Genomic DNA, 72,089 nt, shown 5'->3' with positions numbered 1-72,089 from the left:
ATAATGTATAAGTGTTTTGTTTAAACCGATGGCGAGAAAGAAAATGTTGTGCTCTGCTGTGCTGTGAACATGTGCAGCTTAGTATTCTTTCTCGCAGTAGGTATCAATTACAATAGCAGAGCATTTAAATCATTCGACAGTTTACCTCCCACATACAAGGTGAGTCACGTAAGGCGTTAACACCAGTTTTATTTCGTGAACGGTTACGCGTATCGAAACGCGGTTTTTGGCAAATGTTGGAGCGTCGAGAGGCACTTTTTTTTTTTTTTCTCCGTTAAGGTTCTTAGCACTGGTATCAACGGAGATATTGAAACAAGTACGTTTTCTTAAATGGAGCCGCATACTTTCTATAACTGCCTTCGATAGCTAATAGCGATTGTTAGTGACGAGGTCGAAACCTGTCGTAAGAAGATTCTAGAAATGTCCTAGAATGTCAGAGTACATGGCCGGAAACGGCAACCGCTGTGCAAGCACCGTCAAGCATACGTCTTGGGCCAGGCTGCATAATTGTAATACCCTAAGTTAGGCCTGCGCTACTAGGTCTTTATTTCCCTTTAAACAACTTACGACCTAGATGCACGTTTACCTACGAATGTTGTATAAGGAAATAGGCTAGAATCTAGCGTTTTACAAAGGACTTAGGAAAACTATTTCACATTTGTGTAGCCTACTAAATGTGAGTTGAAACAGAGAAATGAACTGTTCGTTCTTCAGAAATAAAGAGGCCTCGCACCCTGCAAAAAGCAACTACTGTGTTAAGTATCTCAATGTTAAAGGGAATATTTGACCTATCATTTTCTGTACGTTGCTAGAGGTAAAATACATGCTGTCGGACAACTGTATCTACCTACAATGCTCTAAATTATATCATATGGGATACATTCTTTGAACTAAACATTTTATTGAAAATACTTTGGCGACCACTTAAATATTCTTCTAAGCGAAGCGTCGTTTCATGCTGAACATAAGCGCGTAATGACAGAGTTATCAAATATGTGAAATACACGCTGTCGACGTATTTGACATAGCACTGCAGTCTCTTACACACGTAAATGAAACAAACAATTTACTAAAAAAGATTTGGTACCCATCCAGATTAAGTAACATGAACAGTGTCTTTTAAAACAATAACTTTATCCTTCATTTAAGAATGTGTTAAAATTGTTGACCATGGACTGAAAGGCACACTTACAGTCGCCATTCGAAAGAACGATGAACAGATGAAATTACAGTAGATGATACGGTATAGCATGCACTGGCGATTCGACGACACAAATCGTCTGGCGTACTTTGGCCTTCGTCATAGAATATATCTCTGAGTGCTTCCCAAAGAAATACATCAAGAGGAGTCAATTCGGGAGACCTCGCAGGCTATTTGAAAATAGAATTTCGCCCTGTCCAAAGTCAAGGTAAGTTCTCATTCAGTATTTGCATTGCAATACGAAACTACTGAGCTGGGCAATCGTCGTGTTGCAGCGACATACACTGTTGAATACCTTGCCGTTACTCTTTTAGAAGAACCGGCAGAATGTTTGTCAGAAAGAGATCGTACGAATGTCTACTTAGGGCGCCTGCGATGAAGCAAGGGCCCACAATGTGACTTCCTGTGACGTTGTACCTTACGTTTGCGCTCCACGACAGTTGATGTAGCACCTGGCGCAGCCAGTGTGAATTTTCGGCTGCTCAGTAGTGCATGCTATGCAAATTTACATTAGCGTGGTTAGTAAACGTTGCTTCATCGGTAAAGAGCAGACGCTGGAAAAACTAGTATCGTAACTCAGATTCTGAAGAGCAAACCGACAAAATTCTGTTCGCAGTTCAAAATCAGGGTCGTCGAGTGCCTGATGAAGTGACAGATGATAGGGATGGAAAGTCTGTCGATGCAGGATGCGAATGACACTAGTCTGACTGAATTAACATTCCTAGGCAATATACCTCGCACCACTGTGCGAATTCATTAGCATCGTAGCCAGAACCGCATCTTCGTGTTTCCTGTCACTTACTGTCTTCTTCCTTGTCCCCTTTTGAACGTTCAAGCAGCCCGTCCTCGCTAGCGTCTTAATAATTTGTATTATTACCTGGCGTGTTGGACACTGGCGATCCTGATAAAAAGCTCTATAACTCTGTAGTCTTTTTACTGCATTTCTTTTACATTCTCCGTATAAAAGCAGTATATCCAACTACTCCTCACTGGTGTCTACGTCTGCACGCAACGAATGTTGAAGCATAAATGAGCGGAATGCAGAGAAAGTAAGCAGACAAATGTGTTGACAATAGCGTGGCTCGAGAGCTCTGCTTAGCGGTGTTTGCACCGGAAATGCCGATTCCGGCCACCGTACTCTCTACTTGGAGTAGATTTTTCAAATTTTTTACGACGGGTTTCAACGTCAGCATGACAGTAATTTTCTTGTCAAGGGCTGTAGTACCCAGTTATAAAAAGCACTTGGGTTAAGTTAAAAAACGTACTTGCGTCAATATCTCCGTTGCTACGACGGCTAAAAGCATTAACCGAACAAAAAAATACGTGCCAGTTGACGCTGTACCACTTTCCGAAAACCGCGTTTCTATATGTGTAACCGTTCACGAAATAAAGGGGGTGTTACGTCTTACGTGACTCACCTTGTATATTCACTACTCGTATATGCAATTTTAACTAAATATTGTATACACAACAAAGCGCTTTTGTTTTCTTCCTCGCATCAGCTTTAATGAAAAGTAGGGAAGTTCTATTAACAGCTTATCGACTTATGATTAGAATATTACTGCGGAATTTCAATCGTCTGAAAACTTTTTAACCCTACCCATTCGTAGATTAAAAAGAAAAAAAAGCTAAATATATTCATTAAAGCTACTAGACTCATAGATCCAGCAGGTGGAGAAGTTTTTTGCACACCCACTTACCAATGATACGAAGTGATTTACCCACTGTTCTAAGCGACTTCAATTCCGAATCAAAGTTTTATTTGCAAAACAATAAACAAGGCTCAAGGTCCAAGAGAGGAGGAAGAGGAGATGGATAGTGAGATGGGGGACTGGACCCAGAGAGGGGTAGGAAGAGACGGACAGAGAGAGAGGGAGAGAAGGAGCAGAGAGAGAGAGATGGTGGGAGGGAAGAGGCGATGGACAGACAGAGGGGGAGGAGGGGGTGGACAGAGAGAGATGAGAGAAGGAGAATATAGACAAGTAGATGGGGGAGGAGGAAATGGAGAGAAAGAGGGCGGAGATGGCTATTAGGAATTATATCCAACTCCAATACATACTCTCCGAAACACTGTCGAGTTCGCTTTCTGTAAACATTTTCCAGGCCTCCTTTATTTTGTCCATCCTCTATATCATATTTGGCGCATCATTCCGGAATCTACTTTCTTCAGCATCACGTGTACAAGTCCGACTGTAATCAGTTACCCTTCCTCCACTATTTTCAAAGTTCATCTTCTAACATCTTTTCGAGACTCTATCCCTTCCGTTCGACTGATCTTCCAAGTCTTTATCCATCTCTGATCAAATTATGTCATGCACTTGCAGATACGTTAAATCCTTTTCCTGTTCGTTTATACAACAACGAATAACTACACTACTAGTCATTAAAGTAGCTACACCAAGAAGAAATGCAGATGATAAACGGGTATTCATTGTACAAATATATAATAATGGAACTGATATGTGATTACATTTTCACGCAATTTGGGTGCATAGATCCTGAGAAATCAGTGCCCATAACAATCACCTCTGGCCGTAATAACGGTCTTGATAGCCTGGGCGTTGAGTCAAACAGACCTTGGATGGCGTGTACAGGTACAGCTGCTCATGCAGCTTCAACCCGATACCACAGTTCATCAAGAGTAGTGACTGGCGTATTGTGACGAGCCAGTTGCTCGGCCACCATTGACCAGACGTTTTCAGTTGGTGAGAGATCTGCAGAATGTGCTGGCCAGGGCAGCAGTCGAACATTTTCTGTATCCAGAAAGGCACGTAAAGGACGTGCAACATGCGGTTGTGCATTATCCTTCTGAAATGTAGGATTTCGCAGGGATCGAATGAAGGGTAGAGCCACTGGTCGTAACACATCTGAAATGTAACGTCCACTGTTCAAAATGCCGCCAATGCGAAAAAGAGGTGACTGAGACGTGTAACCAGTGGCACCCCATACCATCAAGCCGGGGGATACGCCAGTATGGCGATGATGAATACACGCGTCCAATGTGCATTCCCCGCGATGTCGCCAAACACGGATGCGACCATCATGATGCTGTAAACACAACCTGGATTCATCCGAAAAAATGACGTTTTGCCACTCGTGCACCAGAGGTTCGTCGTTCAGTACACCATCGTAGGCACTCCTGTCTGTGATGCAGCGTCAAGGGTAACCGAAACCATGGTCCCCGAGCTGATTGTCCATGCTGCTGCAAACGTCGTCGAACTGTTCGTGTAGATGGTTGTTGTCTTGCAAACGTCCCATCTGTTGACTCAGGGATTGAGACGTGGCTGCACCATCCGTTACGGTCATGCGGATAAGATGCCTGTCATCTCAACTGCTAGTGACACGAGGACGTTGGCATCCAGCACGGCATTCCGTATTACCCTCCTGAATCCACCGATTCCATATTCTGCTAACAGTCATTTGATCTCGACCAACGCGAGCAGCAATGTGGCGTTACAATAAACCGCAATCGCGATAGGCTACAATCCGACCTTTATCAAAGTCGGAAACGTGTTGGTACGCATTTCTCCTCCTTACACGAGGCATCACAACAACGTTTCACCAGGCAACGCTGGTCAACTGCTGTTTGTGTATGAGAAATCGGTTGGAAACTTTCCTCATGTCAGCACGTTATAGGTGTCGCCACCGTCGCCCACCTTGTGTGAATGCTCTGGAAAGCTAATCATTTGCATATCACAGCATCTTCTTCCTGTATGTTAAATTTCGCGTCTGTAGCACGTAATCTTCGTGGTTTAGCAATTTTTATGGCCAGCAGTGTATATCACTGTTGTCCTACTTATCTGGCATCATGACATTGAGTCCTGTCAATATGTTCAAGACAAGAGACAGCATTCTATTTCTTTTGTTGTGGAACACCTATAGGGATACAGCAGTAGCAATTCGTATTTTTCGCAGTTTGTTTAAATAACCTGAAACGAAAGCTGGGACGGACACTTGAACATCGAGTCAAATTTCTTTCCTATTCTCATCTGAAGTTCACGCCTTCTCTGATGACCTCGTCAACGGAAAGTGATAACGTCACCCTCTTCCTTTTCTTCATCGACTTACGTAGGTATTCATATAATTCACATACAAAAAAAAGGAAATATGTCTCAAGTAAGTAATGATCAACTAGGAACGTTACTGATCTAAATATTAATGTAATATGTAGCTTATAAGAGAAGGGAGTGACAACGTGACTCACGCCAACAACTGGTCTCATTACGTCCCGTTGTGCTGTGGTGCTATTGAAACCAGCGTGTATCGGTTCATGCTTAAGACAAAAAATGGGTCTGAGCACTATGGGACTTAACTTCTGAGGTCATCAGTCCCACAGAACTTTTAAGTACTTAAACTTAACTAACCTAAGGACATCACACACATACATGCTCGAGGCAGGATTTGAACCTGCGACCGCAGCGATCGCGCTTTTCCAGACTGTAGCGCCTAGAACCGCTCGGCCATCCCGGCCGGCCATGGTCAAGACAGCTCAGTGCATTTGTATCACCTCATGATGCATATTCACATTTTTTTTTTTTTTTTACTTTCATCGGTATCCGCCAAGAGTCTTATTCCTGAATAGTGGTAATAAGGAATTCACTGCTAATTACTAATAGGAAACTTTCAAAAACGTAATGCTGAAAGTCTGATACTGCTATTATGATACAAAGCACTTTCTTACTGTAAAATATTCTCAGATCTCGACCTAAAAGAAATAACGTTATTACACCTTTCTGTGATAGGGCACGTTTCAGTGACAAGGAAGCGAAACACAAGCTACTACTATTTTTTATCGTAACTTAATCGCATCACAATTCTTATAGCAACTTTACTGTACTTACATTCAGTGATTTTATGTAGTGATCTCACTTTTACCAACTCTAAATTCTCTTCACAGTTACATTTTCCCATTTGTAAGCTTGCTCCCCATCTGATATTCTAATTTTATGTCATATGAAAAATGAAAATCCATATTTGCTAACAAATAAGTATTTTAAACAAACATTGAGTTATGGATGAAGTTCCTGATCTTACTGTGAACTCTCGATAGGTCAGCCGTGCGTCATTTTTTTTAATTTAATAATCATTACCTATACTGACACGAAAGCGAGGAACGGATAGGATTCAGACAGCATGTGAACTCCTGCTTCATGCATTTTATGGTGTCCTCTTCAATATCTCCGTTTATCAAAATATGTCTTCACTCGTTTAACAAGATAATTAAATGTTATTAGGTTTGGATCTTCGACATGGGTTTGCTGTGAAAACGCTTAGTACCACAGCCATACGTTATAAGGCTACTACGTTAATCCATCATTGATATCTGTACTCTCAGAATAATGCTTTTTATCAGGTGGTCGTAGGATAAAGACAGTTGCTAATAGGCTCGAACACGGATGAAATAATCTGAGAGCTGTGTCTGTCACAACAATGACTTACAAAGAAAGAAATGGCAGGAAAGGGATTCAATCTGAAGCGGTAATATTCGTATACTTCCTCAATAAAAAATCAGGCCCGAAGCGTAAGTCAAATTCATCAATAGAATTCCTGTGTATGTTGACTGTTCACTCAGGACGTTTTTTTACCCCAGTATTACTACGAGTAACTTTTCCGCAATGACCACCGAATTGTTTGATGAAAACGTGTACACCAATGCGTCTCCAACACGCATCACGGACGTAAATCTTTCCGCAAAACGTGATGATGGTGGATCGCTTGTTTTATAGGACTCACACTTTCTCGCATACTCCTCGCTGTTCTTCTCTGTTATGGAAAACTTTTCCCTTCATCTGTTTGCTATTCATAGCCTCCCGAATTGCTTGCCCCCTTGTTCTGCTTGGTTCTTCCTCCTGCTCGGTATTCAAAGTGGATTGCCATTCCATATTATAAACGACCACTCTCTTTCGCCAATTCTTCTGACATTCGCGCCAGACATATTTTTCTAGTCCTTGTTACGACGCGTCAGCGGCTCGAATAGTGCCTACTGTGAAGGTAATGGCGTGTAAATACGAGCAACACATATTACCTATTTTAAATATAAATGCTCTACTTTGCTTACTGTTTATCGTTCTCATTCGTACCCAAAAATTCTTTTATCGAAACCTGTGAATTATTCGTTACACCTCGTTCAACCGCTGAATGCAAAGTATCTGTTCTCAGCATTGTTTTTTCATTACTCGTAATTTCTCGTTCAACCGATTAATGCAAAGGAACTGTATCCAGAATTAATGTTTCAGTACACAGTCCTCTATAACTGCACCTGAAACTTGAAGGCTACCTTACTGTAATACATGATATACTACAGATTTACTTGTCATGTTTTCAACAACAGATTTTTTTGGTTGTATCACGACGTGTAACAGCTGTTAATAATTTCAGTTATAGTCAATAGGATAATTTTCTGTGTACGCCTTAGAGAGTGACAATATACTCCAGGCTGCGCGAAGTTGAATGCTGTGCTGTAAATGCAAAGAATCTTAATTCTTAATTTAATAGCTGTGTGCATACACCAGTACATAATTTTGTTTACATTCGTACTTAGTGGTACGTTTGCTCCAAGCACGGATTGGTATGTAGGTAGTTTTGTTGTTTTCTCTTTTTTCGTGTTAGCCATGATCTTATTTCACTAGGGCAAGTCACATTTTTCAACAACGTGGAGATGTAAACGTAAGTATGTTTATTCATCAAACGATGAAACCGGAAGAACGACTACTATAGGGGAAGGGTTAAAGATCGGAAATAAGAAAACAAGTTGATTTCTCTCGTAATTAAAATAAATCAGTTGTGGGTGACGGAATACATCTTTGCAAACACCTGGAAATATATTAAAAGGATCGTACATTTGAGATACAACATTAATGAATTACTGTACAGAAACTAGTTCTCCAGTACAGGTCTGTGCAGTGTTGATAATATAACACCCAGAAATTTCTAGCTGCTTCGGAACATACCTGAAGACTTCATTGACAGTGGCGGACCTGAGGGCTCTTTCGTCAAAGTTGTTTTTGTTTTCACAACCTTACGGAAGAATTATTTACCATACATTTATTGTGTCAGTTATTTCTCTGCATCGCCAGTTTCTGGAAAATTGCAATAAGAGGTATTTTAGTAATTTTGTAAATCGTAAAGCTTGAGCTTCTTGATTCCCTTTTCCGCGGGGTTTTATTAATCCATCATGCAGGAAGGAACGAGAATCAGAATGGCATCTCGCATCTTACAATACAAGCAATAATATGATGGTTTTTCGATGGAAATATGAATAAACAACAGGTTCGATTAATTGAACAGTTATCTTAATCTGAGTAGTATCCTTCTCTTATCATATCTTCAAGATGGGAACTCCACGCGTTTCACTGTTGGTGACAACACAGGAAGTGCGACGAAGTAACACTAAAGGGCCCTACATGCGCACCAAGCGACCGACTGACATACAAGTGTAGGCATTTTGGCAGGCAGACATATCGACTTTTTTCTCGTCCGGCTGTCGGTTGAATGTGACCACTCGACATCTGAGCGCTCCCCCCCCCCCCCCTCTTCAACCCCAACCAAAAAAAAATCCGATAAATTGTGACGAGTGTAGCGCTGCAGTGACAACAGACCACCAAAAGTTCCTCTTTTGTCACTGCGCGCGGTATCTAATGTCGTTCCAATATACATGACACAGTGAGATGCAAATAAACCTTTAATAACAGTTTCTGATGAAATTAAACGTCTATGTTTGTGGGACAAGTCGTGTGAAGAGTATACCAATAGAGATGCAAGATATGAAGTACAGGTTTCATTATTTTAGGAATCCATTATGGTTTCATGTAGAACACAGAGAGAGAGAGAAACAAATATGTTTTACGATTAGAAGTCCGTCGACCTTCTTTATTTCGGTTTTCAGATTTCATTTCTGATGCTTAACGGAAATATAATCTAAAAACCGAAATGCAGATACATTGGACGTTAGTTGTCATTTCAGATACGTATCGGATGGCAAAGAATACAACCTGTATCCAAGCCTTCCGCTATGAAGAGCGAAGTGTAGGACTTCTTTTACAGTTCTAACAGTTGCTAAATACTTGATTTCTTACGTATCTGTTGTCATTCTTAGATGACGTACGCAAACCACCATCAGCGGACATTCTTCTTCAAATTTCAAACGAATTTGTCAAACTTACAGGAGATATCTTTTATTCTACATACAAAAATAAATTAATAACGTCTACATGAAAATCTTTAATTTCATTCATTTTGCTGTACCACGACGAGTTTCCTCAATCAACTATAAATCACGTTGCAGGTTTCAAATGGTAGGACTGCACTGAGTTACAGGTCCTCGTAACTTCTACTAGTTGACTGAAACCGTAATGTAGCTAACAGCTGCTCCTCGCAGTTTACAGCCTCTCTAACGACTGTAATCTATTTCGTTAAGATTGGTTTGATGAGGGTCAGCAGCTCCGAAAAGCTCTTAGATAATTAAGAAAATCATCGGCTTCCACGTGCTTACGCAACAGAGCGTCTTTGAATTTCGTCGTTTGCATTAGTCACGGCTTTCTGTCGGCTTCTTTTGGCCTTAGTATCTCTTAAACAGCTAAGGCAAATCCCAGTACCTCATGAACCCAGTATAAAAAATTCGCTACCAACGACAGGAACAGGGCGGTACGTTTGTGGCTGAGTGCAATCGGTCGGACAGCCATGGAACTGGTTGGACGGTTGGTCAGCAGATAAATTGGTGCGTTTGTCGGGCCTTAATTATATGCCGAGCGCTCTGGTTTCAGTTGTCAATAACAGTCTCCAGAGATGTACGCTGCTTTCAGAGTTCTTAGCAAATAGCTAATGATACAATACCTGTCACATAAACAAAAACTCTAATTAGCCAGTATATGAGGTGTATGATCACGTCTCTACCAAGGGAACTGAAACAATATTACCGAATATGCTGCATAATAGATAGTAATCGCCTAAGAGTAACATTCTAGATCCGCTGCAAATTTGCGTGTACTGTGTCGGAGGATAAACTAATGAAATATCGGAATTATTGAAGTGGAAACAAAGAGAAAACAACTAACGTGACGCTATTGACCAATTAATGTTATTAAAACCACTGATAGATAATTTTTGAATCGCTATTATATTTATCACAGCTTATGAATCTGTTGAGACGCCTGCAAATAAAGGAGCCAAGGATATTTACTTTTTTTCTCATCATTGATCGTCCTTCTCCAGAGCTGCTTCCTAGAGCCAGAAAGGTACATTGTTGTTGCACGACCTCACGACAGTTAGTAACATCTTTGCATAATACAAAGTTCCGTTTATGCCAAAGCCTTACTGAAAATATCTAGACCGCTCACCGGCGCTAGTGTAGCATTCCCATACTGAAGCAGCCATTTGCAGAGCAATGCTATATTTGAATTTAAAAAATGATGTCAATATGGTAATAGATGGAAATAACATTTATAAGGGCGCTGCACCTCTTTTAGAAACAGGTTCGAGTCCTCCCTCGGGCATTGATGTGTGTCTTGTATTTGGCGTAAGTTAGTTTAAGCAGTGTGTAAGTCTGGAGACCGATGACTTCAGTTGTTTGGTCCCTGGGGAACTCACACACATTTTACGGCGGTATTTGTTACTCCTGCTCGTGAAAAACGAACCCTACTTTTTTAAACAGCTGACTATAGCTTCACACCTTTCGATGTAGCCCTAATGCAGAAAACTAGGAAACTACATTCATTTAAGACACTCTAGATTACTCAGAAAGACTCCGTTCATTTTGTTGCTTGGTTTCTTTTAGTTATCTCTCATACACTACAGATCACTACGCAAGTATTTATATTTGTCCTGCAAATGTCATCTTCAGTTCGGGAACAACTGCTTCACTTCTCTGCTAAGGTGTGGTAGGGGTTTGGATTGCACCGAAGCGAACGAAAGCAAACGTGCAACTGCGAACGAAAGTTATCTGTGTTGTAATCGCTAAGCACTTGCGCTAACGACATTCGTCGTGAACGGTTTGCTCTGGCTAGTGTTTGCCATTGTTGAGCTGGTGGGCGGTGTTTTAGCGAACCATCAAAAGGTGTTCACGTCCCCTTCGCTTCAACGCTAACAGTACAGATATCTTTTCGTCTGCTATCTCGTCCGTTTTTGTTATTGTTGGCGTGAGTTGTGTGAGCGATGGAATATTTCGAAGAGACTCTTTAACGTTCCTCGTAGAAGAATGCAGGTATTGTAAACGCTTGTGTATTCCGAGATATCCGCAGTACAAATGGTGAAAGAAAAGAAATATGACGAAGTAGGAAAATGCCGAATCCCTCTTTGAGTTCCTACTGGGGACATGAGAAAAACGATGGACTCCTTGTACTTGCATCTAGCTGGAACGGAGTGAATAATCATAACTTTTTTTAATTCTTTTGTTAAAAATAACAGCACAGGAGTTTCCTTGAAATGAAGCAACTGCTTATAGGTACCTATTGTGCTGATTGTAATTAAGAATATGATAAACACCTGCTTGTTATCTTCGCTTAGTTCACAGAAGCTGTAATTACATGGCTGATGTACCACTGTTTTACTGAGATCTTTAATTATAAATAAAAAGTGTTTACCCGCTGTCACACTACCTGCCGTTTAGTAATCTGTATAGTAGTTTTAATCAAGCAGCCTATATCACAGATCGTATGTATACTTCACAGTTCATTAATTACATTTTATTGGCATCTCCCTTGTACGTCCTTTAATGAAATCTTTCACGCGCTTCGCATATGCCATTGTAGACATCAGAAAGTGTCAGGCATGCAGCAGCTACTGAAATGTGAAACAATCACTAACGACTCCAATTGCTAATAACGAGATCGTAAATTCCAGCTTCACTTCAGGCTATATTGGTTGTCGGTAATTAGAGTTCTGCTTTTAAATTTCCTCCCCAGTTGTAATGAGAAGCCAGCGGAAAGCGGGCGCCGACATAAATACAAAGTTCTGAACTAATGCAAAAAATAGTTGAGCTGCAAATCAGTGTTAAGTGCAGTACTTCCAGCATCTCACATTTACGTACGAAGTGAGACACCTAAATTCTTCCTTTCCTGTGCCATTTTGCTTACTTCGACTAAAACAGTGTGCTCGCCATGCGAAATAATCCTCGCTGAATAGCAAGGATTTGCATGGTGGCTTTGACTTTATAGTGTTGTATGTGACGATTACTAGCGCCAAAAGAACAATGACGCAATATTCATCTGCTATCGTCGTTATCTCGTTATCCCTTCCTTTCCCTCTTGTGCAAACGCTTGTACGCAAGAGAATGGTACTGAATGCACATTCTCTTTTGTTCGCTTCAGTTCGCTGCGGTGTAAAGTTTGATTAAAACTGTTACAGTTTAGACTTTACACTGGAAAGATTGCGACAGTAGAATTCAATGCCATTATGGAACAAATCAGACTGACAGACTTCACATGCCAAACAGAGTGTTTATTAACTGAAATGTATTTATTTATGCATATTCTCCAACAGACAGAAGTAAGTAGAATCTGGATGATGGTTATATTAGTGAGATTTGTTTATAAGTTAAGAATAACAATAAATTTGAAGAAAAAGTTAATTTCTCAGCCGAGTAAAGAAACAGATTGTTGATTATAATTTTGTCCGTAATATCACATTAATCTCGTCAGAGAAACTCTTTAGCCGATCCTCTGAAGATAGAATTGGGGGATAGCTGTTTTCAGCACGTTGACAAAAAATGGCAGATAGACCGGGTTAGACAGGAATTATTGCTACAAAATTGTTGTTGATTACATGCTACCGCTATTGTGTGAATGACGGTAAACAGCTGGTAGTTAAGAATTAATTTACCTTGTGATGTTTCTTGTGTTAGAAGGCATCATATCCAGCTCCAAGATGCTTTCCGCGGAGTAGTAGAGGTTGCCTCATTATGCATACTCGAATGACGTTATCAGTGGTGTGAGGTATCCGTAGCAAATTTTGAAATGTGTGGTAAACTCTTATGGGACCAAACTGCTGATGTCATTGGTCCCTAAGCCTACACACAACTTAATCTAACTTAAACTAAGGACAACACACACACCCGTGCCCTAGGGAGGATTCGAACCTCCGACGAGGGGAGCCGCACGGACCGTGACAAGGCGCCCAGACCACGCGGCTACCCCGCGAGGCTATCCGTAGCAGATGCCACCTTTCTCGTGAGAAAGACTAGCAGAACTGCAGTCTGTTACTGTGACTGGTTGATACGTTCGGATATTGCAGAGGAAAATGCTAACTCTTTTCATTAAAAATTTAATTACTTGCAATAAACTTACACTACTGCCCAGTAAAATTGCTACACCAAGAAAAAATACAGATGATAAACGGGTATTCATTGGACAAATATATTATACTAGAACTGACATGTGATTACATTTTCACGCAATTTGGATGCATAGATCCTGAGGAATCAGTACCCAGAACAACCACCTCTGGCCGTAATAAAGGCCTTGGTACGCCCAGGCATTGAATCAAACAGAGCTTGGATGAAGTGTACAGGTTCAGCTCTCCATGCAGCTTCAACACGACAACACAGTCCATCAAGAGAAGTGACTGGCGTATTGTGATGAGCCAGTTGCTCGGCCACCATTGACCAGACCTTTTCAATTGGTGATAGATCTGGAGAATGTACTGGCCAGGGCAGCAGTCGAACATTTTCTGTATCCAGCATGGCCCGCACAGAACCTACAACATGCGGTCGTGCATTATCCTGCTGGAATGTAGGGTTTCGCAGGGATCGAATGAAGGGTAGAGCCACGGCTCGTAACACATCTGAAATGTAACGTCCACTGTTCAAAGTGCCGTCACTGTGAACAAGAGGTGACCGAGACGTGTAACCAATTCACCCCATACCATCACGCCAGGTGATACGCCAGTATGGCGATGACAATACACGCTTCCAATGTGCGTTCACCGCGATGTCGCCAAACACGGATATGACCATCATGATGCTGTAAACACAACATGGATTCACCTGAAAAAATGGCGTTTTGTCACTCGTGCACCCTGGTTCGCCGTTGAGTACACCATCGCACGCGCTCCTGTCTGTGATGCAGCGTCAAGGGTAACCGAAACCATCATCTCCGAGCTGATAGTCCATGCTGCTTCAAACGTCGTCGAACTGTTCATGCAGATGGTTGCTGTCTTGCAAACGTTCCCATCTGCTGACTCAGGGATTGAGACGTGGCTGCACGAACCTTTACAGCCATGCGGATAAGATGCCTGTCATCTCGACTGCTAGTGATACGAGGCCGTTGGGATCCAGCGTGGGGTTCCGTATTATCCCTCTCAACCCACTGACTACATATTCTGCTAACAGTCATTGGATCTCGACCAACGCGAGCAGCAATGTCGCGATATGATAAACTGCAATCGCAATAGACTACAATCCGACCTTTTTCAAAGTCGGAAACGTGATGGTACGCATTTCTCCTCCTTACACGATGCATCACAACAACGTTTCATCAGGCAAAGCCGGTCAACTGCTGTTTGTGTATGAGAAATCGGTTGGAAACTTTCCTCATGTCAGCACGTTGTAGGTGTCGCCACCGGCGCCAACCTTGTGTGAATGCTCTGAAAAGCTAATCATTTGTATATCACAGCATTTTCTTCCTGTCTGTTAAATTTCGTGTCTCTAGCACGTAATCTTCGTGGTGTAGCAATTTTAATGGCCAGTAGTGTATTTAATGTTCTGTTTTAGGAACCTCTAAATAGCAGGCTATCGTCGACTTATTATGAAAGCCAGAATTACATGCCAAACTAAAAACAAAAACTAAATAAATAAGCAGATAAGCATCTTCATGTGCATTCGTAGTAGCTCCACTCTCAAACGAAGTAGCTGCACTGTCTAATCAAATCGTAATGGGCAATCATGGGAATTATGGAGTGCAGATGTGTTACCAAGTGTGCTCGGTCATTTATCAGTTCTACATAGAAATATTAGGTCTGTATCAGTTTAAGAATCAGTGAAATGAAATCAGTTACTCACGTTGAGAAGATGACATGTGATTTGTTGGAAAGACAGTGGATAAAATTTGAATTTAGTGAACGAATCAGTTGTGTATAATATCAGTTCCTTGCTAACAGTTATTTAGTGCCACAAGACAAAGGATCTACGACGTACACAGTGCTGGCTGTACAGGGGACACTTTAAGAAGACTGCAGTTTGGTCAAACCTAGGAGACGTCTATGTACGGTATGTAAAAGCTGCTAGGCACCTGGCGTGTAAGGCATTCCCAGAAAAAATGCAATCATTAACACTTCGTCTGTGGTAAGACAGAGGAGGTCGATACGATGTCAGTAATCATATAATTGCGTTGTAATCTTCTTGACTCATTGAACTACACTGTTGTGAGTTTCTCCATCTCTGTAACCAGGACGAGGAATGGTGACTATTTCATTCCGAACCTAGCTACGTCTCTAACACCGTTCATCCCACGATGCTGCAATCGCAGTAAACAATCACTGTTCAAATCATTGTTGGTCCACCATCTTAATCCTCTACCATGGCAGAAGTATATGTAAAAAGTTAAACTGGACCAATAAATAGTCATAACGAGTTGGCTGATTCAACGAGTAACGTACCCACCGGGAGGGTAACGATGTCGATTTTGAATTCCCCCAAGTGATCTGCACGCAATCATGCGGCAGCCCTTGCAATTTCTGAAAGCGCAGTGAGACGAATTTTTCGTGAAGAATTGAAATTTCTTCCGTATAAACTGTCAGTGGTGCACACACATCATCCAATTGATTTTGTTTCACGAAAAAATGCGTGCGAAGCCTTGATCGATGAGCTGCCTTATGATGCCTTACTGTTCTTCAGCGACGAGGCACATTTTCATTTCTCTGGCTGCGTGAATAAACAAAAAATGCGGTATTGGAGTGGCACGAACTCCCAAGAACTTCATGAGCAGCCCCTGCATACAGAACGTGTGGCTGTTTGTTGTGCACTATCTAAAGTTGGCATTATTGGCCCATAGTTTTTCGAAGAAAACGACAAGGCAGTGAAGGTCACCTCTGAACGTCATGTTCAGATGATTGAACAGCTTTTTCTTCCAGAACTTGAAGAAATGGATGTGGATGATATCTGGTTGTAACAAGATAGCGGCACAGCTCACACGGCACGAACATCGACGACCATGTTGCGCGTACACTTCCCCGATCGTATCACCTATTTGAGGGGGGATCTCCAGTGGCCAGCACGCCCGCCAGATTTAGCGCCATGCAACTTTTTCTTATGGAGCTATCTCAAATCCTTAGTGTATACAAATCGTCCGCAAACTCTGGCTGAGCAACGGAAAAACACTCGTGTTGCTACTGCCAACGTCGACAGAGACTGGTTGGCAAAAGTGAACCCGAACTTCCGATTTCGACGCTCCAAATGCATTGAGCAAAACGGAGGCCATCTTCAAAATATCATTTTTAAAACTTAATGGAACAAAACTTTAGATATTACTCTTTGTAAAGAAAAAAGAATTAAATTGATGTCTCTAATACTTTCTGATTTATGATTTTTTTTAAAATAAGGAAGTTCCCGTTGTGCACCCTGTATTTCTCTACCGTTCCTTCCTCGAACGGCGCATGGGAAAAATGAGCACTAAAATCTTTCTGTGCGAGCTCTGATTTCTCTTATTTTATCACGATTCTCGTTTCTTCCAACGTAGGTGGGCTGCAACAGAATATTTCCCCAATCGCAGGCGAAAGTTGGTGACTGAAATATTCCGACAAGATCCTGTCGCAACGAGAAACATTTTTGTTTTAATGATTGCCATCTGAATTCGCGTGTGACGTTCGTGGAAGTGTCTCACCTATTTCGCGATAACACAAAACGAGCTGCCCTTCTATCAACTGTGGCAATGTCCTCTGTGAATCCCATCTGATGCGGATACCATACCACACTGCAGTATTTCAGAAGAGTGCGCACAGGCGTCGTGTAAGTCTCTTTAGTGGACCTGATGCAATTTCGAAGTGTTCTGCCAATAAATTGTAGTCTTTGGTTTCCTTTACCCACAACATTATCTATGTGCTCTTGTTAATTTAAGTTTTTCGTAGTTGTAATCCCTAAGTACTTAGTTGAATTTACAACCTTTAGATCTGTGTGATTTATTGTGTAACATAAATTTAACGGATTTCTTGTGTAAATCATTTTGCGAATGGTTTTGATCATCTGATGACTTTAGAAGACCGTAAATGACAGAATCATCTGCGAACAATCTAAAACTGCCCTGACTGTCTTCTATGTCATTTATGTAGATCAGGTTGACGGCCTGTAGCACTTCCTTGGGAAACGCCAGATATTATTACTTATGTTTTACTCGATGACTTTCTGCAGTTGGTGCGAACTGCGATCTCTCTGACTGGAACTCAAGAATTCAGTTGCACAACTCAGGCGATACTTCATGGGCACGTTATTTGATTAGAACACATATGTGAACGATGTCAAAAGCCTCCTGAAAATCTAAAAATATGCAGCTTTACTGTATGATTAAATGATGATGGCGTCCTCTTGGGTAAAATATTCCGGAGGTAAAATAGTCCCCCATTCGGATCTCCGGGCGGGGACTACTCAAGAGGACGTCGTTATCAGGAGAAAGAAAACTGGCATTCTACGGATAGGAGCGTGGAATGTCAGATCCCTTAATCGGGCAGGTAGGTTCGAAAATTTGAAAAGGGAAATGGATAGGTTAAAGTTAGATATAGTGGGAATTAGTGAAGTTCGGTGGCAGGAGGAACAAGACTTTTGGTCAGGTGATTACAGGGTTATAAATACAAAATCAAATAGGGGTAATGCAGGAGTAGGTTTAATAATGAATAAAAAAATAGGAGTGCGGGTTACCTACTACAAACAGCATAGTGAACGCATTATTGTGGCCAAGATAGACACAAAGCCCATGCCTACTACAGTAGTACAAGTTTATATGCCAACTAGCTCTGCAGATGATGAAGAAATCGATGAAATGTATGACGAGATAAAAGAAATTATTCAGGTAGTGAAGGGAGACGAAAATTTAATAGTCATGGGTGACTGGAATTCGTCAGTAGGAAAAGGGAGAGAAGGAAACGTAGTAGGTGAATATGGATTGGGGGGAAGAAATGAAAGAGGAAGCCGCCTTGTAGAATTTTGCACAGAGCATAACTTAATCATAGCTAACACTTGGTTCAAGAATCATGAAAGAAGGTTGTATACCTGGAAGAATCCTGGAGATACTAAAAGGTATCAGATAGATTATATAATGGTAAGAAAGAGATTTAGCAACCAGGTTTTAAATTGTAAGACATTTCCAGGGGCAGATGTGGATTCTGACAACAATCTATTGCTTATGAACTGCAGATTGAAACTGAAGAAACTGCAAAAAGGCGGGAATTTAAGGACATGGGACTTGGATAAACTGAAAGAACCAGAGGTTGTAGAGAGTTTCAGGGAGAGCATAAGGGAACAATTGACAGGAATGGGGGAAAGAAATACAGTAGAAGAAGAATGGTTAGCTCTGAGGGATGAAGTAATGAAGGCAGCAGAGGATCAAGTAGGTAAAAAGACGAGGGCTAATAGAAATCCTTGTGTAACAGAAGAAATATTGAATTAAATTGATGAAAGGAGAAAATATAAAAATGCAGTAAATGAAGCAGGCAAAAAGGAATACAAACGTCTCAAAAATGAGATCGACAGGAAGTGCAATATGGCTAAGCAGGGATGGCTAGAGGACAAATGTACGGATGTAGAGGCTTGTCTCACTAGGGGTAAGATAGATACTGCCTACAGGAAAATTAAAGAGACCTTTGGAGAGAAGAGAACCACTTGTATGAATATCAAGAGCTCAGATGGCAACCCAGTTCTAAGCAAAGAAGGGAAGGCAGAAAGGTGGAAGGAGAATATAGAGGGTTTATACAAGGGCGATGTACTTGAGGACAATATTATGGAAATGGAAGAGGATGTAGATGAAGATGAAATGGGAGATAAGATACTGCGTGAAGAGTTTGACAGAGCACTGAAAGACCTGAGTCGAAAGAAAGCCCCGGGAGTAGACAACATTCCATTAGAACTACTGATGGCCTTGGGAGAGCCAGTCATGACAAAACTCTACCATCTGGTGAGCAAGATATATGAGACAGGCGAAATACCCACAGACTTCAAGAAGAATATAATAATTCCAATCCCAAAGAAAGCAGGTGTTGACAGATGTGAAAATTACCGAACTATCAGTTTAATAAGTCACAGCTGTAAAATATTAACACGAATTCTTTACAGGCGAATGGAAAAACTGGTAGAAGCGGACCTCGGGGAAGATCAGTTCGGATTCCGTAGAAATGTTGGAACACGTGAGGCAATACTAACCTTACGACTTATCTTAGAAGAAAGATTAAGAAAAGGCAAACCTACGTTTCTAGCATTTGTAGACTTAGAGAAAGCTTTTGACAACGTTAACTGGAATACTCTCTTTCAAATTATGAAGGTGGCAGGGGTGAAATACAGGGAGCGAAAGGCTATTTACAATTTGTACCAAAACCAGATGGCAGTTATAAGAGTCGAGGGGCATGAAAGGGAAGCAGTGGTTGGGACAGGAGTGAGACAGGGTTGTAGCCTCTCCCCGATGTTATTCAATCTGTATATTGAGCAAGCAGTAAAGGAAACAAAAGAAAAATTCGGAGTAGGTATTAAAATTCATGGAGAAGAAGTAAAAACTTTGAGGTTCGCCGATGACATTGTGATTCCGTCAGAGACAGCAAAGGACTTGGAAGAGCAGTTGAACGGAATGGACAGTGTCTTGAAAGGGGGATATAAGATGAACATCAACAAAAGCAAAACGAGGATAATGGAATGCAGTCAAATTAAATCGGGCGATGCTGAGGGGATTAGATTAGGAAATGAGACACTTAAAGTAGTAAAGGAGTTTTGCTATTTAGGGAGTAAAATAACTGATGATGGTCGAAGGAGAGAGGATATAAAATGTAGACTGGCAATGGCAAGGAAATCGTTTCTGAAGAAGAGAAATTTGTTAACATCGAGTATAGATTTGTCAGGAAGTCGTTTCTGAAAGTATTTGTATGGAGTGTAGCCATGTATGGAAGTGAAACATGGACGATAACCAGTTTGGACAAGAAGAGACTAGAAGCTTTCGAAATGTGGTGCTACAGAAGAATGCTGAAAATAAGGTGGGTAGATCACGTAACTAATGAGGAGGTATTGAATAGGATTGGGGAGAAGAGAAGTTTGTGGCACAACTTGACTAGAAGAAGGGATCGGTTGGTAGGACATGTTTTGAGGCATCTAGGGATCACAAATTTAGCATTGGAGGGCAGCGTGGAGGGTAAAAATCGTAGAGGGAGACCATGAGATGAAGACACTAAGCAGATTCAGAAGGATGTAGGTTGCAGTAGGTACTGGGAGATGAAGAAGCTTGCACAGGATAGAGTAGCATGGAGAGCTGCATCAAACCAGTCTCAGGACTGAAGACCACAACAACAACAACATGGAATCAATTTGACATTCCCTATCAATAGCACAGAATCGATATTACTAATTACTTCGTGATAACAAAGAGCAACTTGTGTCTCTTCAGAGTAATATTTAGTGAATCCGGGCTGATTTTCTGTCAATAGACTTTCTTCGAGTAATTCGTAATGTACGAATATAGTATATATCCCAAAACCGTATTACAAGCAGACTCCAGTGCTATGGGTCTGTAATTCAGCGGATTACTCCTATTTCCTTTCTTGGGTATTAGCGTGCCTTGTGCCAGTTTTCCGACTGTTAGGTACGGAGCATACTGTATTTTACACCGTCACAATTGTCCATCTACTTACCAATGCAGTTATTTCCTGTTGCAAGCTTTTTAGTTCCTCTTGTAGTTCCCACTTAAAAGGGTACAGATGTCTTGATGGGATAGTCGAATGAGAGGATGCCTCCTTTAAGTCCCGTAGCTTGCCTCGTCTTCGGTCACATCAAATGTAAAGAATGATTTCCTAAAAGAATACTCGTTATAACCTGACGCGAACAGTAAATATTGCCAGCTCAAATGCAATGACTGCAATAAATGCACAACTGAAGCTACCATCTAATCATAACAGCTGCCTCTTGGTTGAAGACAATTGGTGATGCTTGAGTCTATGCATATTTCCTTAATCCTTCCGATGTGAATCCCCATAATACGTTGGCCTGTGTATCAGAGCGGAACAAGGTTACTTACTATTGGTGTTATTATTACGTATTGTATATATGCTATGATGTACTACAGTCTTTCAACCCGCTCGTATAGCACAACTCGCAGTGCAGTAGTTTTCAAGACGGGGAGGTGGAAGACACCAGGATCGTATCCATGCGGCTGTTCAACGAGTGTGGGTTTGTATATCGGCCAGCATTGGTGTGGTTTTCATACCAATTTCCTAGCTCGTCACCAATTTAGACCTCACAGAATAGTATAGACAAGCAGTTTATATTTGGCAACACACAGAACAGAGTTTATCCGATTCACAGATAGGAGGCGCACACGATGTCTCTCTCTTACGTTACCTTGACGACTGTCTCTTTAGGAAGGACATCCGACCACAAAATTCAGTAGTAATATTAAAAATGCCAACTCCGGAAAAAGCGGAACCCTTTACGTTTGGTAAATGTCGTCCTTGAGCTTTCCAAAAAAAGTATGAGCAAGGTTCAAGATAGATATTTACGACACTCCGTCGAATACCGTACATATACCAGATGACAAAAGTCATGGGCTACATTCTAGTGTCCAGTTCGACCTCCTTTTGCCTGGCGTAGTGCAGTAAGTCGGCGTGGCATAGACTCAGCAAGTCGTCGGAAGTCCCTTGCAGAGATAATGAGGCATGCTGCCTCTATAGCCGTCCATAATTGCGAAAGTGTCACCGGTGCAGGATTTTGTGGATGAACTCTCTCCACTAAGTCTCATGAATGTTCGATGGCATCCACATCGGGCGATCTGGATAGCCAAATGATTCGCTCTAATGGTCCAGAATGTTCTTCATACCAACGACGGACTATTATGGCCCAGTGACATGGTACATTGTCATCCATAAAAATTCCATCGATGTCTCGGAACATAAAGTCTATGATTTTCTCGGAACATAAAGTCTATGATTTTCTGCAAATGGTCCCCAAGTAGCCGAATATAACCATTTCCAGTTCAGTTGGACCAGCAACCGGTCAGTTCGACCAGAAGACCATGAACCATTTATGTCCATGGCTTCGTGGGGTCTGTGCAACACTGGGAACCTACTGTCAGCTCTTACCAACTGAAATCGGGATTCATCTGAACGAGGCCACCGTTTCCAATCGTATAGGGTTCAACCGACGTGTCATAAGTCTGGGAGAGGCGCCGCTGGCCATGTCGTGTTGTTGGCGATGGCACTCGCGTCGATCGTCTGCTGCCATAGCCCATTAACTCCACGTTTCGCCGTACGTTCTTAACGGATACGTTCGTCGTATGGCCCACATTGAATTCTGCTGTTATTTCACGCAGCGTTGCTTGGCTGTCAGCATTGACAATATAAGTCAAACGCCGCTGCTCTCGTTTGTTAAGTGAACGCCGTCGTCCACTGAGTTTTCTGCGGTGAGAGTTAATGCCTGAAATCTGGTGATGGTGGCACACTCTAGACACTGTGGACCTCGGAATATTGAATTCCCTAACGATTTCCGGAACGGAATGTCCGATGTGTTTCGCTCCAACAACCATTCCGCGTTCAAAGTCCGTTAATTCACGTCTTACGCCCGTAATTACGTAGGAAGCCTTTTCACATGAATCACGCAAGTGCAAATTTGGCCTCTGCCAATGCACTGCCCTTTCATACCTTGTGCATGCGATACTACCGCCATCTGTACAAGCACATATCACTATTTCTTGCCTTTCATCACCTCCGTCTAGTGACAAACGGTGGCTCCCTGGTAACGTGTTTACTAGAGTCAGCCTCAATTGTAGAAGTCCATGTTGCGCTATTTGGTCAGTAGTAGGGTTTTTCTCTGCATTTAACATGACTTTCATTTATGGTAGTGGTTCTAGAATTTGAAGAGACATCAAGATACACGGTGGGTTTGATTCTAACTTAACAGCTTACTAAATTTCTGGCGGATTGGTCCAGTACTCTGCTCGATGAATGACAAAGACCAACCTCTATAGGCCTTGGCCTTTAAAGCGTTGTCGTATACGAAACAACATTCAAGATAATAATATAACATTTATTTTGAAATAAGTATCGGAAAACATTATTTTACGCGATAGGCTATTGCTCTTGGTACGAGAGATGCACAGAGATAGGATTCGTGAACGCTAGAGAGACGAATGCGCCCTAATTTTGGAGTACGTTTATTGAAATGTTATACTATTGTTCAGCAGAAAGCTGGACACGTTGAAACGTACGTCCTACAAATGGAGAAAACGTGAAAAGACATGGAGGGTGATTCACACGATTCGTAGGCGTTCAGGACACATTTCCCCCTTCTTTCAATAAATATCATCAGTGTTGGCTAGCGAGACTTTCTTCCTTTGCTAAGATACACAAAAGGTTAATGAAAAATAGGAGTTTGTAAGAGGAAAACGGAGTACTCGTCGCAAACGACAAAATAATCCACATGAAGTAGAATATCAGTATAACTTAGAAAACTGATTAGATAAACTGAAGTCATCAATGTTGTTAACGACCAAGTATCCAATTTCCTCCATTTTAACAAGCGATTACTATCATTATGATTATCACGATCATCAACTGGAGTAACTGACTACCTAATGTGAACGACGCCAAAACGGGCAGGCTTTAGTGTTGCCATTTCTTGTTTTCAACAAGTCTTGATGAGCTTTGACAATCTCTTCTATACTGCGAGGCGTGAATTTTTAAAATAGCACACATCTGAAGAGGACGTTGTATTTCTTTCGATACTCATAAAACACTGAGAAAGGTAGTTGACACATTGGACTCGCGTTCTGGAGGACAACGGTTACAAATCGCGTCCGGTCATGCAAATTCAGGTTTTCAGTGATTTCTCTAAATCGCTCCAGGCAAATGGTGGGATGGTTCCCTTGAAAGGGCACGGCCTATTTCCCACCCCAACCTTCCAATAGTGCGAGCTTGTGCTCCGCCACCAGTTACCTCGCAAACGCTAATCATCCCTCCTTACTCCCTTCTGACAGAAGAACATTTTGCAAGCGCTTTCTTGAGTGGCATAAGGTGCAATGCAACTACGTAATATTCTTCTGTACCTAGACGACGTCTCATTCGTTCTGTAACCGAGCGTGGTGGCTCAGTGGTTAGCCCACTGGACTCGCATTCGGGAGGACGACGGTTCAATCCCGCGTTCGTCCATCCTGATTTAGGTTTTCCATTATTTCCTAAAATCGCTCCAGGCAAATGGCAGCATGGTTCCTTTGAAGGGGACGGTCGACTTCCTTCCCCATCCTTCCCTAATCCGAAGAGACCGATTACCTTGCTGTTTGGTCTTATTCCCCAAACAACCCAACCCATTCATCCGTTCTGTCAGATGGGAAATCTTGTTTTTAAATTGTCAATTTTCGATATTATTCAAACACAATACCTGCTAATACAAAAGTCTACTGTTGGGCACATGAATAATGATAACCTTGGTTCAACGAGCCTATTAGTGACTAAAGGTGGCTCAAAACCAGACGTAAATTAATCGCAGGATTCATTGTAGGGTCCGAAGCTTATCACTCTCTTCCACAATATTACTTTTCTCTGATAACAAAAAAAAACTTTTAGTCTCACAAGAGTATATTCTTTCTAGAGGAAGAAATGGTGCTGTGTGTACAAAAATGTCTTATCCAAGCGCTCTTCGAAGATAAATCCAACAAAATTGAAACAAAGACGTCTGCCCTCCTGAATCTTTACTACTGTGGTGTAGTTTAAGGCAATACATGTTCCTAGAATTCATTATGAATCTAACCATTTCGTGTGTCTTGTATACAACACTCATTTGTTTGAAGCCTCAAACGTTAATTACAGTCCGTGTGTATGAACGGCGGTTGGGATTCCTTAGTAACTCTCCCCGTATGTCAGATGGTAATAATGTCAAAAATATCACAGAAACGATCTTTAATCTATCATCTATAGAGAGTACAGTACATCAATTGAATAACAGCAACGTTAAAAATCGTTCATATGCTTCTATTCCAATCTGTAGTCAGCGTAATTGGTCATCGCAATGCCCTGCAGAGACAGCTAAAGCATGCTGAACTGACATCTCAGTAACTGCGTCGTAAGAACGGAGCTACGTTGCCTCACAACCCAACAGCAAATGAAATCCTTACGCTGTATTTCCTTCTTCTGTCTAGCATCTTACTCACTTCCAGAATAATTTATCCAATCTTCTCATATTTCTTTCTTATGTCGTAGTTTACGTTGTGGTACTATTATGCGTCCCTAGCACCTTAATACTTCCGCATACTAACTGTTGGCATAAGTTACAGTCTAGTTATACTGTTCTTAATCATTATATTGCTGTTGTTGCTTATTGTAAAATAGCCCTATTGGAACTACCCTGAATTCTTAAGTATGTTGAATGATATCTTAGATTAGGTATCCAAGTCAGCGAGCGGATTTGGATTTTTGACTGGAAAATATTTCCATTTCAAATGGGTGTATCTGAAATGAAGTAGACAATGAGAGGGCTGGCACAGTGCGTGATGATAAACATATTTCACGTAGCAACCTATGTTCGCCTTCCTTAGCGTACGGCGCTAGGTGTCGTTGAATAGCGTCGAGTGCCGCCAAGAGGGTAGGCACACAACATGCCATCCCAGCCGTCATGGTAGCATGTTGTTAATGCGCCAAGCAACCTTCAACCCGAAAAAAGAGCATCACTTGTTTTTATCGCCTCAGCTTATTATCGATTTTTATGTTCTAGAAGACTGAAGAGATTAAGTAGTTTATATAATTTTCTTAAATTTTTTATTAAAATATTTTACATATGTGACACTTGAGGGTCAGCCGGCCGCGGTGGCCGAGCGGTTCTAGGCGCTTCAGTCCAGAACCACCCGGCTGCTACGGTCGCAGGTTCGAATCCTGCCTCGGGCATTGATGTGTATAATGTCCTTAGGTTAGTTAGGTTTACGTAGTTCTAAGTCTAGGGGACTGATGACCTCAGATGTTAAGCCCCATAGTCCTTAGAGCCATTTGAACTTCAGGGTAGAGGAAAGCTGTGCCCTATAAAGTCAGCGAGTTCGCAACGCCTAGCCGATTTCTGAATCGCAGCGTGTGGCAAAGATAACAACTACGATGCAACTGGCCACTGCGAACTTTTACCGGCGACTGCATAGAAGATAGAAATAGCGCGGTGTGTTTGTTCGCAGAGAATTGTTCTTGGGTTGTCCTTTGAGAATTTCAGTAGCAGTATCCGAGTACCGTTCGAGTAGGTAGCCTGGAAAGAGCTTATTTCGAGTGTGATGATATCGACTCACACGTACGATACATAAACTGGTATGCAGTGGGGATAGAACTCAGTTGTTTTCATAGCAGTTCCAAGTCATTTAGAAAGGTATTTTGAGAAGATTATAGGCATATGTAGGAAATGATTATTTCGCCGATTTTTGGTAGAGTCTAGACTCACCACTTACAGGATAAGCTCTGATTCATTGAAGTGTGAGACTAGTTTCTCCTAATTGTGATTAATGGTGCGTTGTGCTGTTTTATAGACACGCGACCCACGCGTTGATAGGCGAGCTGTATTTCAATACTTGTATGAGATTTACCGTTGGATAGACTATGTGAAGAGACGTGTTCACGCGAAGTCGTTTAGTTGTTTTGTGGTTGAGGATTAAAGCATACACAAAGGGATGGTAGCGTTGCATTGTATAATTGTGGTTGTATAGGTGTACGCAAGCATTAAGGAGTAGTGGCTTAGCGATATTTAGGTTTATATGGCTTCGGTGTGGGCGTCGCAATGTAGGGAATTTCGGAAATCTCGTTGGATGCACTCAATGTGTAGTCTGTACTAAAGAGAACGGTCGTCCTACGCAATAGTTATTTACTGAGAAACAATCGGAAATTTGTTGAAAATGTGATAGCTTTTCCCTTTTCCCCTAAACGACAAATCAAAAACCATTTAAAAGAGAACACACTAATTTTCTCTGAGAGAGATCTTCGAGTGCTGTCTTTTGAATTTTAAATAATAGCGGGTCGCGGAAATCTGCGCCTGAAGACGTTGCGCTTAGTGCGATTATTTGAAGTTAAAATAGCTGATAACTGGCGGTAACACTTAGGATTTTTGTTTTATTTATCATTCTCTTACATTTTCAACAATGGACCAGCACTCGTAAATAAAACTCTGTAGTTAGCTCTAAATGATTTAATTGCAAGAAAGGAAGACATCGGTTTCAAACTGAAAAAAATCAGTGTCCGACTTGTCTTTGTTCCCAAACTATTTAAAAGAACTATTACAAGAAAATATGATCCAGGTCAGTTTTGGAAATAGACTAATATCTGAAATATATATCTTCGGAATAAAGTAAATCCAAAGACCTAATAAGTAGAAGACTGGAATATTGGTAGAAGCGAAGTCAAAAGAAATTAAATAAAAGGAGTAGTATTTTTCAGTGAACGACTTGTGAAGAGAAAGAAAGATTATGATTCTTTGCATGTTATGGAAAAGTGATTAAAATTAAATGAAATTTAGTCCATTTAATTCCGAAAGATCGAAATTAACGAAATAGTTTATAATCACAAAATTTCAATAAAGTCGAAGATATTGTTGTAGCAAGGCGCTACTTATAGAGGTTGCCGTTCTTTGACAAGGAGACATAAACAATATAAAATTGTATCATAGCCTTGTGAACGTATACTCCAAACAGGTTGCTGTTAATGGTAAAGTAAAGACATCATTCCTACTCAGCGTAGGCTCTGAGATTTAATATTTTTCTGGTGATTGATACTAGTATTGGTGGTAGTTTATCTTTCGAACCTAGTAAACCCTGATAGTCAGATGCGTTGTCGTAATTGTTATCCAAATAGCTATCACTGACCCCATTAAATCACGAGAAGTGTTACTGTGTCCATCCTTTCGGACATAGTGATGTCGTAGCGAGCGGTAGTGTAATTTATAGCGTGAGAAGCTGAATATAAAATCTTACGTGACGTCGTCGTTTTAGTATCTACGTTTATTTCATGTCACAGTGATTACGCCTGTGAGTGTAGGCAAGATCTTGTCAGGACAGCTAATTGTAGAACTGTATTATCAGAGTGAGCTACACTGGTCGACGTTGCTTTTCACTTACGTATTAGCGCTTGTTCATGCAGTATATCTCCTACCATTGAAACATAGTACAAAGTTGGCGTTATTGGAATGTAAAGTGTGGCGCAGTATAAGGTGTGCAGGGCAACGATTTCGTTGTATTTCTGACATGAAGGTAAAATAGATGTCGAGTTAAAAGCTTTACGACTCCTATTTGCAAACGCCGTAGTCATCACAGTTGCGGATATTCTAGGCGGGACCACACTACGGGTTTTCCGCCTCTTACTGGGACGCGAACGCGTTGCATAAGATTGTGCAAATGCCAGTTTGATAGGTGTTCCATAGAGGTCAGCATCTGTCTGTCTATCATATGTGTATCATAACCATTTTCTACTGCTATTTCTTTTATTGTGTATAGTTATTGTGTGTAGTTCTGTAAACAGGTTAAATCAAGAAAATATGTAAACAGTACAAAAATGAACATACTACACACACACAAATCCTCAGCCACCACAGAACAACACAAATCACAAACAGTGACCACACACAAGACACAATAGAGCCTCAACACGCACGAAAAACGAAATGGCACATACCAACCTACAATAACAAGATTGTTCACAGAATAGGAGACATATTAAAGAAACAGACCAGAAGACAACAAACACCCATGGATAAATTTAACAGATCATGAATATATTAACTCACATGCAACACTTGCCAGTCAGTGTACAAAGGACAAACATGCAAAAACTTCAAAACCTGATATTCACCGAACATCTCAGAGCTTTAAAAAGCCACAGCTCCCATAGCACATTTGCTGACCACATTATAGCCGACAATAACCACTCAACCACAATAGAAACACTTAAGAATACTAAAACCCAGCCACAGCCTGTACAGCAAACTGAGTATTGAGGAAAACTTCCACATACAGAAGGCAATACCAGAAGGAAACCAGGTCTTAAATGAATATACTACACTCTGCAAGGGCACACTATTTAACACATTAAAGGAACTTTACAAAAAAGACAACACAAACAGATAAATTCTACACACGCACACACACACACACACACACACACACACACACACACACATACACACACACACAAAATGGATACATTACAATCTACAAAGACTCGCCATTTACACACAAAAGTAACACCATGTAAAAGACAACGTAAACAGCTAAGAAGGGAACAGAAAACACACACACACACAAAGATAAGATGTAAACAAAATTCAAACCTGGTGCCGACCCCGCTGATGAACAAATAAATACTGACTGGGCTGGGACACACAACAAACCACAATCACTGTCTTTTGGTGAAATGAAAAGTGTTTTTACGACCTTATTTGTGGAAAATATGTGTTACATTTACGCGTGCATCACGACACCTCACCATGATGCGAAGAATCAGGCTTGCCACACGGAAATGTAAGAAAAAACGAATGTAGGCGCGAAAACATCGCGACAAACCAAATTACATTATAGATGATAGGTTAACTCCCAGCCAAATTTTCTCATCAATATCGTCTGGTTGCAGATGACTAGCTACCTGTAGTAAATAATACACAAGTGATCCGGAAAAATCATGCAGATCAAGTGTAAAGGTATTAAAAAAAGAAACGAACTATTGTTTGAACAAAACATCTACATAATTTTGTAATCATTTAACAAAAATGTTCACATTACAGAATAAATAAAACGGAAATCCACTGACGATGGCATGGTGGTGTTGAAATATGTTTGGGTACTGAGAAAAAACGGTGTTTTGCATAACAGGCGGACCTCACATCCTACAATTTTAACTGTAAACACGGTCAACACAAGAAGCTGCAAATCCAAATGATGACTATACTTTATTGTTTTACGAGAAACTCTGCCAGAGTTACTGGGAAATGTTCCACTCCTAGTGTGACAGCGAATGTGATACCAGCCCGCACATGCAGTGCGGATGCATTTGGATTAAATCTTTGGTGAGGACTGGGTAGAGCACAGGGGATCGATGACATGGCCTGCATGTTCCCCCCGACTTGATTCACATTATGGCAGCCTGCTATGCAGTTTCCACTTTGCCAAGAGCATTTGAAAGAGAGCTGGAGTCACTCCGTCGTCCTTGCACGGTGTGCATTCAGGCAGGAGGTCGTAATTTCGAGCACTTTTTGTAACTATTTCCAAATAAAGCTTATAAGACTTCACCCTGACTTCTAGTTTGTGCCTCCCCTCTTGGCGGTGCCCGACGCTGTTCAACGATGCCTTGCACCGTATGTTAAGGGATGCGGAAGTGGTTTGCTACGTGAAATATTGTTGTTATGGCCCATTCTAACATCTCTCTGATTTTCTGCATTCTTTTCAGATGCACCCTGTATATACCTTACTGTCGGGCCAATGAACTTAATAAGAAAATGGTTCAAATGGCTCTGAGCCCTATGGGACTTAACTTCTGAAATCATCAGTCCCCTACACTCAGAATTACTTAAACCTCACTAACCAAAGGACATCACACACATCCATACCCGAGGCAGGATTCGAACTGGCAACCGCTGCAGCAGCGCGGCTCCGGACTGAGCGCCTAAAACCTGTAAGTAGGCTGTTCAGGTTTTTTTATTGGTAACACCACGTAGCGCTCTATATGAAAATCACTGACTGTGCTGTGTGCAGTCTGAGGCTGGTTGGCATTGTTGTAATACTCGCCATTGCAGCGTTGGGCAGTTGGCTGTTTACAGCACGTAGCGTTGCGCAGTTGGAGGTGAGCCGCCAGCAGTGGTGGATGTGGGTAAGTGAGATGGAGGATTTTTGAGAATGGATAATCTGGAGGTGTGTCCATCAGAAACAGTACATGGATGTCATGAACTGCTATATATATTATGACAAGGTAAATTCATTCTTTGTTCTCTATTAAAATCTTTCATTTGTTTACTATGCCTATCAGTAGTTAGTGCCTTTCGTAGTTTGAATCTTTTATTTAGCTGGCAGTAGTGGCGCTCGCTGTATTGCAGTAGTTCGAGTAACGAAGATTTTTATGAGGTAAGTGATTTGTGAAGGGTATAGGTTAATGTTAGTCAGGGCCATTCTTTTGTAGGGATTATTGAAAGTCAGATTGCGTTGCGCTAAAATATATTGTGTGTCGGTTTAAGCACAGTCAAGTACAATTTTTCTAAGGGGATGCTTCATATGTCGACCCTTAGCCGAGGATACCTCACTGGAATCTTCTGATTCTTTTCTTGTAGTTTGTGTAATTAGTGTAGCTATTGTTTATTGCTAGCGCGTAATAGTAGAGAGAATCTCCTTTGTAGTTGCAGTCTTTCATTGTTGTACAGTAAAACAGTTATAGCATGCATGTAGATTTGCACCAAGTATTTCGCAACTGCGCTTGCAATTAACTAGATATTATTTTCAGTGCTATGTTAATGTGTTCTCTTATTTTTTCTCTTCAAATTGTGCTTTCCTGTGTTGTTGTTGTTGTTGTGGTCTTCAGTCCTGAGACTGGTTTGATGCAGCTCTCCATGCTACTCTATCCTGTGCAAGCTTTTTCATCTCCCAGTACCTACTGTAACCTACATCCTTCTGAATCTGCTTAGTGTATTCACCTCTTGGTCTCCCTCTACGATTTTTACCCTCCACGCTCCCCTCCAATACTAAATTGGTGATATCTTGATGCCTCAGAACATGTCCTACCAACCGATCCCTTCTTCTGGTCAAGTTGTGCCACAAACTTCTCTTCTCCCCAATCCTATTCAATACCTCCTCATTAGTTATGTGATCTACCCATCTAATCTTCAGCATTCTTCTGTAGCACCACATTTCGAAAGCTTCTATTCTCTTCTTGTCCAAACTATTTATCGTCCATGTTTCAGTTCCATACGTGGCTACACTCCATACGAATACTTTCAGAAATGACTTCCTGACACTTAAATCAATACTGGATGTTAACAAATTTCTCTTCTTCAGAAACGCTTTCCTTGCCATTGCCAGCCTACATTTTATATCCTCTCTACTTCGACCATCATCAGTTATTTTGCTCCCCAAATAGCAGAACTCCTTTACTACTTTAAGTGCCTCATTTCCTAATCTAATTCCCTCAGCATCACCTGACTTAATTAGACTACATTCCATTATCCTTGTTTTGCTTTTGTTGATGTTCATCTTATATCCTCCTTTCAAGACACTGTCCATTCCATTCAACTGCTCTTCCAAGTCCTTTGCTGTCTCTGACAGAATTACCATGTCATCGGCGAACCTCAAAGTTTTTATTTCTACTCCATGAATTTTAATACCTACTCCGAATTTTTCTTTTGTTTCCTTTACTGCTTGTTCAATATACAGATTGAACAACATCGGGGAGAGGCTACAACCCTCTCGTGTGAAATATTGTGACAATAATGGCGTGTGAAAAACGTAACACTAGGCCCCAAAGTAAACTGAGAAATAATAGTGACGACGAACGTAGCTTATCAGCACCATTATATAATGAATTAACAGACATTTGAAGTAGTAATTGGTAATTGTGCATAGGGAAATGGAGCGGGCGGCAAATAATGGTGTAGACAATGAAACAAGTAGTGAACTGGGAAGCATTATCGATCGATCGGTCGGAAACAGATCGCCTCAGGAATCCGAAATGACAGAACACAATATTTCAAATACTGTAGACTCAGGTTGTGGGTCCTCGCCGTTTTCTCAAATGAGTCAAGACACATTTTCTGCTTGTCAAAATGTGAATGTTGCCGGTGAAAATGCACTGCCAAAAAGCATACAGAAACAGATTCCAGACGCTAATACATTATTAGTGCAATTAATGCAGCAAATGGAAGAAAATCAGAGACCAACACAGCAAAAGCTTCAAAAGTTAGACACAATAGAACAAAATCAGAGACAAACAGCAAAAGCTTCAGAAGTAAGACACAATGGAACAAAATCAGAGACAAACACAGCAAAAGCTTCAAAAGTAAGACACAATGGAACAAAATCAGAGACAAGCACAGCAAAAGCTTCAAAAATTAGACACAATGGAACAAAATCTTCGGAAGTTAGACACCACGCTTGAACAAACACGTGAAGATTTAACTACTGAGTTACATAACATTGAATATGTCAAAAAGTCTGTAATGTCGTAAAAACACAAATTTGTGAGCACTTTCAACCTATTTTTTCGCAGCATGAAAATGCATTACAGAATCACGAAGCAGCCATTAAACAACTGCAAACTATTGTTCATGAAAATCATGAGACCTTGCAGGCTAAAATTGACTCAGTTGCATCTACCGATTCGGTTACGCAACTTGCAAAAACTCACGAAAACTTAAAGGACACAGTAGATATTCTGAAAATTGGTTCAGAAAGACACATGGAGGAAATTAGTTCATTATCAGAGAAAGTAGCTGAACTTTCGGATCAGCTAAATAATTTATCTACGAAGGTAGATGATAATCTCAATGACACAAAACCGGTAGTCTTTAATGACACAGAAGAGTGCAAACAAATTAGGAAATTCAAGCAAAATCAGAATCAAATTAATACACAACACCGAAGAGAAATCCGGGAAGTACAAGATCAGTTGACACAGGTTATATAAGAATTACATATTTCAGAGGACACTCGCGCTCCAATACGGGAAGAAGGACATAGAAGTATGGAACAGCCACTAAATAATAACACAGGGCACTTCGGAAATTATGAATGAAATTGGCAAGGTACACCGAATTTTGAGATGGAACCGCCGTAGCAATGACCGAAATGCGACTCGCCAACATGATGATTTTGACTATAAGCTGTTTATTACTACACGTAAATTCAAAACATTTAAGAATTCTGGCAACGACATTCATCCACAAGCGTGGCTTCATCAATTCTCTCATTGTTTTCTTCCCAATTGGTCATTAGAGCTGTAAGAGTGCGATCCGTCATTCACGATTGCCACAGTGAAGGAGAATTTTCTCATGCCTTCCTCTCAGCATATTGGTCTCAAGCTACACAAGACCGAGTAACACATAACATCATAATGATGAAACATTTCGAACAAGCTCAATTTTCCAGTCTTATGAAATATTTTGAAGACATGTTGCACAAGAATCAGTACCTGTAAAACCCATACAGCCCCTCAGAACTCATCCGCATTTGCTTAGTCAAATTACCTGAACATTTACGACATATTATTTTGGCAGGACGTTGCAAAGACGACATTGAAGCTTTTCAGGGACTCTTACAAGAATTAGAAATTGACGCTGACAATCGCGGAGCGCGAAAACGGGAACACAACAATTACAGGTCACATCTGTCGCAATTCCGTGATGAAAGAAATAATAAATTGACATGACAAGGCTATTCTTACAACGTAAATCGTGACCAAAACAGACACCACCCGTAGGACAACCGTTAGCACAGTAGTAATAATTACAGGGAAAGATCACCTCTCCGCAGTAATGACTATCACAGAGACAATCAGCGAAACAGACAATATGGGAACCAAAACAATTATTATCACGGGAGACAGAATAGCTTCAGACGCAACGGTCCACCGTGAAGTGATAATTCAGGGAGAAATTCTCCACCACTTAACCGACAAGAAAGAAACTACAGGAACCACCGACATGACGACAGACGATATAACCGTAGTGACAGACCTGAATTTCATCAGAACTGGCAGGATTCAAACAGGGCTGGACCCTCTCGGCAAGGTGAATTTGTAGAAGTTAGGTCTCCTAATCCCAATAACGACGCACGCCAACAAAGAGATAGCAGACAATGACTCACACTGCAGGCAGCCACGTGCGCCGGCTGGCTCAGCGAAAAATAACATAGACGCTAACCTTGAGAAAATTTTAGCTTTCCTTACCGATGTATACAACATGATAATTACTTCGAAGTTGAAACTCTGCGCACTAGAAAGAGTAAAGGTTTACACCACATTTCACACGTAAAACCGTTTACTGAAAGATAATCTGCTTTTTAACTTTGTCTTTTCCATAAAACTTTTACTTCACATTTCTAGTACGCATTGTCACACTTAGAAACTGTTAACATGCAACTATGTTTTAATATTAACTATCCAGTCTAGAACCTAGGGAACATATTTAGACAGTAATTACGAATGCATTGTTATAGTGAACAGACGACACAGTGTTATTGTGTGTGTACATTCTTGCTTGTTAGTTGCACGATTACGTAACGACTATAAGACTTACATACTCAGAACATATACTGCTAATGGGATTTAAATGCAACATTTTGGTTTACTTGAAAAGACATTCTGTATTTAAAGTACTTTCTGAGAGATACCAGATGACACAGTGGTTAGTTTATTTGATAGCTACACGATTATATCACGACGCTACTAATGTGTGACACAATTTACATTGTTGCTTTTGCGGTGTATCTGTTTTATATCTGCACAGTTTTTCTGTATTGTTCTGGAAAGTAAAACATGTTTTAGTAGTAACTTGGGTGGTATAGCTACAATGAGACAGCATTTTCTGTAGCACAACAATACGTTACATTATAGTACTTTCTTGATCACGGTAAGGTACGTAATAACTACGATGTCTATATGCAAAGCATTTCACTTTCGTTTATGAGGAGGTGAGTACATTGACTTCAGCAGAACTTCGCTTACAGATGACGATAACTACGACAGTTCCACAGAATTATCTTACTGCAAGACGCACATTTAGTGCTACTGGACACGCATTTGAGAGATTAATTTTGTACTTAAAACATTTATTTTTAAAGATTTTTGAATTACAAATAAAGTTTTCCAATTACACAGCTATCTGATCATTTAACTGAGAGAGACAAACATTTTTTTTACTACGTCAGTGACAGATGTTTACGCAATTACACAGTTGGATACCTTCACTCTTATGAAATTGTATTTCGTCTGTACTTTGTGAACTGTTCATATTTATCGGAACCATTGTGATACTATGAGAGCTTTGAATGATGCATTTGGTATGGGATCATGATTTTAAAGTACGTTTGAGGTAGATGACACTATTGAAATGACCAGAAATTTTTTTTAGGTTTTGAAATTATTGCAGAAAGCTATGACGTTTTTGAGATTTGACTGAGGTGTTATGTTATTATTACGATGACGATGTGTATTATGCTTTTGAGGAATGTTTATTATGATATGTATTTATTGTGATGAAATAATGAAGAAGTGTCAACGAATATGTATATGTGTATTAAAGTAAGGAGTAATGTATAGTGGTTAGGGTCTCTGATATGTGAAAAAGGATGTTGGAAACCAAGAATCGTACTTTAAGAGTTATGAAATGTGTGTAAATGCGTGAATGTATCACAATCCCGGCGAAAATTTTTTGGACACTGTTACATTTATAGGATTTTGTTTCTACACATGTTCAACGCAAATTCTCGACCTGTGAAAATGTTTATATGAGACTGTCACTGTAGTGCAAACTGCTGTCATAAATATTTCAGTAAGAAAGCTAAGTGACCTTGATGTAATGCGTTATGAGCGACCAGCTGTGCGAGTCGCCTGGAGAAAAAGCCATTAGGTGAAAAAAAAAAGAGACCATTAACCTCGCTATTGACATTCCTTTGTAGAAAGCATCGCAATTACGACACGCTCAAACTTGAAAACATATGATTACACTGTGGAGATCTTAATTTATGATATTTACTGAAATGAAATGATGAGAAACATTTCACGTCTATTGCCTTGCTAGTTGAAAGATTGTTTACTGCATTATGAAATGCTATATGGCTAGTGAATGACGTTTCACGCCTTGCTTTGCCTATTTTGTTTAATATCTAGTTTCTAGCTACACTGCAGCATTCGTTAAAATATAATTTTATAGATGTACTAATATAAATATTTTATGCCTACAGATCCAGTAAATTATAATTTTATGATATACTTCCAAAAAATGAGGGAGCACAAAAAGACATTTCCCTTCACAGGAACTGCATACGTAATTTTCTTTTCACGCACTTGGTAATTTTTTGTAGAAGAAATTTTTGTGGTGCACCACTTTAATTACATAGACATGAAGATGTGAATATCCATTTCCCTTACCTGCATTGTTGTCTTTAGTGTAATATTTTTTCTGCTTGACCTTTTTCATGTTTAGGTATAAGTTATAGCATTTGCTGCTGATGCTTGCCAGGCATAGTGCTACTGAATTTCACTTTGTGTTACTCTGCTAAGCCAGTTTACTACTGATTTGTTTTACTTGTTTGCTGCACATTGCCTTATATTAGTTGTAATATTGCAATTGCTTTGCTAATTTCTATAATGCTGCTTGCTTTGCAAATCTGCATTTTTTGTCATTGCTGTTTCTGTTAATTGTTTTGTGCTGCTGCATTGCCTCATTCCTTAGTTTAGCATCTGAGCTCAGTAGATTTAAGCTAGCTTAAGATGGGGTACGCTATATGAGAGAACGAGTTGTGATGAATTGGAAGAAATGCATTGAGAAGCTATAAGAAAATGGTTTGGCCAAAAAAGTATTTTGAAAGAGGATATGAACAAAAAAGTAGGGTTTAGGGACAACAGGTTTAGGTAGTATTTTCTTGGAAATAAATGATGAGGTAAGATAATGGAAAATAAATAATGAGGTAAGAAATATGTGAACATATAAATACAGAAAGCATGCTTGGATAGGATTTTTTTGGTGGAAACAAATGTTGAAATAAGACGAAAGATCTATGGAATGAAGTTTTGGGTTGGACTGCAGTACCCAATGTTACACTGAAAACAAACCCTATCCTGTCCTCTTGTGTTATTCTGCTATGTGTTTGTGTACCCTTGTTTAGTTGCGTTTTTCCTGTCTTTATATGTTTAGCTGATGAGAGTTATGTTGTAGAATTTTTCTAATACTCAGTTACATTCACTATGATGAGGAATACTGTTATCCTCAAATATAATTTGCATTTATAAAATGTTATTTACCTTGTAAAGATGCTTAGACATTATTTATTCTGTTTTGTTTTAATGCTCATGTGTGAAGGTGTTGTTTCAAAAGTTATTCTGATCTTTTATGTATGTACTTCTTTTGTAAAGCCCGTATTACTAGAAATGTTATCTGTATTGTTATGTTCTTTAATGATGTATTTTGTACCTTTATTATTGTATTCTCATGTTATAAATTGTAATTGACGCCAGTTCCACAAATTAAGTAACTTGTAAGCATTCATTTCACTGTACATATTTCTGTTGGTCATAGTATATGCTCAATATGTGAAAAAAAAGAGGACTGTTAGTGTTTGGACGTGTGTTAATAATTCAGCAAGGGACTGATTAACAGCATGGCTGGTTCTAAGGACAATTCCAAAAACTTGGTGAGTGCACAAGTGGTGGTTTATGGACTTGCTATATTGTCGGCAAGACGTCTAAGGACAATTCCAAAAACTTTGTGCGTGCACAAGGGGCGGTTTATGGACTTGCTATATTTTCCGCAAGGCTCTTCGATGGTGATTGTGCACCTGCACAGTGGCAACAGATGGCTGCTAGCCATCTCTACAAGGACTACAGTGGGTCTACACCTTTGATGACTCACCAATACCATTATTTCTACTAGAACTGCAGTGGGTCTCCACCTCTGGTGGCCCACCAATACCATACTCTCTACCAGGACTACAGTGGGTCTGCTCTGTGATGACCTACCTACCAATACTCTTCAAAACTTCAACTGACTCTGCTGTGGGTTTGCTCTGTTGTGGCCCATTACCTGTCTGTATGTCCAGAGTCAGCACTGTCTTTCCGTTGGAAGGAAAACACTACTTCTTCAAGACTGCATGGAATTCCACTACTTCCGTGTTCATTCTCTTTTACTGCTCAGAGTTTGAGCAAAAAAAAACACTGCAATTTTACTGTGATGAATGATCAGGACTATCTTTATGGACTGTGAGAAAATTTTATCTTTTGACCAACATTGTATCAATAAGTGTGTGCGTTTGATTTCTTTGTTATTGTAATTGTAAAAATTTTTTTACAAATATGTATTGCCCAGTGCCCAAGACTATTTGTAAAATTTTTTGTGGGGAGCATGGTGGCTATGTAAGTAGGCTGTTTAGGTTTTTTTATTGGTAACGCCACGTAGTGCTCTATATGAAAATCACTGACTGTGCTGTGTGCAGTCTGAGGCTGGTTGGCATTGTTGTAATACTCGCCGTTGTAGTGTTGGGCAGTTGGCTGTTAACAGCGCGTAGCGTTGCGCAGTTAGGAGGTGAGCTACCAGCAGTGGTGGATGTGGGGAAGTGAGATGGAGGATTTTTGAGAAGGGATAATCCGGAGGTGTGTCCATCAGAAACAGTACATTTGTAAGAATGGATGTCATGAACTGCTATATATATTATGACTATTAAGGTAAATACATTATTTGTTCTCTATTAAAATCTTTCATTTGCTAACTATGCCTATCAGTAGTTAGTGCCTTCCGTAGTTTGGATCTTTTATTTAGCTGGCAGTAGTGGCGCTCGCTGTATTGCAGTAGTTCGAGTAACGAAGATTTTTATGAGGTAAGTGATTTGTGAAGGGTATAGGTTAATGTTAGTCAGGGCCATTCTTTTGTAGGGATTATTGAAAGTCAGATTGCGTTGCGCTAAAAAATATTGTGTGTCGGTTTAAGCCCAGTCATGTATAACTTTTCTGAGGGGACGTTTCAAACCGTTCGGCCACATCGGCCGACTGAAATTAATATGCATTTCGTAATATTGCAGTAAGTCAACTGTATTATATCTTCGTAGGACTCAGCCTGCATATACACGGTGTACATAATGTCTGGGAACACATTCAATTTTCTGTTGCATAAGAACCAAACATCATACAGATATCATACATATGTCATTTGGAGGAGAAACCCTGAAAGATTTTTGTTTATGTATACCGCCACATTGTAGTTTGGCAATTTGCCGATAGTCAGCGCTTGTCGCAAACATGGCGAGTTCAGGTGCGGAGCGAGCTTTCTGTGTATTGGAGATCGACAAAAACAAATGTGCACTTCCTGGCAGATTAAAACTGTGTGCCCGACCGAGACTCGAACTCGGGACCTTTGGCTTTCGCGGGCGAGTGCAAAACAAATGTGCTACAGTTGTTCAACGGATGCTTAGAACCAAGTACGGTAAGTTGCCGCCAACAAGGAAGGTCATTTACCACTGGCACAACAAATTCGTTACGACGGTTGCTTGTTCCCGGCAAAGAGAAGCAGACGTCCTAGTGTGAGTGAAGTGAGTGTGGAGTGCGTACGAGAGACATTCATAAGGAGTCCAAAGAAATCGGTGCGTCGTGCCTCCCGTGAACTCGAAATGGCTTCAGTGACAGTGTGGAAAGTCCTGTCTATGACACCATTCAAATTGGAGTACCTGAACACTGAGCAAGCGTGCTACAGAAGGGGACAGCTGTTTCAAGAAATGGCTTCCCCCATCACCAAATCTGGGGGGACACATTAAAGATCTGGTGTACGTACCGACCCTACCACGTGACGTAGTAGAGCTCCGGGAGAGAATCCGGGAAGCGACTGTCATGGTCGACGATGCCATGCTGGGATGGGTATGGCAAGAATTCGATTACCGTATTAACGTCTGCCGGGTCACTCATGGTTCGCATATCGGATGTTTGTGAAAAAAAAGCTTTCAGAGTTTCTCTTCAAAATGCAATATGTATGACATGTGTACAATGTTTAGTTCTTGTGCAATAAATAATTGAAAGTGTACCCGAACTTTATGTACACCCTGTATTGATAATGCATTTCATATCAGAATTCGTCGAAAAATTCTTCGTATTTTTTCTTGATGTTCGCAGTATTTGTTCCACTATTCAACCTTTTCAATAACAATATAAAAATAAATTTATCGTTCACGTTTAGATTAACTTCAAAAGAATAACAACGACAGAAACAGTTTCAAGATGTTCTGTGGTTATTATTTACTTCGCCGGAAACTTGTTTCTAGTTTCGTACGGTACTGTGGCAGCCACACATAAAATGACGTGCGAGGCACTAAGGTGTTGGTGATACAAATAGAGTCGTTACGAAGGAAAGCACAACAAAGAAGACAAAATAAATAGTTATAGTAACAATAAATATAACGATTTCTTTTGTAATTCTTCTAACGTTATGTGCTTCCATTTGTGACAATGATATCTCCGTAAGTTGCCTACCATCTTTTTGTGTGATTGAAACATTCACCTATGACCCATGCATGATCTAAGAAATCGGAGACTGCTTTCTGAGTAAGTAAAAAATTGTTGCAAAATCTCAGTAAAGTTTTCTGCTCATCACAGGCTATGAGTTCAATTAATGTTGTCTGAAACAAAGTCTAACTATTGTCGGCTCTTACTACGCAACATTTCAGGACCGAGTGCCCAATAAGTTGAAGCAAAAGACATCGAGATTAGTACCAGGACTTTGCAACTGCACGAGTAGGCTATTGCGAATACGTATGTGTACGATGTGGGATTCATACCGCTAGCCCATTCATTCTACTCTCTGGAATAGAAAAATATACTTTTATTTCTCATAAGAAACACTTATCTGTGCACTCTAGAACAAGCAGTATTGTAACTGTAGTTTACCCTCGTTGGCGTTTTATAGTATTTGTTAATTGAATTAATCACCACACATTACGATGAAGACATTTGTAAAGAATATCTCCTTAGATACCCATGATCATATCACGTATAATAATTAGAAACATATGTGTAAATAAATAGCTTTGCTGTGCTTAGCAACAAATATCACTGGTGTTCTCTATTATCGTTCGACAATGTACATGAAACAGCTTGCCTCGAGGATAAACGCAGTAATAGCATAACGGTAACATTTGTGACGCTAGAACGCAGCCAAATATACGCTGTCGCATTCGTGTAAAACTAAATTCACGTATAGCGTTGTTTGTATTCGATAACATCTCATCTCGCTTAAATAAACACTCAAAGTACTCTGCATTAGCGTGCCGTTGTTGTTTTATCCCTTCGAGCGTTACGTTCTTACACTTTTTTCCCATTTACAATATTTATCTCAGATTCATATGCAATCAGAGTATAAAATGAAACTGTGCTAAAATGTAATTGCGTTTCACGAAGATAAAGAACAAACAGCTGAAATTTTGGTATGCATGGGAAGCGACACATCACCAATAAAACACTTCCAGTGCTACTGCGGTGAATTCGATGCTGGTAGTAGATAGACTTCGTTGACGAGCAAGCTCCGTGGTTTCTTCTGCACGACGCACGTACGAAGGTAAGGTGAAAATACCAAGGCCTGGCAATATATGACTGTAGTTACTTTCGTGGGATTATTACTTTCCAACGTCCTCCATTTTTTATCATTGTGTTTGATCTAACGATGATCAGATTTCATTTATGACGAGCAACGGCTGACAGATAGGAAAAAACCGATCATCAGCTGGCATTACAGTTACATTGTACTCAAAGGAAAGACCTTTCCCTGGCACTGATTATTTTAGGTGAAGAAAGGCCTCAATTCAGAGTATAACAAACCTAAAGAATAAGGCGAACGTTGCATTATTGTCGCGCATTTTGTGTGAGGAGAATTACATATTATTTTGGCAGCTTAAGTAACCTTTATTGAATATTTCACTACACTTCAAAGTGACACAGATACATGACATTACTCATCGAGACTCCGTAAAATCGGTCGGAGCATTCTACCAACCGATCAATTCCTCGATGATTCTAATTCGCTCTTGGTCACGGAGCCAACCCAAAACCACTATGTGAACGTCTACATCGTTTGACAGAGCTGCGATTGTTACGAGTCAGTTCCTCGACTGCCTCAGCAATTTCGTCTATGATTGACGTTGATGGTCTAGTTTCACGCCTGTGCAGTCTTGGTCAAATGGTTGTCACCATTTCACTACGTATGGGCTCGACACCGCAATTGGTCCAGATACCGCCAGACTTTAATAGTGAATCTCTGTACAATTTAGACTGTCTCACGTACAGTCGCTTTGGAATACACTTCCAGTTATCGCACCATTTCGCTAGCAAACTGTGATGCACCTGGTATTCGTACCACAGCAGAACTGTGTCTGGCAGGGCACCCGAAGATGTACGTTCTCTTCTGACAATGCGCCACTTCTGTTCCGCAGTTGTCTAATAAGTGTGACTTATTTTTCGAAGTCCTCTCATAAAATATCGTGTGGGTGTGGACACTTTTATGTCAGACATTCTGTGTGCACTATTGAACAGTTTCGTCTTAAAAATGAGAGCTGTTTTTCCGTTTATGTTATCCCAATAAATTGTGCTTTCGAAGATGGACAGTGAATGGCATTAGATGCGATATCTGTTACCAAACGAACAAATTGTTTCTGATGTGGTGATAACAATTTCTGATAACACCATCAATAACAACGGCGGTCTGGAGCTGCGCACAGCTTTGTATCAGGCTAGCGAATGGTTGAAACGGATGCGGAGAGCATACTGCGCTGGAATGAGCACTAGGCCAATGAGAGACGGGTGTGCGTCGCAAAACATGACACCACAGGTCTTACGAGTCCCATCGGTCGCCTCCGGTGGACGGTGAGTTAGTATTCTGGACCACTTTAAAATGTCGTAGCTGTCCGTTTAAATATACTGAAGCTTTCGATAACACACGAAAAAAGTTACAGGCTTTAGTAGCTACCCTTTCATTGACATACTAATTTTCCGCCTGGCCCCTGACGTAGCTCATCATTCGCGACCTATGTCGGACGAGATAATTAGTCTGACGTCACATGTTGGTTGTGGGCGCTCAGTAAGCATCAGTAACGTCACAGAAGGCAGCGTGGCTATGTGAGGAGGCAGCAGCAATCACGCCACAATCACCGCTTGACGATGGTTGAGGCGCACTGGGTCGAAAGCTCGTGGATATTTAGCCACCTGACGTGACGTGTAGCGCTGTGCAACCATGCATTGGTACATAAGAAAATCTCATCCGTAAAGGCAATGGCCAAAATGTCTCTAGACATACTGACAAACTTTGTTGAGCAACTTACATTCCCATTTGCTTTTGGTCTCCGTTCCACTAAACGTCACACCTCTGGGCACATATAAACTTATGGCTTCACTTTTTTTACTGAACCTTAATCGCCAATCGTTCAATATACAATAGTGCACATGTTCAGCATTTCCATTTGCTGCAGTTTTGCGACGTCCATCTTGCCTTCATATGGTCAGTTTCCAATGTATTGACTTTTCATTTACCTACTGACACTCAAGGGTCACACACCTTCTATAGGCTCAGGAACATTGCATCACATTCTGTTATCGATAACTCGAGTAAAGTGAAAGAAATTTCTGACAGTTAAGTATCTGAGATTATACGTTTCCACAGAATACACATACATCAGAAATCCGTAGAAAACTAAGTTATTCTGTAGATTAACTTGACACTGGACTGATGTTCTGATTCGATATATGCCAACATCATCTTTGCAGCTGTCATATAAAGTTTATTACGGCACTGGTACGATTATGCACGCGTAATACATTGGTAATAGCACGAAAAGCGTGTTAAGTACGTTATATTACTACCCGAAATCAAAGTTGTCGCAGTACAGGTGAGGGGCATAGGATAGGCTATCGGCATAACTTTCAGTGAGCAACATGCACAAAAGTAACAAAATGACTATAGTAGTAGTAGTTTTCTTTGTCCATAGATCACTTTTACAAAGGTATCGCACATGCCTAGAACATGTTAAGAACAACAAAAATAACATAATTCATATAGACAAGCATTTACATACTACTAGGTATAGTTCGATAAATATCGGTCAGGTAATCGGCCGCAACCATCCTGACATCTCTCTCACGTAATTTAGGGAAACACTTAGACCCTATATCATGATGGCTAAATGAAGACTGGAGCTCTCCCCCACCCGAATACAAGGCCACTAGTGTACAGTACTATTTTCGAAGAAGGTATTTAGTGAAGTAAGATGCTAGTAATGCAGTGTTCATTCATATCCCACTCCCAGTCACCGCACACACATTGTTTCATAATGTAACACCACACACACTATCAACTGACGTCATTACCATAACGACGACGTTTGGTTTACATTTCGGTAACCATAACTCCCCATTTGCTAGTCTGAAGCAGACTACGCCTTATTTTAAAGTTTACTGTCTCAGTTTTTTCACTCATATTTAATCGCCAATCGTTCAGTACAAAATAGGGGACATGTTCAGTTACTGCGTTTTGCGACGTCCAGCTTGTCCACATCTAGTGACGTTTCACTTAACTTCTGACACTGAATGATCACACACCATATGTGGCCACAGGAACATTGTATACCATTCTGTTATCGATAATTCGAGCAAAACCAAAGAACTTTCTGACAGTTAAGTATATGAGATTATTCGTTTCAACAAAACTCACATACATCAGAAAGCGGTATGAAGCTAAATTATTCCGTAGATATATATGACACTCGACTGAAATTGTGATGCAACATATGCCAACGCCATCATTTCAGTGAGCCCAGAAGGTTTATCACGGCGCTGATACGATGATGCAAACTTACTATGTTGGTAACAGCATTTAAATCATTGTGTAAAGTAAGTTATATTTCTATCTGAAATCAGAGTTGGCGCACTGCAGGTGACTGGCGTAGGACAGTCTATCAGAATAGCTTTGAATGAGCCACATGCACAAAAAATAAAAACAGCAGTAGTGGTAGTAGTTTTCTTCGTCCATAGATCACTTCTACAACAGTGATGGACATGTCTTGGTATTACAATTGGAAAACAACAAAAATAGCGCAATTCATATACAGAGGCACTTACCCCATTACAGATATAGTATTACAATGATCTGGCATGTAGTGGGTCGTGATGCTATAGCAGGAACTACCCCTGCATTTTCCTGAAGTGATTGAGGGAAACAGTTACAAACCTTAAATCAGGACGGCCGCATGAATACGGGAGCCTCCATACACCCGAACACCATGCCACGCTGTTTAAAGCAGTACTGCCTCATTCTGTTTATCCCCTAAGTACAACACTGTTTTGCAGAGAAGTTATTTAGTAAAGTAAAAGTCTAGTGCTACACTGTTCATTCATATCCCACTTCCAATCACTGCACACGCATTGTTGCATAGTGTAACACTCCACACACTTTAAACTGACGTCAGGGCCACAGTGACGATGTTTGGTTTGCGTTTCGTGTGCTGTAACTTCCCATTTAGTAGCCTGAGGTAGGCACGCATGCTTGACAGAAATGTTTATGAAGGCCATCGGGCTCTTAATGTAGAATTAGTGGCTTGTCAGTAGTTGAACAAAGGAGTCTTAACAATCACCATTCTGATTTTAAATAGGGCTACGTCGGCAGAATTTATACCCGAGTTTCCTGTAAAGCATTTGAAAACCGTAATAATGTCATCAATACCATTATAACATCAAGCTACAATGTTTCAAGGAACAGATAAATATTACATGGAACCTAGTACGTTACACACAGTACGTATTGGCTTTTGTTTCTCGGTTTGCATGGATGTCATTAGTCTGTGGCTTTCCACTGTAACCAGGAGAGGATCTCGTCATAACGTTATCGAATTCACACAACGCACTGCGCCAGCTCCGAGAAAGAGGATACGCCTTTCATTTACCGTAAATTTCGGAGTTTCGTTGCATTATACGAGCATTTGTGTGACTATACGTATGAAAACACTTTTATCGTAAAAGCAACCGATGAAAGGAATGGATTTGACATTTCTGTATTTGTAGCAATCTATTCTCATCCTAGTACGAGAGAGCTCAAACGTGGGATCCTTTTGAATCAGTCAACGAATTATTGTGCGAATACTAAACGCCAACAAATATACCTGTGCTATATTTGCTTTTATAAGTTACTTGGCGAAGAGCTTTGCAAATTGCTTCAGACTCCCGCTGGAATAGAGACTCTGTAAATTCGATATCGATAACATTTTTCTAACGAAACCCATTTTTGGCAAAAGACAGGCACATGATTTTTTTCAAAATGCAGTTGAGGTGCTGAGAACTTATAAGCGTCTAAATCACAATGCCAGCGATTTTGCGATTGTAACATTAATGCATGCTCCTGGCATCTACTGAACCAACAGTGAACCAGTTTTATCTGTATCTGTTGCCCAGCACAGTATATATGAAAATTCACGAAAAGCAGTATCACTATTTTCTCGCATATTCAGTTCCACAAGGGCCCAAAGGACAATCAGTTGTTATCTAGGTTTAACAATGCACAATCTAGCACCAACATAATGTACGTAATATTAATACTTTGAAGTCGGAAGTGTATTGGCAGTTTCAAAAAATGGTTCAAATGGCTCTGAGCACAATGGGACTTAACTGCTATGGTCACCAGTCCCCTAGAACTTAGAACTACTTAAACCTAACTAACCTAAGGAAATCACACACATTCATGCCCGAGGCAGGATTCGAACCTGCGACCGTAGCGATCGCGCGGTTCCAGACTGCAGCGCCTAGAACCGCTCGGTCACTTCGGCCGGCGTATCGGCAGTTTCATCGGAAACTCAGATCCACAGACGTGTCTAATGAAAATGATGATAACAAGATCATGATGTGTTGAAATAGGTCATAATTGGGTGTGTGTTGAATATAGTATCTGTTCTTTATCTTGTTCTAGTTTTACATTAATTACAAATTTTACAACTGTCAAAGACACTATTGCCAATAGCCTATACATGGAAATTTTGTGAATTAACATTTATAATAAAGATAATTAATTAATATTTGATAACATAGAGTGGGTGCATTGGTTTTTTAGGAAGTATAGAATGTCGAGCCTTGGTAAAAGACCAGTCAGACCATAGTAACTGGTGGTTGTCTATGTATTTGTTTTCCATACACCTTCCATTTTACTCAGAACTTTACTTCTGTGTTTTGGGCCCTTACGGTTCTTTGTGCATCAGTACTAGTCGTCGTAAAATGTTCAACGGCTGAGACAAATGGAAGACAACGGATGGCTCCGTACTGTAAATCATCAACGCTTTCGATGCTACTTTACTATTGAATCGCGAAAAAGCTGCACGTTCTTAATGAATGTGCGACAGCAACTACTGGAATACATTCCACTTCGCATACGCTACTCTAGGTGATATGAAGATGATTGATGTCCGCATTAGTCATCGACTTATGGATGCTCTAAACCACCGTTTTGAACGACTGACGGCTCGGTCGGTGCGGCAATATGAAACACCCTATCGCTTCGTCAAACTTAATGCCAAAGTGTAGGATACAAAACACAACTGAGCGGATCATCGGATACAGTTTCTTTTACATCAAGAGAGCACTTTCTGTTAGCGTGATGGCGCTGGCTGATTGCCATCCCACTTTACTGCTCCACCCCTTCCAATCTCGCACACCCTCCTGTGTTCGGTGTACGTAGAAGGAAATGTTAAACCATGTTCCACGGAACCTAATGAGTGCACTGCGGTGAGAAAAGTTTCGAATGCTGTACATATACTGCCGGCCTCTGGGATCGAGCGGATCTAGGCACTTCAGCCTGGAACCGGGAGACCGCTACGGCCGCAGGTTCAAATCCTGCCTCGGGCATGGATGAGTGTGATGTCCTTAGGTTAGTTAGGTTTAAGTAGTTCAAAGTTATAGGGGACTGATGACCTCAGACGTAAAGTCCCATAGTGAACAGAGCTATTTGATCCAGTACATGCACTGATGTCATGGTGATTTCAGCTAAAGTTTATCTAACAATAAACCTTATCGCAGACTATGCAGATGTGACATATCAAGCGTATAGATTACAAACTGATAGGAAGAAAATCGAAGTCTGGAAAGTGAGACAAAGGAGAGGAAGACAGTTAACAAAGAGGCATCCATCAAAGGTCAAATCGGCATGAAGTGTGCTGAGCACAGACGCCAAATATAGGTAGGATTAATACCTCCAGAATGAGATTTTTACTCTGCAGCGGAGTGTGCGCTGATATGAAACTTCCTGGCAGATTAAAGCTGTGTGCCGGACCGAGACTCGAACTCGGGACCTTTGCCTTTCGCGGGCAAGTGCTCTACCTATTTTTTATGTTGTTTTATTCATTTATTTCTTTAATTCTTATAACATTTTTAAATTTTGTAAAAAAAAATATTATGTATTGTATTTATAGATTTGATTTTGTTTCATTACAAAGAAAGATCCTACAACTGCTGTAGCCGAGCGTCCGAGTCATCTTCTCGTCTGTTGGGAGGGGTACCCCCCTATTCCGTCCGTAGAGGATCAATATGCTCCAGAATTCTTCTTCGTTTTCAGCGTCTTATACCCGGAACGCCCCAGTGAGCAGGAGGATCCGCAAATAATGAATCTAAATAATTTGCGAAACGAGTTCTGTACTTCAGGTGGCGGCTGAAAGCTGCATGTGTCGTCATCAGTAGGGACCAAAAGTCGAATATGCCTTTGGGAGCATCGCAAAATATGTAGTAAAGGGCCATGCCTTTTAGCCAGTTAATGGCGTTCGTCCTGGTTGATGGAAAGTATACGCCGTCGGGGCGCAATACTTCATCAGGGAAGATAGACTCCGGCAATCGCCGCAAGAGTAATGCCAGCATGCGCTGCGTCAGTAGCCAGCACTCGCTGCTCGCGGCACAAGTCAGACGGTGTGCATACGAGTCAACGAATGAGCATGTTGGACAAAAGGAGTCGTATGTCAGATGAATGGAATGTAGCCTCTGACGAGTAGCGAAGTTCCCATTCACAACCACGTACCACAATGAACGCACCGTCGTAGGTAGAAAAGGCGTGTGTACCGCTCGCCACACCATGTTCCAGGCAACTTCAGGATGTCTGTTGGCGACCGTATTTACAGCATGCTGCTATTATTAGAAGCGATAAGTCTTTCGTGCAGGGCTTCCGTGTCGTCGGAAGTTCTGACCGTAAGTAGCTGAAGTCAATCAAGAACTCTCTGATGTGGGTGAGTGCCGGTGAAATGTGTCCTACAGACACCGGGGGATGCAGAGAGTGTGGTGCCACTTCCGCTATCAGGGTGCCCGTCAAAGTGGCGTGATCAGAGGTCCACGTGCGATGCATAGTGTGTAGATAAAACGATCGCGCATGGTTATATGCATGAATTAAACCGATACCGCCCGCCCGCTGCTGCAGTGTCAGGGTGGCGTATCGGACTTTAAAAACAAGACCGTTGCTTACGAAATGTCCATATGCTGCTTGAAATCTGTCGGCCATCGTAGCCGTCAAGGGAAGGACATGTGCAAAATAGTTCAGTTTTGGGACAAGATAGGTGTTGACATAACGTGTTCTGAGGAGCATATCCAAGCGACGCAATTTGTTGTCCTGCAGCAGAGCGCGTGTCTGGTGTAGAAGCCGGTGGTACGTAGCCGCGGCCGTGCGGCGTACATTGCTATACAATTGCACTCCTAAACACTTGAGTACGGGCACCTTGTCAAAGAACACCACCGTTGCGTGGGAAAGCCCCCCTCCGACATCCATGTATTTTGTCTTCTTCACGTTGATGACGCTCCCAGCGACCGCGCCGTACTGGCGTAGCCACTGTAGCGGCATACGCATTTCATCCTCTGATCTGGCCAGGAACACCACGTCATCGTCGAATGCACCACAACGAAAGGTCACGTGCCGCATGGAAATACCAGTTAATCGCTACCGTAGACCATGTAAAGCTGGTTCAAGCGCTGCCGCATATAATATGCCCGACAGGGGGCACCCTTGTCGCACTGACCGTCCAACAACAATGTGACCAGACTGATAACCGTTGACCACCATGCGGGAGCGCGCTCCGTGGACCAGTCGAAGGACCACCTGTGCTGACTCTGGAGAGAGGCCCATGTGTTGCAGAACTGCGCTAAGAGACCGTGGTCGACGCGGTCGAATGTGTGATCAAAATCTACGGCGACAAGGGCGCCTCGTATTTTGCAGGCCGCCGTCAAAGCAATTACGTCGCGGTATGCTCCTAACGCCGTATGAATGTTGCTGACACCACCTAAACATGTCTGATCGGTGTGGTTGGCTTTCCCGATAGCGGTGTGGAGACGCGCGCGGAGTATGCGGGCGAAGATCTTGTAGTCGTTGTTGAGGAGCGTGAGTGGGCGAAAGTCCTGCCACCTACAACCACCATACGGTTTCGGTACTAGGATCTAGATGCCGTCTGTTAATTCTGTGGGGACAGTGAAATCAGGGCGGATCAGGTCTTGAAACATTTGGAGCCACTTGTCGCCCATAAGGTCGTAAAAAGTGCGGTAGAATTCCAGGGGTAAACCGTCTTGTCCAAGCGACTTGTTCGGTACTCCACGTGCCAAGGCAGATGTCAGCTCGTCGGATGTAATGGGCAACAGCAGACTATCATCGGGTGCCATGTTCCGAGTGGCGGGAAAATCGTGCAACAGCTCATCATAATCACGTACGTTTCAGGGATCTTCTATGTACAATGTCCCATAGTGTCTGGCGAACGTGTGCGCGATGTCCGTTTGTGTCACTGCGCGGCCGACCTCCTCCGTATTTACCGCCGTAATGAGCTGACGTATGCGGTGGCGCCTCTCGCGAACACTGTGATACACTGATGCCGTTTCGTTGCGGATACAGTCCTGCAATCGCGCACGGATGCGGACACCTTCTAGCTGCTCTGCCCTGATGCGATGTAGACGAGCCTTGATGCGTTGTACGGACATCTGACGTTCGGGAGACGGCGGTTGCGTCGCCAGCTGTATAGTAAAACTTCGATGTTGCCCTTTGCCAGTTCGATCTGTCACGCCCGTAGGCCATCAGGGTCTTTCGGAGTGCTGGTTTGACACATCCCAGCCACCACAGCTACGTGGAAGCATACATGGGCAGGCGCCTGATATATCGACGCCACGTGTCAGTAACTGCTCGCCGACACGTTTCCTCGCGAAGGAGGAGGCGTTCAGCGTCCACGGGCCTCTGCTGCGTCTTGTGAGTTGTCGGGGTAAGGTGATAGTGCAGATGTAGCGAGATGATCCGTGAAGGCCGTCGGCCAGAGTTCGGCATTACGGGTTGCTGTGCGGAGGGCACGCGAGACGTAGATCCGGTCCAGACGACTGGCAGAATGACAGGTACAGTGCGTATATCCGCTCTGGGTCCCATGATGAAAGAGCCATGTGTCGTGGACTGTGAGGTCACGTATCAATGCTTGTAGAGCCGGTCATGGGACGTAATGCGGTATCTGGTCCTGGGGCCACGGAACACTGTTAAAATCGCCGCCCACTATGTAATGGTCCATATTTCCTTGTAAAAGTGGGGCTACCTCTTCCGAATAGAAGACGTGCCTGTCACCACGGTGCGAATTACCGGAGGGAGCGTAGACGTTAATGAGGCGGACTGCGCCAACTGTGAGAGCGATGCCTCGCCCGTTCAGCAAGTACGTCACGTCCGTCGCATCTGTGCCATCTCGGAGAAGGATGGCCGTTCCTCCTGCGCCATCACCGCAGGGTAGGCTGTAGGGTGTGTAGCCATATAGTCGGCTGTAGGGTGTGTAGCCATATAGTCTAAACGCAGCTCAGGACGGACCTCGTGGAGAAGGGCAATGTCAAAGTCTGCCGATCTGATGAAATGAAATGAAATGTCGTGTGGCTAGGGCCTCCCGTCGGGTAGACCGTTCGCCTGGTGCAGGTCTTTCGAGTTGACGCCACTTCGGCGACCTGCGCGTCGGTGGAGGTGAAATGATGATGATTAGGACAACACAACACCCAGTCCCTGAGCGGAGAAAATCTCCGACCCAACCGGGAATCGAACCCAGGCCCTTAAGATTGACATTCCGTCACGCTGACCACTCAGCTAGCGGGGACGGACGCCGATCTGATTATGTCGTGTAACATGCAGGTCTTGACAGTGGAGTGGGCACCATTTACATTAACTGTTCCCACACGGTATGACTGAGACATGTCAAGTGCTGGAGGCAGTGTGTTGGTGCAAGCCCACAGTGATCTCACACACCACACGGCCACCCAGCAGCATTCTGTTCATCTGTGCCGTATGATTCCCTGACTGGCAGAGCCCTCCGGGCTCAATGTCAGCCATGGGCTCTGGTGGAGATATTGATGTTTGCTGTGCATCATCGGCCTCCATATCGTCTGCCCAATCACCAAGAGAGGATTGTGATATCAATGGTGGCTGTTCGCTTTCACAGGAGCCCACATTTTGGGAGTTGACGCAATGCGCCTCGTTTTCTGGGCCACCAGATGTAGGAGAGTGTTCCTTGTCTTCAGGAGCCTTCTGGTGAATGATGCCACTGGAGTCCGTTGCAACTGTGGACGAGTCAACGAAGTCGATGTCTCCCGCCGGGCTCACATCCCTGTTCCGTTCGTCAACTGACAATCGCCTCTTCTTGTGTCGCTTGGGTGATTTTTGCTTTCGGGTCCGAGATTCGACATCCACTTGAGGGCGGGGCTAGACACAGGAATCCCTGTGTCCGATCCCGACAGTGACGGCGGCTGGGAGCCCACGACGTTGCGGTGGGCAGAGGCTGTAGGAGCCTCTGCATCGTTTGCCTGCGGCGTCGTCGACGGTTCTGACTCTCCAACGGAGCTGGCAGCGGCGGGAGGAGGTAGCAGGTTTTGATCATCCATCACATCCTGTCGTGCCGCCTCCACATACGTTAGCGGAAGAGAGGTCATAGTGGATCGTTCGGGAAGTTCATTGCGGGGCACCTGAACGAGGCGGCGCTGCAGACACTCAGTTCTAACATGGCCCTCCTGGCCGCAGCCCGAGCAGGTCCTCGGTTGTCCATCATGTACAACAATTGCGCGGCAGCCACCATCGAAAATATATGATGGAACGTGCTTCTTAAGTTCTATGTGCACTTGTCGTACCCCGTCAAGGACAGGGTACGTTTCGAATGTGTTCCATTTCTCCTCTGTGTGGCTCAGAGCTGTGCCGTATGGCCGCAGCGCATCACCGACAAGGTTGGCAGGAACTTCGAACGGTAGTTCAAAGATGCGCGCGGTACGCACCCCCAGACCAGCATCGTCAACTCCTACCACGCTCACATTACCGTCTGCGTGACAGAAGCGAAAGCTGTTTGTAGATCGTTGGAGTAGTCTTTCGCAGGCTGCTTCGTCACTCAGTTTGAGGTACATTGTGCTGGATACAACAGACAAATGAATGCTTATCAGTTCTTGCGGTTCTATGTGCATGGTGTCTCGAAGAATCCGTTCAATTTCATGGGCCTTCGGTCTCGTATACGATGCGTTCAACGTTTGTTTAATTGTAGTTTTTCGATATGAGAACGCCATGGCGAGTCGGTACAGGTACTATAAGGCAATACAACGACGCGACCGCGCGCTAGCGGGTAAACAACAACACCTTCGGAGCACTGCCCGGCGCGCCGAGCCCGTCCGCACGGTATCACGGCTGAAAGCCGACTGCCAATTGAGCTACCCAAGCACGACTCACGCCCCGTCTTCACAGCTTTACTTCTGCCAGTACCTCGTCTCCTGCTGTGTTGTGCCCAAAGACAGCCCTCGACACAGGAGTGCAAGCACCTCGACTTTTCAGACAACTCCCAGCTCTTCTTACAACAACCAAACCGGTTTTTGGACTCGCCGTGGAGGTCGATGGTTGCTTGATTTCATTCGTCAGCGCCACACGAGCCCAGCTCTTGGCTTGATGGTTTGGATTGGCGCTGGATAAATAACACGCTCACCTCTGCTTGTTACAGCAGTGATGTGGTCAGCGGGCGCTACATTTATGAAGTGTTAAGGCCAGTGAATGTGACATAGTACTAAGGTCTCTGCCACGTTATCTTTCAAGAAGACAACGCAAGACTAAATGTTGATTGTGCTGTCGTGACCTATCTCGATACAGTGAAAATCGAGTGATGCCATGGCCAACGTATTCTCCAGATCCCACGACAACTGTAAACTACTAGTTATGGGTTTCCGAGAAACTGGCACGCCACCACTAGCGAGCCACTGCGACAAATGACTTTGATACAGAACTGAAGAAGCATCTGCCATCCAAGTTTGGTTTGTCGAAGTGACTGGCTGTTTTACAAACATTACAGCTGCCAGTACTATCAGCCCAGTCTACTAAGTTTCGCACGCTGCTACCCTCCCCCCCCCCCCCTCCCAAATTACCTTTAATTATATACTATTTCTGTAACTAATATGCACAATAAGTAAAATTTAATTTACTATCCTTCCTGGGGCAATTAGAAAGGCTAGTAGTGTATTTTAGTTCCCCTAAGCTTGAATGGATATAGAACGTATGGTTCTAGAAGATAAAAACGGAAGAATTCGTAACTTATGAGTTAGTGCCTAATTTCGTAGCGTTTTTCCACAAGTTTAATAAACACAAATGATTCGCATAACATAGACTTTAGTTATCAATAATATATTCTCATTACTAATTTATTACTTACTGTCTGCCAACGCTAGGGTAACTTTTCGATTCCACGACCTTAGAAACCACTTGGTTTTCAATGGAAGAGCTCTTAGAGGTATGGTGTCAGCTCATTTTCATCTGGAAAAGGAGTTCCTCGAAGGTAGTTTCATTGTGGAAAATGTGAAAATATGATGAATCAGATGAATGGCTCAAATGGCTCTGAGCACTATGGGACTTAACTTCTGAGGTCATCAGTCCCCTAGAACTTAGAACTACTTAAACCTAACTATCCTAAGGACATCACACACATCCATGCCCGAGGCAAGATTCGAACCTGGGACCGTAGCGGTCGCGCGGTTGCAGACTTTAGCGCCTAGAACCGCTCGGTCACCCCGGCCGTCTCAGATGAATAATGTGCCTGCGGAATGACTCCGCAACCCAACTTCTGTACAAAAGTTTTTGTCAGTCTAGCAGAATGCGGGCTGTCGTTATCGTGGAGTAGCATCACTTCATTCACGTTTCCTGGTCTTTCCCAATTATTGACAACAGATCTCAGCAGTGATGGATACACCTCGAGGAAGCAATTCGTATTACGCGACACCGTCGCTGTTCCACCAGATGCATGGCATTGTCTTTTATGGATGGGCGCTTGTCTTTGTGGATTGATGCATTTAAACGATCTTCATCAAACCCGAAGACCTTCCTGAACGCTGAGAGTCACTAATGTCAAAACGCCCCCCCCCCCCTCCCCCAAATCGGGAAAGACATTTTCTTGCCGTGCTTTGTCCAATATCATTATCCCCATACTGGGCTCAAATGTTTCTCACTGCCTCCATTGCTGTAACCTTCCTATTGAACTCAGAAAGAAGCATATGTCGGAAATATTCCGACTACTCCACTTGGTAATCAATTTTCTAACTTCCACAGCTCCACTCACTATCTCCAAATGACAGAATGACCATATTTAAAACCTCAGATAGCAGCAGTGAACTGCAAATAAAAATGACTAACGATAAATAACCAGTAACAACCGGAATACGGACATGCAAAACAAAAATGCTGCAAACTTATGCACCAACCTATAACAATATCTCAGTCAGCATAGAGGACACTCATATATTAAATACTCTGAATCCATACGACAAAATGTTAAATGTTATTGGTAACTTACGTTTCATAAAAGGAAAAATGAAAAGAGCTGAATAAAATTGTAAGGTGGGCGTGTCATTTTGATTTTTGTAAGTTATAATGTGCATGTCAGAGAGAGAGCGACTTATGTTAAACTATCTTTGGTCTTGTTGTGCTACAGTCTTTGCCTCAACACAGTATGATACATTCTTAGTTGAAGTGTGGTAATGATGCACATGTTTAGTAGCACTGTGTTGACTTGTGATGACATTTGTTAGGTGAAGACAGATTTGTAGAAATGATTATTGGCACCTATTTGAGTTTGTTCACTTTTTAAGAGCCGTCTCCACCCCCCTGAGTCGTTCGTTAACATATTAACTGAATGAGCTGTTTGGTTTCTATAGAAATTCTCTGTTATCATTGTACCTTTTTTAAATCATTTTTAAAAGTGTTAAGCATTGTATTGTTCAGACCAATGTTATGCCTGAAGATCACACGAAGTTTTATTCTGTGTTTTTGAATGTATTCTTCATGCTAAAATCCTTGTCTTCTAATATCATTTTATAGGAATAGCTGCTCTCCCCATCCCACAGTTTAAAGATTTATCATTACGCATTACCACACTGCAAATATAGTATGCAACAGTTTGAATACTTTTGGAGATTTTGTTTGAAAACAGATATCTATCTTTTTTTTAAAAAAAAAATCACATAGAGAACTGCCGACCACTGCAGAGAAGTATGTAGGTATTAACAGTTCATGTTTAAATTAAAACATAGTCGCTGCCCGCTTGCTGTTTGCTGTTGTGCTTTCGAGAAATCTGCAAGAATCTGTCAAGACGCGAGATGAGTGGAAATTTTGATTAGGGCTAGACAACTGTTTTACTTCAATTGCGCATTTAATATAAAGACAAGTTGTATTCAGGCAGGTTACAGTTCAATTAAAATTAGGTTCTGTTCACCTAAAGGTTAGCATACGAGTTTAAGTTGAATAACAGATGGTGGGCACATTGTTTTGCTAATAACTAGACTTTTATACAGTAGGTCGTAAATTTGGGCTATATTTCATACAAAAACACGTAGTGGGGAGCTTATAAAATAATGGCTGCAATATAAATCGCAAATTTCTGCCTGTCATTTATCCAAATTCGTCACATTATAGACGCTTTCTCTTTGTTGTCCTAGCAAGGCCAGGAGAAGGCGGAGTTCCGCTTTCTGCCCCTAGAGGGACGTCAAGACCGACATAGCGGCTCCGTCCTCTGCCAATGGCGTCATCGGATGTGGCATGGAGGGACTTCTGTTCAGCTCACCGCACTGCCGGTCATTGTCGACTCGTGTCTCCCGGGTGGCAGGGAGCTGCATGACTAATTAGATACTGAGGCGAACAGCTTACCAGAAAGCCACATCGCAATGCCGCTGCAGCATGATGTAAGTAGAATCTACAGCACGATCCCCAGCAGTAGCCAAAGAAATTGTGGGTGCTATCTTTTCTTTTCTTATAACAGAAATGTGTAGTCATACCTAAGCTCTGAGACTTGTCACAAATAAGCGAAGTGCCGTAGCTTCTATCTCTGCAAAGCTGAAAGCAAAGTTCAATTCAGATATCCTATGGAAATCCGATGAAACACAACTACAAGATCTGCAGTTCTTATGGACGATATCTGTCTGTTCTACAATAGAGTGAGACAATTACTGAACCATATGAAATAAATTCGTCATAACTTGTGAACAGTTTGCTTTAGGACGTTCAAACTGCACGGGTGGCCGCAGGTATGATGGGAATTAGTATGAACTGTATGGTTTGGTTTGGCGACGAAGCCCACTTTCATTTGGATGGGTTCGTCAATAAGCAAAAGTGGCGCATTTGTGGGACTGAGAATCCGCATTTCGCGATCGCGAAGTCTCGTCAACCTGAACGGGTGACTATATAGAGTGCAATTTTCAGTCACAGAATAACGGGTACGATATTCCTTAATGGCATGGTGACTACCGAACGGTACGTGCTGTTTTGTAAGATGATTTCATCCCCGTTATCCAAATTAACCCTGATTTCGACATGACGTGATTAATGCAAGACGGAGTTCGACCCCATCGAAGCAGGGAAGTGTTTGATGTCCTGGAGGAGCACCTTGGGGAGCCACTGGCATAGGCCTGGATTGGCCACCATATTCTCCAGATCTGACGCATGTGACTCCTTTTTATGTGACTATATTAAAGACAAGGTGTACAGCATAACCGTAAAACCATTATTTAGCTGAAAGCAGCCATCCAGGAGGTCATCGACAGCAACGATATTCCGACACTTAAGCGGTCATACAGAATTTCGCTACACGTCTTCGCCACATTATCACCAATGATGGCAGGCATATAGAACATGCCACAACCTAAACCCGCGTATCTATAGGGAGTTTACAAGCTGAATAAAGTGTGTGCACGCCATAGTTTGTAACTAATTTACACTTTTTTTCATTTAGTTGAATAATTGTCACCCTGTACCTAATGACATTCAAAATCTCGCGATTGCTTAAGGGCAATTACGTCGTATGGATATTAAATGATCGGGGAGGTAATGATTGTGGACAATGAAATCCCGTTCTGTGCACCTGACGGCTCACTAAATAGACCCTATGCCACATACAGCATTTTTATTCCTTTCTGCACATGATTAAGTTCTACTGTGTATGTAGTCCATCACAATTTTCGACCCGTTCTCGATCGAATGTGTTCCATCATGAATCCTGTGAGTCATGAAGTTTCAATGCAGGCCGCACGCTGCTTTTCAAGTTAACACAGTCGTGTTCGCCTAGAGTGATAGCAGTGTACGGTATGTGAACGGATGTATGGTACGTAGAGTCACCCGAAAATGTTAAAATTACTCAGATGAACAGAAAAGGAGAAATAGTACGTTATATTGAACCCTCTTAACGCACATAACTATGCAAAACTGCTAAAAATGAGACAGGCGAACAAACTGTTAGCACCTGTTATTGAGGCGTGATTGAAATATGCGAAATTAATTAAACAGGATCCGTTCTTTAATCATTCTCAATTCCGCTTTTGTGAATAATTAATGTTGTTTCGCAATGGTTTACTCGATTGTGGATCTCAAATCGATTTATGAAGAACAGAACAGGACACATGCATTGGATTCAATTACGCCTGTGCTTGTTTAAATCTTAAGAGATCAATAAAAGAGTATCTAACATTGTATTTTTCATCCACGTTATCTCCTTCATCAGTATTAAAGGAAACTGTGTAAAATAAAAGACGCGTCAATAGTTGTAGGTAGTTATCTAAATTCAAACGCTGTAACCTGCCTCTTGCAAAAAATTTCCATCGTCTAGAATAAAATTAGACGAAGGGCGCCCACTTCCGACCTGAACCGGTGTGTGCTGATGTATTAGCTATCGAAATGCTTCATGGGCTTCTTGGGTATTCACTATATCACCCCTGCCTTTGTATCCGCTATATCCAGATAAAGATAGTCCGAATCCATGTGAGTAAAGAAATTCTGATAATTAAATGTGGATGTGAGATAGTGGTGAATTAGTTTCAAGTCGTCAGACTGCTACAGTGTGATTGGTTGAACCTCAAAATCTAAGTTATGGTGCATGAAGCAATTCATCCGTTAATGACGTTGAGCTTGACGGTTCTCTACTATTCAGCAGGAAGTTTCAACTTACTGGGCTTAGCTTTTACCCTGTTTTCAAACTCATCCGTAACAACTCAGGCACACAACAACATTGCCAGAGCTTTCATTAGCTCACAAAGTGTCCCAAACTTCTGGTGTCAAATTCTGGAGAAGCAGAAAATCCCAAATCCAATACTTTGGAACTAAAAGTACTGTAATAATTTTATTTTCACTAAGCGTTTCGAAGGTTTAGATCCTGATCATCAGATGGATTCATGTTAACTGTTAAGCCATGTATGTTTTGTATGTACGACTGTTGGGTAATCTGTGTCACTGGCGAGTAGCTTGTCGGCGCTGTTGTGTCACAGATCACAATGAAGAAACATCTGTACATCAGGTATTCCTGACATTCTGCAAAATATTTTCAAACAGAGAGCAGTGTCTGCAAAGCCCATCCCGCACACCCTGACTCCAGACCAAAAACAAAGACGTATGGATGTCTGCCGCTACTTGACTCAAAGGCAAAGCGCACTCGACTGTTTCTGGAAAAGTCCCCACGGATGACAAGATTTAGTGTTATCGGTGAGAACCTACCACCAAAAGAAGCATTTTCGGCATTGATTCCAAGGGTCAAGGCCTTGACAATGTAATCGACTTTCAAGCCAATGTGGCGCACTAGTTAAACAACATCCCAAAGGAGGAATACTCCGACAGCTTCACGCGGTTGTATGAACGTTCCGCGCGTTGTATCCAAGTGATGGATGACTGCACGACCCTGCCGGAAGTCTGGAGCCGAGCGACCGCTACGGTAGCAGGTTGGAATCCTGCCTCGGGCATGGATGTGTGTGATGTCCTTAGGTTAGTTAGGTTTAATTAGTTCTAAGTTGTAGGCGACTGATGACCTCACAAGTTAAGTCGCATAGTGCTCTGAGCCATTTGAACCATTTGAACCCTGCCGGTAAATATCTTATTTATGTCTGCTGATAAGCATAGCAAATTTTTTTTATGAATTCCTTCCAGTTTTACATTATTAGAGTATTTCTGCTCTTAACTGTGATTCCAGTGTCTTCATTCATTGAATTATCCCAATGATTGCACGCTTGGGAAGGAATAGAACTGGGCAGTATACAACAAGCACCTTGCGCGTAAGAATATCTTGCAGGCGTACTACCTAACTACCACACAATCTTGCAACCTCAAGTAATAGGTCTGGATCTTAATGTGAAGGGAACAGTCGTATTATCTTACAGAGATCTTGTCAGACACAGCTTACACCCGGCTTATTTTTATGTCTCGAATTATCTAATCTTTTAGACTTCGTCTCCTTCTAAGTTCAAGGTATTCTCTCTAAGATATTTAGAGCGCATATTCTCTTGGAATCAGGCATTTGCGGACCCATGTATACATAGCTTATACACTGAAGCGTCAAAGGAACTGGTATAGGCATACGTATTCAAATACAGAGATATATAAACAGGCAGAACACATCGCTGCTGTCGGAAATGCTTATATAAGACAAAAAGTGTCGGTTGCTGCTGCTACAATTGTAGGTTATGAAGATTTAAGTGAGTTTGAAGGTGGTGTTATAGTAGGCGCACGAGCGATAGGACACAGCATCTCCGAGTGGTGCTGAAGATGGGATTTTCCCGTACGACCATTTCACGAGTCTACCGTAAATATTAGGAATCCGCTAAAACATCAAATCTCCGACATCACTGCGGCGGGACAAAGATCCTACAAGAACGGGACCAACGACGACATTGGAGAATCGTTCAACATGACGGAAATCAACCCTTCCGCAAATTGCTGCAGATTTCAATGCTGGGCCATCAACATGTGTCAGCGTGCGAACCATTCAACGAAACATCAGCGATATGGGCTTCCGGAGCCCATGACCCACTCGTATACCCTTGAAGGCTGCACGACACAAACGCCTCGCCTGGGTCCGTCAACACCGACATTGGACTGTTGATGGCTACAAACATGTTGCTTGGTCGGACGAGTCTCGTCTCAAATTGTCCGCAGCTCATCGTCTACGGGCTAGCGTTGCTGCCTCTGGTTACAGGGTCCCGGGTTCGATTCCCCGCCGGGTTGGGGATTTTCTCTGCCCGGGCACTGGGTGTTTGTGTTGTCCTCATCATTTCATTATCATCATCATTTGTGAGACTGACTACATTGAACTGTGAAAAGAAAATGGACTGTGTAGAAATCGGGACTTTGTATGGGCGCTAATGACTGCGCAGTTGAGCGCCCCACAAACAAACCATCATCATCATCATCATCATCGTATCAAATTTTATCGAGTGGATGGATGTGTAAGAGTATGGAGACAACCTCATGAATCCACAGACCCTGCATGTCAGCGGGGGACTTTTCAAATCTGTGCAGGCTTTGTAATGATGTGAGGCTTGTGCAGTTGGGGTGATATTGCACCCATGATACGTCTAGATATGAGTGACACATGACTCGTACGTAAACATCCTGTTACTGGCAGGAGAATTTGCAACAACTTCAAAGAGATTTTGAACTGACAGATTATACGAGGGATGTTCAATAAAGAATGATCATATGTTTCTTTTTTTTTTTTTAACACGTCTTTACTCATCCTCAAAATTTTGATGGTCTTTCTCAAATTGATCTCCCATGAACGCGATACACTTGTCCCAGTATTTTTGCCAGTCTTCAAATACATGCTGGAAACCATTTTTTGAGACGTCCTTCAAAATCGCCTCCGCAGCCTTCACCACAGCTTCTGATGAATCATAATGCCTCCCACGAAGGCGCTTCTTCATGTTAGGGAATGGAAGAAAGTTACACGAGGATAAGTCTGGACTATAGGTAGGGGGAAGGATGCACTTCACGTTGATTTTTGCAAGATAATCAGCAACAACATTGGCAATATACGGCCGCGCATTATCGTGGTGCAGCATCCAGCCTGCTTCACGGAAATGAGTTCTTTTGCGCCTGATATGGACTTGCAGTGTTTTCAGGACATCCCTTTAGTATTGTCCAGTTACTGATGTGCGTGCAGGTACAACAAGCTGATTAACCGTTCCATGAATATCAAAGAATGATATGACCATAACTTTCCCAGAAGAAGCAACCACTTTTGCCTTTTTGGGGGTCGGTGATGAAGGAGATTTCCACACAAACCTTTGCTGTTTGCTCTCTGGATCAAAATAATGTAGCCAAGTTTCATCAGCACTGATTACATTTGAAAGAAACTTCATATCTTCATTAAACATCAACTTTAACTCCATGTAGACCCGCACGCGAATGTACTTTTGTTCGGCAATCAACAGTCTTCGAACCCATCGCGCACAAACACGTGCCACATGTAATTTTTCTGTCACCAACGTGTGGGTGGCACCCAATGAAATGTTCAGTGTTTCAGAAAGTGATCCTAAGGTAATTCGTCGATCCTCTCTCACAATGACGTGTTGATGTTTTTTTCCGTAAGAGCAGTAACTGGAGCACCGGGTCCACTATTCTTTGAAATTGTCTCCCTTCTTTAAACATTTTGAACCACCTTCGATCTGTGCTATAGGGAAGAACAGACTCTCCATGGGCCTCCTGTTACGATGTATAGGCCGCAGCTGAAGATTTGTTGTGGCGAAAGCAGAATTTCAAAGACGCATATTATTTGTCGCGCGTTAGCTCATTTGCAGCGGTAGGCGATAGTTCTGATTTCGCGTCTCTCACAGGCGGGAACCAGGAGTCCCAGTAATGAAAGTACTACAGCCTGTTTGTTGTACTTTAAGCTAACAGAATATCATAAGATTAAATTTTAGCTCGAGAAATTATGACCTTAAAAAATTGTTATCATTCTTTTTTGAACAACACTCGCACAACTCCTTGATGCCACTGGTGTTGTCTGATTGTATGAGCGTCCTGGCGCAGTGTGACAAAACGCCGGTTTAGTTCGTAGCATTAAAACTGACGCTGATGCGGATATGATAAATTTAGTGAACACACTGGCGTGAAGGCGCTAGTGAAGGGTAAACAACCTTGCAGTGAACGATGTCTAGCGGACGGCTGCTCGCCTCGGAATTCCACAATTACTGGTCGTTCATCTTTGGCATATGCACACTTACTCTACAACAGCACCAGTCCCGTTATTTTACAGCTACATCTCGTACGTCTATCGTTAACCTCGTTAATGAGGCTGGTAATGCGCTGGGGTCACGCAGCTGCCTCGTACACGGCTCGCGTATGTTCAACAACGAAGTAGTAAACTGCTAAAACTACGGTACTGGAGGTTCTCAAAAGTCGGCGACAAGGCACCCAAGCAAATATCCTATTTGAACAAAGGATTTTTGCCAGCTCCATCGACCGAGGGCTATAATGACAAAGTGCCATAAACTGGAATTACCCCCCCCCCCCCTTTTCACCCAACCAAGCTCACACACACTAAAGAGCGGACTCCTTGTTGTCTTGGCTCTGCATTCTCCTGAACTCTGGTTGAATCAAGGGTAACTCTGCTGCAGAGTGAAGAAATCGACCAGATCAGATGGTGCTTATCAGTGCGCCTTTGGGTGTCTTAACAATGGAAAACTTTTTTTCATTACGCTACATTTTTCATTATTTCTCCTACTTATTGGCAGATAAGACTTTTCAGCGAATACTTGTTCTTGAAAAGTAAGGTTTAAGGTTAATATTTACGACTAAACCACTTCATTTAGATGTTTGGCTAAAGATTTATTACGTTAGCAAAATTTTGGCTGTAGCTGCGTAAATTTTACCCCCTTCAGTTGCTTAAACTGGGCCCCCTTACTTTCTCATGTTTAAAGTCTGCCTGTATTATGACACACGCTTATTCTCTTGGAAATCTATTAAAGATTCGAAGAGGATAATGGGGAAGACGATCAAAGAATGTTGCGTGCTTAAATGATTGAAGCTATTTATGCAGTTTAATGCCCAAATACCGCTCATTTGAGGCTGTCCGATATGAAGTACAGTGCATCTGAGGTAGCAGCAGTAACAAAAAGAGGCATATCTACAATTTTAGATCATGATCTTGAAGAACAGCTGGTTTAGTACTGTCTTCCTATGGACGCTTCTGTCTTTCGGCTTCCTCTTACAGACTAGTGAAGAATTGCCGTACAATTGACAGAGAAAAATAACACTGAACATCGTCTCAAAATCTAAATTGCTATGAAAAAGTGGGTTAGTCCTTTCCTTAAATGCCACAGAATCAAACTGACAGAAAGAAAACCTACAGGAACATCCTAGAACTGGGCTCTTGGTTTCAACAACGAAAACACAGTGAACTTCTTTAACTGCCTGGTACAGGATACATTATGTCTACTTTGAAACTAGATTATGTTTTCTCTGATTAGTTGCCTTTTCCCAAGTTCGTTCAGCACTCTTTTGATGATTCACAGAAAGGGGCCGAGTTTGGCAACTATCTTTTAAACCTCCCTAACTGTAAAATTTTTGAAAGAATTTTTTGTCATAATAACTTTTATTTGCACTTTCTAAGAGAAAAATGTAAATGGTGCATAACATTGTAAATAAAATTTACATACCCTTAAAATATAATTTTTTATGATTTTCTATTTTTAAAAAAATTGAAAAACAAACTTAGGCTCAGATTTTGGGAACTTTCATCTAGTACGGTATTAAGAGAAATATATTCTTTGCAGTATATGATACTAAAACCAATGTATAGTAGCTGCCTTCAACAGTACGTTATAGATTTTAGCTTACATTAATTTCTTTAGGACATTTATAGAATTTTTAATTTATTTACTACAATGATATAATAAAGCGATGGAGTTTTTGACTGAAGTACTACTTTGCGAGAATCGCGATTTCCATCTCTTTGTCCTTAATTACTGTAACTCGGTTCAATATTTAGTATTAAGCCCCGCTGCATTGTGGTCTTCCACTGTGCTGCCATTAATGGTGGAAGCTACATTTACGGCCATTACACCTGAGGTGGCCACACAGCCGTTTTCTTTGAATGTAGACAAATTTATCTTTATATTTCTTGGAACCTTTCTGCTACAGACAATAACTTTGAACAGCTGGCTAACTGAAAGGTAAATTGATGTGAGACGTTATGTGCACAGACCATTTCGTAAAACTGTTACATTAAAAAAAAAATTCTACAATGACTGGAAAGTGAAAAAAGTTCTCTATGTAGATTATAATGGTAACTTTGTGACCGCACACACTCCTGCAGAGATACAGAATACTAATCAAATTAATGAAGCAGTGGATATTTGTGAACACTTAAGTAAAAAGGCCAAAGTTCTATTTTGCATTATTATTTTATTTATAAATATAACATCCAGTTACTTATATATATATATTGCAATTGTTTCATGACTACTGAACAGTACTTTTTAAGAGTTGGAACTAATTACATTGCTCAGTGGATATTGTATTAAATGTGTTGTGTCCTATTCTATTTCTTATTTGGTTACACTGAACAGATGTGTAAACAAATGTGCAAAATTTTGTTTAATTGCCCTCATTAATGTAGTTTAATTTGTGTTCATTCATGGTTCAAATGGCTCTGAGCACTATGGGATTCAACTGCTGAGGTCATTAGTCCCCTAGAACTTAGAATTAGTTAAACCTAACTAACCTAAGGACATCACAAACATCCATGCCCGAGGCAGGATTCGAACCTGCGACCGTAGTGGTCTTGCGGTTCCAGACTGCAGCGCCTTTAACCGCACGGCCACTTCGGCCGGCTGTTCATTCATGTTTAGTTTTAATGAGGATAGGTATATAGAAAAGAATTAGAAAAATAAATCTCACCAAATTTGTAAACTTAGTGTCAAATGTTTTCCTGTGAATGGATAAAACGAAAATCGCAAAACTGGGAAAATCCGTAGAAAACTTGTAGCGGTATGTCGTAAGAAAATACTAGGTCATCCCATCTCTGTGATAGATGAATTTAATTCCAAATTCCCTGTCTTAGACTTCATGTCACAATGTTGTTCTGAACAAATGGGTAATTTTGTGACAATGAATGTTCCATATTCCGAACACCTCATAGCACATCAAAATTAACGGATAAATGGTATAAAGTCCCACGTATAGGGTGTAACAGGTACAAGTGATGGTATTTCTGTTGGCGAGTGAGGACGGTGTACTGAAAACTTACGTCAGTACTTAAATTGTTCGCAGACTAACAACGGTAGCTATTACACATCTTGTGTTTTTAGGTTGATCAGTACCTCCAAGGGCAAGCAATTAATGCTTATTTTATTTCCTCCTAGGCATCAGGAGAAAGTATTTGTAGTATCATTGCCACAGATACTACTACAACGCCGCGCCAACACTAGGTTGGCAGCCCGTCGTCTGCCGAGCACAGCGCACTCTAGTGGGCTGTTCAGCTCGACGGAACTGGAGTGTGCCTCGTTCACTTCTTAGCTGGATTTCAACCTAGGCAGACGCACTTTCATAATCGGCCCTCAGCCAGTTCTGTTTGCACTGACTCCCTGAGGAGGGCCCATCAGGCTTAGTCCCTGAGAATATGTTGTATTAGTTCATGGTATTCCATGTTACGAGATTATAAGTTCATAGCTGCAGCTGCAGTCCTACAAACTACTGAAGATAAGTAATTTCATTGTACTATGTGTTTCTTGAATAATAATCCTTCTCTCTAACTGTGTGCCGTACCGCATATTATTGCAACCTGGACTCCTTCAGCTCCTATCAACTCGGCCTCCTACTTATTTGCATTTAGCAACGAGCTGAAAACACCCACGCGTTTTATGCCTCTAAACAGTGAGACACAATAGTATTGAAGTGAGTATATGTGTCTATAGTGACAGTCATGGCCCTCCCTTAATGCTGTAGTTACCACGACGCAGAAAATTTGTGGGAAGACTGTTCGATGCATACAAAAACAACCAACACACTGATATGTGTACATATTAGGTACCATATATAAAACTATTTGCATTTATAGCTGTAACACCTTATATGTGGAATCAATGTCGCAGTACATATTTGTAGAGGATCATGTTACAAAGAGTGCTAAATATGCCACAAAGGGTTCCACTTTTATGGTGCTTTAATATCTATATTTTTTATCAAAATTTTCCATAAAGCTTCTAATCATGAAGCCCACTTCAAAATTTACCAGATCTGCACAGAATATATTTGAGAATTGTAAATTTACCAATGTGATGGGGGGAGAACTGAACTTTAGCAGCTCAGCCACGGACGCGAATACAGTTCTGCACTGATGTGTCACGTCAATCAATGATAGTTTAGCGCAGCTAAAAGTGCAGTTGCATTTGAGATGAGGTTCGCAGCAGTAACTGATATTTGATGCGGCCATCACGTACAGCACAGAAGTTCCTAGACGGCACTTCTGAAAGGAATTAATCCGTCAGCCCAACGGCTGTTAAGAACGCTAGAAATGAAGGCGGATTGCGGTGACTAGTGAAGCCAATCGGCATTAGCTAAAGGCGAGTACCCGTCGCGTTGCGAGACGAGAGACGGGTGAATTATTAAGGGCGAGACGGCGGCTGTCTGGCAGCCACCATCGATTTTGAAATTATCTGGAGGCGTGGCCTGGGGGAGGGATCGGGTTGTGGGGGAGGGGGTAGAGTGGGAGGACGGAGTACAGCGGGCAGCGCTCGGATCCGCAGTGCGGAGCGCCCGCTCGCCAGCCGCCAGCCACAATATTAGCCACCAGTTTTTCAGGCTTACCTCAGGCGCGCCCGGACGCCGCGTCGCGTCGTAGCGGGCCCCTCGGCAGAGGCCGGAGTGGCCGTGGAGTGCCGAGCAGGGCGGTTCAAGCTGGTCCGCCAGAGTCTCCATTATCAGCGCGCCAGAGTAATCCGGCCGCCGTCGCATCAATTAAGATCTCGGCCCCGCGTGACGCTTTTAATGTGCTCGCCGTGAGCGACTGCCGGAGCCACGCGCTTGCCCGTTACCGCCTCGCATTATTAATGAATACCGGGTCCGAGGGCAGCATTTGTGGAATTTTCAGATTAAAGAAAAATTTAATCCGCCAAACGGTCCGAATAAAAATTAAACTACTTGACCCCTTGCTGACATTTATTCCAAAATTTATGATTCTGCTTTACTTAGTAAAGCGAGGATGACGGGTTCGCTTCCAGTCCTGGGGATTAGCTACAGAATCCCTTCACATGTTCGATGATTAATTACGTATCGAATTCGAAAGAAGGAACTGATCGTTGGCATTAAGTGCGGAGGAAGATAATTGTCTTTTCAAGACAGGAATGTAAAATGGTGGTAGAATGTACGTTAACAATGTCGATCGTGCGTAATGCTCGTGAAATCTTTTCTAAGTAGGACATCACGTTTAGTATCTGGATCGTTTAGGAAGCGGGGAACGTCACGTAGATGCTCACTAAGCTCATCACAGCAAGAGAGGGGTTTTGCATTACGTAGAAGTTTAGTGTACAAATTTACGAGAGGGCACATCCCAAATACAGCCAATAAACGACGCACTCCCGCGTACGTCCCGCTATACGACAATAAAAAAAAAAAAAAAAAAGAATCAGAGTTCACGCGAAAGTTATCGACGGCAGTTCGTCCAGATGAATCACATTTCTATGTTGTTCCCTGGCTCTCCAGTAAAACATCTCTGGGCTGGTAAACTTTGTAAAACGACGCAGCCGAGGACGATTTAGTATGATGATGATAATAAAACGTTCTGCCATAACAGCAGGTGCCCGAAGGGTCGTTCAACGTTATCCGTTCCCCCTCCCCCCACCCCCGATTTTTCTCCTTATAATGGCAGATGATGGTTTTACCTTGATTTCATCAATTAGCTGAATTCTTCTTCTTGTTCTTCTGGTGCACTTCCCAGTCAGCATTCCCCTTCTAGTGCACTTGTAACGCAGCAACATAGTAAATTATCCAGAGAATTTCGAACTTGTAGTGAAGTAAGCATTTATATATATTTCACACACAGGCTTGTTTTACAAAAATTTAAATTTGATTTCATAAATACAGGATTTCTTTCATAAAGTGTTTTCTGCAATTCTACTGAATAGTTTCGATATCAGCGCAAATACCTGCGGGCTACAGCTGTTTCGCTTGTCTGAGTAAGTCATCAGCCAATACGAATTATGCATTTCCCGCGCTTTGCTTAGAGATTTACGCTACAGTGCTGTATCTCTGGAAATCGCAAGTGAACCTTCTATAGTACAGATCAACGTTAAATCACGCTACAGGTATTTCTACCAAGCTGAAGAAAATCTTGCATTTTTTCGTTTCTCGTTACATAAACATAAAGCGACTACGCTTTAGGACGATTTCGAGGAAGTTTGAACATTTTGAGTGAATTAGTTGGGAAATATTTTGCTTGTGAAACATTTTGTCGTACTTCAAACACGGCGTGGCGTATTTCTTGAGCATTTCGGGAGATTATGGGGAGGACTTCTTCCTAAGAAGCCCACTGAACTGCTTGATGTGGAAATGGAGATGAGCGTTTGGCGTCGTTGGCCGGGAGGCCCCGTGCAGGGCAGGTCCGGCCGCCTTGTTGCAGGTCTTGTTACATGCGACGCCACATTGGGCGACCTTCACGCCGGATGGGGATGAAATGATGACGAAGACAGCACAACACCCAGTCCATGAGTGGAGAAAATCCACGACCCAGCCGGGAATCGAACCCGTGCCCGTAGAAAAGCAATCCGTCAGGCTGACGACTTTTTTTTTTTTTTAAATTGATCTCGTGTTGTTCGTTGTGGTTTGTTGTATTTGTTCGCATCGGATGCCCAATGACACAGGTTCAGGTTCCTTGTTTACCAATCCACTCAGGTTTTTTTTTTGTTACAGAGGGCAGCTAACTCTCTAACCTAACACGTTGAGTCACCGTGCCGGCACCACTCAGCTATCGGGGTGGACACTACTTGATGTAATAACATGTGAATAGCTGTGGGTCAGTGATTGTGCAGAAAGTTAGAATCATTCGCGTCGTAATGATAAACTTCTGGTTGGTTTCGCGTGGACAACTCCTACTAAAAACAGTCCTTAACTTGCATCAGTATTAGATGGGCAGTAAATATGAATTTGATAGCCATTTACAATATGTTTTGGAGGCAATAAAGTCTAATTAATTGAATTTTAAAAGCAAGTTTTTTTTTTTTTTTTTTTTTTACAATCCCAAATGCCTGAAAGTTTACGAAGTTATAGTTTCTTTCTCGAAGTTCGAGTTACGCGTGCGTCCCTTGCTTAGTAGACATTTAGTCCGTGTTTCTTGAGCGCTACTTTCGATCGGGTGAGTCAGTATATCTACCAAATCAGAGTAAACAGGTAGAGAACAGGAAGACTACCGTGGAAGGCGGATTCTACTGTTAGGGAGGAGAAGATACAGAGTTTGGCAAATAAAAGTGGTTCGAACGAGTGGACACGATTGGACGTGAAAGTACGTACATAACCACACCGCGTGACGTGCACACCACGAGTACGACGGACACGTGATCCACACCGGTTCAGAGCGTAGTGCGAGCTGTGTCAGTGCGACCGAAGCAGTGCAAAGTGGAGGATGGTACTCACACTGGAGCAGTTTGTGTTCGTTGTGGAAAGTTACGTGACACAAAAGTCTTGGAAACGGTGTGGTCAGTTGTTTGCTGAGAAGTTTAATGGTGTCAAAGTACCAGCAACGAGTGACAAATGGTTCAAATGGCTCTGAGCACTATGGGACTTAACATCTGTGGT

Source organism: Schistocerca serialis, chromosome 7, assembly GCF_023864345.2.
Source record: "Schistocerca serialis cubense isolate TAMUIC-IGC-003099 chromosome 7, iqSchSeri2.2, whole genome shotgun sequence".
Lineage (NCBI taxonomy): Eukaryota > Metazoa > Arthropoda > Insecta > Orthoptera > Acrididae > Schistocerca > Schistocerca serialis.
This window is presented reverse-complemented; position numbering follows the sequence as displayed.